General features: G+C 31.2%; 6 protein-coding genes and 1 long non-coding RNA gene across 9 annotated transcripts; 5 read left to right on the plus strand and 2 right to left on the minus strand.

Annotated features, from left to right (window-relative positions):
• Positions 1-5,120: 5,120 nt before the first annotated feature.
• On the plus strand, positions 5,121-10,865 carry LOC146883904 (replication protein A 70 kDa DNA-binding subunit C-like). The gene is made up of 6 exons (XM_085666773.1): positions 5,121-5,213; positions 9,762-9,950; positions 10,034-10,301; positions 10,392-10,482; positions 10,560-10,687; positions 10,762-10,865. The coding sequence occupies exons 1-6, from the start codon at positions 5,121-5,123 to the stop codon at positions 10,863-10,865; spliced, it is 873 nt and encodes a 290-aa protein (XP_085522899.1).
• Positions 10,866-14,782: 3,917 nt separating this feature from the next.
• LOC146883905 (uncharacterized) lies at positions 14,783-18,850 on the plus strand. Its single transcript, XM_085666774.1, has 6 exons — positions 14,783-15,218; positions 15,474-15,906; positions 15,987-16,900; positions 16,984-18,204; positions 18,295-18,513; positions 18,585-18,850. Exons 1-6 carry the CDS (start codon positions 14,783-14,785, stop codon positions 18,848-18,850), a joined length of 3,489 nt encoding a protein of 1,162 aa, XP_085522900.1.
• Positions 18,851-21,144: 2,294 nt separating this feature from the next.
• Positions 21,145-25,069, plus strand: TFIIS (transcript elongation factor IIS). 3 transcript variants are annotated; one of them, XM_028047275.2, is made up of 3 exons: positions 21,145-21,300; positions 21,407-21,584; positions 23,886-25,069. In XM_028047275.2, the coding sequence occupies exons 2-3, from the start codon at positions 21,429-21,431 to the stop codon at positions 24,828-24,830; spliced, it is 1,101 nt and encodes a 366-aa protein (XP_027903076.2). In that variant the 5' UTR covers positions 21,145-21,300; positions 21,407-21,428; the 3' UTR covers positions 24,831-25,069. The 3 variants fall into 3 exon arrangements, with proteins under 3 accessions (XP_027903076.2, XP_027903077.2, XP_027903078.2); XM_028047276.2 differs by having other exon boundaries at positions 21,196-21,304; XM_028047277.2 differs by having other exon boundaries at positions 21,201-21,300; positions 21,401-21,584.
• Positions 25,070-25,485: 416 nt separating this feature from the next.
• LOC114163151 (uncharacterized) lies at positions 25,486-26,237 on the minus strand. The gene has a single exon (XM_028047279.2). It carries the CDS (start codon positions 26,114-26,116, stop codon positions 25,652-25,654), a length of 465 nt encoding a protein of 154 aa, XP_027903080.2. The 5' UTR covers positions 26,117-26,237; the 3' UTR covers positions 25,486-25,651.
• Positions 26,238-30,551: 4,314 nt separating this feature from the next.
• Positions 30,552-33,703, plus strand: LOC146883906 (uncharacterized). Its single transcript, XR_014984326.1, has 4 exons — positions 30,552-30,636; positions 31,135-31,786; positions 31,921-31,978; positions 32,189-33,703. It is a non-coding gene; the product is annotated as an uncharacterized LOC146883906 (long non-coding RNA).
• A 6,083-nt stretch (positions 33,704-39,786) lies between these two features.
• Positions 39,787-41,729, plus strand: LOC114164312 (Nucleic acid-binding, OB-fold-like protein). Its single transcript, XM_085666376.1, has 4 exons — positions 39,787-40,115; positions 40,500-40,575; positions 41,113-41,239; positions 41,415-41,729. The coding sequence occupies exons 1-4, from the start codon at positions 39,996-39,998 to the stop codon at positions 41,596-41,598; spliced, it is 507 nt and encodes a 168-aa protein (XP_085522502.1). The 5' UTR covers positions 39,787-39,995; the 3' UTR covers positions 41,599-41,729.
• A 906-nt stretch (positions 41,730-42,635) lies between these two features.
• LOC114164419 (uncharacterized) lies at positions 42,636-47,027 on the minus strand. The gene is made up of 3 exons (XM_028049089.2): positions 46,654-47,027; positions 45,803-45,991; positions 42,636-45,615 (listed from the first exon to the last, which is right to left on the minus strand). Exons 2-3 carry the CDS (start codon positions 45,921-45,923, stop codon positions 42,947-42,949), a joined length of 2,790 nt encoding a protein of 929 aa, XP_027904890.2. The 5' UTR covers positions 45,924-45,991; positions 46,654-47,027; the 3' UTR covers positions 42,636-42,946.
• Positions 47,028-57,501: the final 10,474 nt, after the last annotated feature.

Below are 57,501 nucleotides of genomic sequence, written 5' to 3' on the forward strand. Positions count from 1 at the left end.
TACATTTGGATATTAAATTTTAGTATTCTGTGCTGGTGGTTTTACCAGATTTTTTTGTTTTATATCAACTTCCTTCTTACTCCACCATTTCGAATTTTGTGGCAATAACATTCTCTGCCAAAAAAGATGGTACATTTGGAATTTCTAACCTTTCAATTAAAAAGAACTGGGCACACGAGATTCCTGAATAATCTTCAATGCAGGGTCATTCTATTAAGTTTTAATTTAGATTTCTTGGGTTCCATTGTTTGACATTATTTTAAAGACCTTTTGGTGACTTTTACTCTAATGTAAGCATCTAATGCAAGGATATTTTTTTAGGATAAATTTTTCTTTTATTCTTGTGTGACTCAGGTGTTTTTCATGACTTACAGTGTTGAATTTTATGCCATGTTAAGATACTGCAATGAGAAGGTTTTGAATTTATATGATGAGTGTGGTTTCTCTAATGGAGATACCCTTAGAGGAGTAAAGGTGCCCAAGCCGAAAAGGTGGGAATCATTATTTTTGTTAACGATAGTTAGATTTCTATTTAAAAAAATATAAAAAACTGGTAACTATCTTTTTGTTTTTTTTTACCATTTCTGATATATAATTTAATGATTTACATTTATTGTTTTTAGTTTTTCAAATGATTAGTTTTCTTTAGCTAGATATATAACATTTTTTATCGGTTCTGGCATGGTCTTAACGGTATGTTCCGTTGTGAAAATGAATTTGAAGGAGGTGAGAGGATGAATTTGAGAATAAAAGTTTTTATCTTTATTTTAAAAAATTTAAAAGTGAAAGTAGGTGGATTTGAAGGTGAAGTATTTGAATGTTTGTGAGTATTTTGACTGATGAGATCAATTAAGAAAAACTAATAAATTGTACATAAAGATGATCAAATTGGCATCAAAATTAGTATGAAATGATTTTTTGTAAGAGTTATTTTTTTAATTGTTATTCAATAATTTTGAAAAATTAATAATAATAATAATAATAAATAAAGAATATATCCCATTTTTGGTATAAAAATATATTAATTATTAGTGTGGATAAAAAGTTTGTTGACATTTTATAGTAATTTTTAACATTAATAATAAATCTAAAAGTTATTCTTTTTTATTTTAACAAAATAATTGTTATTCTTAAACATGATTAAAGATTATTGTTGTGATTAATTTAAATATAGGTTTAATTACTCGTAAGGTACCCACTTTCAGTCAAAGTGGTACCCTGCGAAAAAAAGTTGTCAATTTGGTCTCCAAATAAGTGTTTAAGAGCATCGAGTAGGTCCATTCTCATTGACGCCGTAATTAAAGTAGTCTGTTGACACAATTATTTGACACATGGTATACCAATTATTTGTTATATGGGATTTGAAATAAGAAATAGAAAATTTTTAAATGAATTAAAAATTGTTTTAATTTTGAAAGGGCCTTACTCGAGCAAAGGAGAGAAGTGTAGTGAGAAGTGAGAAGCTGGTAGAGGCATATGCGATTTGGGGTTTTCTGCAATCCGAAGTGAAATCGTTCTGAGAAAGTGTGATTGAGATTGTAGAACATTGTATTTTCGATCAAAGGTAAGGTACATATGTTTAAGCTTAGCCACCCTTCTTCTTCATTATGTTCATCTCACGATTTTAGGGTTTATTGATTGGTATGCGTTTTTTTTTGGAATTGGTGTGATGTTATGGTTTAGGGTGTTGTTTTTATATGTGTTTGTTGTTTCAATGTGCCTTTTTAGTAATGCGGTTGGGTCTGTAGTTGTTTAATGAATTTGGTGGTCCACCATTTGTGTGAAAGTGACGGTGTTATAGTTGTGGTCCCCCATTTTAAAGTGTTTGTCGGTGTGTAGGTGGTATTGATTGTAAATTTGGTATTATTGTTTGGGCATTTTTATAGTTAACAGATGGATAAGCCATTTGAAGTTGTCTTCCGCCATGGGGGAAGTTTATAAATGATGGGTCACTGAAATATGTGGGTGAGACCAATACCCTTGCATGTGACCCAGACGGTGGAGCTACTTTGAAATATTATCAATTCTGAAGGAAATGGGATATGTGAACGTGAAGGAGACGTGGTATTCAGTGGGTGGAGGTTCCGTTTTGGAAGGAAGGTTAAAGTTGCTAAGTGATGACAAAGGTGCATGCCATATGGTGAATATTGCCATACTATGGGAGATGACTTCTGCCTGTGATGTTTTGCCTCCAACAAAGAGGGTCCTGCCAAGTAGACCGAAAAAGAAATGAAGAATGGAGTCATGGGAATTGAAGAAGGACAACACTCAACTGAGACAAGGTGGTACACGTAAAAAATGTGGGTTATGTAGAGAAGTTGGCCACAAAAGAACTAATTGCCCACATGCTCCTCCTGCACCACAAGAAAGTGCTCCATCTGGAACACAACAAAACACACCACCAGGTTAATACCCTCAAGGAAGTGACCCTACTCAACCAAGTCAGCCTACTCAACTAATTCAGGCTACTCAAGCAAGTCAACCTACTCAAGTCACAAAGCCAAGTCAAATTACTTCCAGTCAACCAACCCTGCCACTTGAAACACAGAATCACACTCTGCCCACACAAATAAGTCAGACTACTGTAGTCCATCAAACACAGTGAACTACAACAGTACACACAAAAATTTTCATACAGGAGGGGCCCAATATTGAATCTGTGATTGCCCAATATTATGTCATTTTGAACTTTATTTGTTGTTGTATTTTGGGGTATCTTAGAGAACCTTTTGTTATTTGTTGTTGTATTTTGGTTAGCATTATGTATTTTGAACATCAATTTGGTACCCACTTCAATTCGCAACTTTTTTGTTTAGGAGAACAATATTGGGATGCATTTTGGATGAATATCATATTGCCTTATTATGCACAGATTGACATTGTTCTCCAATGTAAATTCAGTTTATGTGCTGCCAACTAAAAATATTTCGGTATTGGGTGCATTTTGGATGAATATTAGATTGCCTTATTATGCACAGATTGTCTGTAATGATCCAGGCAATATATTATTGCAACATGAATCATGATGTCTTGATTTAATGATCCATCCACGTGAAACTTCTTCACCAAATTTACTTACAATGTTCATTCATTACGTAATTATACTTGAAATAAAGTGACACGAAAATTTACTGAAACTCTCAATTAATTCCATAATCAAAATCCATTACAATAACATAAACCAAATACATACTTTCAAACCCACTATACTGCATCCAGTTTACAACAAATCAAAAAAATTTGTACAACTTACAAACAAATATTACATTCACCAAACCCAGAAAACATATAACCCCTGTTAAAAAGTTAACCCTCTCTTCAGACACCATAACTGATTTTTCAAGAGCATAGAATTTTCTCTTTTGTCTTCCTATGGTTGCATCTCTTTCATCCCCATTGTCTTCATTGAACCACTTGAAATAATTGCATCCTTTAGATTCTTCATTGCCACCACTTAGCTGGTTACAGAAAATGAAATCCACAAAATTGCTTACCACAAACAAAGATTATGGAAACCAAAAATTAAAACAATAATTCATACCTTGTAGTTAGGACAACCAAGAAATTGCTTTCCACAATTCTTAACTATTTTAGCAACTCTCAACACTGCAATCTTCCTACAATAGTTGATTGATGTTTCACCCACATCCTTATACGAAACAGTAGGGGAGGAGACACTATTCTTTTGTGATGACCACAAAGAACACGCATAACCCTCACTGCGAGACATTGGAAAATTGATTGGAAACCACCTCTTAAGCTACGAACCACACACCATGAAACCACCTCTTCAGGTCTGAACTAGCAACCAAATGGAGAGGAAGAAGAAGATGCTAACGATATGAGTTAGGGCAAATTCACACTTCACCATTCATTAAATAATTTGTACATGTAACACTGTACAATTTTTTTTACACATCTTCTTCTTTCAATGACACGTATCCGTTCTACATTACCACATCACCACAATCTTAATGCCGTTTCTGAGAATCTAACGGGATGGACTTGATTGATGCACTTAAACTTATTTGGGGACCAAATTGACATCTTTTTTTCGTGGGGTACCAATTTGACACCCTTGACCCAAAGTGGGTACCTTACGAGTAATTAAACCTTAAATATAACTATGAAAACAATAAGAACAATATTTATCGTATAAAACTATTTTATACAAATGCATATGAAGTTATATAAAGCTACGTTTATCTTTAATTTCAATATAATTACATAAATGATTTAAATTTATTTTTAAATTAATTAAAATTTCGTAAATAATTCAATCCAAATTTAGATTAATTGTCTAAACTTTTCATACCCATACAAGTCAATCATTAAATAAAACATACAACTTCATAAAAAAAATTCAAAATCAATTTAAACTATCCATTCCTAACCGCTTTAATTTAAATTATTATTACTAGATGACATAAGTATACACTTACGAATTAGTATTATATCACCATGTCCAGGTAAGGTTATAATATAACAAAATGGAGGTATATCCAACAAATAACAAATCATGCATTTTTCACTCACCAACAAAGATGATGTAGGAAGAGTTCATACACAATTGCACATTTTGACCTCCTCCACTAGAATAGCAGCAAGATCCACCATTAGAACAACAACACAACAAATGAAACCAATACAAATGAAGAATAATAACATATCCATGAGCTCTACAACGAGAACAAACCCCCAATCTAGCACCTCTACACATCACCATAAATCAAACCAACACAAGTGAAACACGTTACGAGCTCCATTACGAATCAACTCCACCACCTCCATGAGTACAACATGACGTGAGTTCCACGAACGACCCTAATCATACACGAACACAGTGCCAACCACCTCCTATGTTCGTCGTTGAGCAGCTCCTCAAATCAACAACCACCTCCTATAGGACATAAACACGTTAGAAAGCAACTTGTGAAGCATTGAATCGGTTCCATCAACAAGAGAAGTGATTCCCATTCATTCATGGCATTCTTGGAATCAGTTTCACCCCCCAAAGGCAATTCCCCTTTCCTTTGTGAAGTAATAGAATTGGTTCCGCCCACCTAGAACTGATTCCCACATTGTTTAAAGCTCAACCATGCATTCGTTCCTTGACTACCATGGAATTTCAGAACATCATGACAACACTTTCCACACTTATGGCTATTGGATCTTCACCATCAACCATGCATCCTAAAAAGCATGATACAATGGTGCATGCACGTGATATGAACTTGTGATTTTAACAAGGGTAATTTGGTCATTTCAATATTATTGCCATCAAATCCCCTCATTGATGCAAAGATTAGAAAAATAGTGCATCTCATAAACTTGTTCCTTCACTTGCTCTCAAATCCCTAAAAACGAACAAGAAAAGTAACCACAAATTCACGTTTCACATTCATCTTGAATAGAAAATCCACCCAAGAGAACACAATCTTAGGAAAAATGAATAAATATTTAGTACATAAATATGAGAGGATAAAAAAAATAAGGAAAAAAATGAAAATGAAATTGTCCATCATTATTAACAAAACTATAAAATATATTCAAATTTTGGAAAAGAAAAGACAAAAGCAATGTTTACAAATATACTTAATATTTTAGAAATTTGACTGAAACATGAATATATTTTATCATGTTTTAATGAAGGCTTGTTTTGTAACGTCCCATTTAATTAATGCGCGTAATTAAAGAAACGTCACACAATTATAGTATAACCATGCAGTCCTAGAGTTTAAACATAACGCCTTACAAACCAAGACACACCGCAATGCCACCAAAATAAAGGAAACATGTTAAACAGTTTACTGGAATCCTAGAGAGATATAAAGGTGGACAAGTACATGGGTCGTAGCCCTAAAGATAGCCCAAGAAGGACAGAAGGTCCAGCCCAAGAAGGCTAAGCAGCGGATTCGTATCTCCCTTGTTGACCATGGTTACCTCTCGCATCTGCTCCCATCAATAAAATTAATGATCATCGCGAAGACAGAAGAATAACATACAAAGCAACCAACAAGAGAAGGGTAAGCTAGAGCCAACAATATTTTTATCATGCAATCAAATGTACCTTCATAGTTCAGTATACACATATACAATATACATCTATCACCCAAGCATGTTATGACCCTTCAATCAATACACTAAGACCCGACTCATCCGGATACATATAGCTTGGTCGGATTCAGCGAATGCTTGCACTTGTGGTGGATACCTCTACTCACCCCCGAGCTACTCACCTCCGAGCTAAGTGTTACAATGAATCAATTTTCCTCACACACAAGGTTAGCCCTTAATGAATTTCAGGCCTCCTGCTACTCTTACCACAGAAGTCAGTCCGTTCTAAGTGAGACTAACTGACTCCTTAGAGTGTCAGGATGCAACCTTACCTTGAATCCTTACTAGACCATATAGATGGGGCACCACCATGGACACCTACTAACAGGGGCCATGGAATTACATCCCGACCACTGAAGCGCAACCCTGAAAGTCTCACCTAGAGACTCCAAGGGATTACGCACTAACACGGACCAACATATATAAACAGCCAAGGATTTACACATACATTACACATAAAATTTCATACCAACATCCATAACCAATCCTCATTTCTCACGGTTAAATCAACACCAACTCATTTCTCACAATCTCCCACAAATAATCCCCTCCCAATCATGCATACTCATTCCCATTAAGTCATCATACAATAACCCATATAAGCATACTTTAAACATCCAAGCACAGAGAGAACAACAACCCGGGACGCATCCTCGCCCAGCTCTTCGCTCAGACTGGAGGGTCTCGCTCAAGCGAGAATGACTCTCGCTCAGGCGAGCTCCCCTCCGCCTAGGCGAGAGCTCGACAAGGAGGATAGTAGCCCTTGCGCAATCTCGCTTAGGCGAGATCCCCTTCGCCTAGGCGAGACATCTACTCGCTCAAAACGAGTTTTGGTCGCCTGTGTGACAACTGGCGCAGAAAGCCCTGGGTGAGCCTCTGCTTATCTCACATAGGCGAGGCAAGCTCGCTTGGGCGAGATTATCAGTTTTTGCCACTGTTCACGCCTGCAACACACATAAACATATCCCAAACAGGAAAAACCAGCCAGTCCAAACATCCATGGCAGTATATCAAACTCGAAAATCATTAAACTAAAAGGGCACACATCACAATCACACCAGACAAGGGGGTTCTAGCTTCCCTTACCTGGAATATGCTAGTACAGGAACTCAACCGCAACCACGGACACCACGACTCTAGGGGTATGCTTATGAACTGGAAAACAATGGAGCAGATCACAAGATAAGCTCACTACAGAATCCTAGCTGAAAACAAACATGAAGAAACACCGAAGGAAGTACGAGCACGAGTTGGAATGGACTTACGAGAAGCGGAAAAATTGGTTCGAGCTCACTGGATGCGAAAAGGCGGTTGAACCCTACTAGAGCTCTCTCTCTCTCTCTCTCGGAGCAGAAGGAGTGACGACTGATTCTGTGAAGAGTGAGAGTGAGTGTGTTAGGGCAGATTAGGGTTTAGTTTTATCACTTGGGCCAGCCTTAGGCCCAATTACGAGGGGCAACCATTTACTTTAGGGCAGAAAAGAATAAAATGATTTTAATGAGCCTTACATGTTTCCTTCTAATGAAATAATTACTATTTAATTCAAATTATATTCTTTGTTATGTTAGAATAATAAATATAATGTTGTCATTTTAAAATAATTACACATAAGGTGAAATAGAGACAAAGAAAGTAAATTGTACATATGTGACATTTACAAATATGTGAAAGTTAATTGTACAAAGCACGCTATTACACACTTGTAGGACTAAATTATCTGTCAAAGTTATTAGTTATGGGAATTATAATATATACGCTTGTAGGACTAAATTTAGATGATGTTTTTCTTTTTTTATAGGAACTAAAAAACACAACCATGATATTGTAATGAACAAAAGCATTTTTAATCTTTTCTTGAATTATTTTCTACGTTTGGAGTTCCTAGGAATTTTTACTTTCATATATGATGAAACATGTTCTTAATAAATATTTATTACTTGATCATGTTCGTTAAGATTTTGTTTGTTTTTAAGTGATAAAAGTTAAAAAAGAGCAAAGAGAAAATACATAATATATATATATATATATAAGTAATTATATAAAAAAAAATAATGTAGTAAATGCTAGTTATCTCATTAATTATAGGTTAAATTGCTCTTTTGATCCCTCTATTTGTCATGAAATTTTAGTTTGGTCCTCAAGTTTTTCGTTGTCTTAATTTGGTCCTCATTTTCTAAAAAATGATTCAATTTGGTCCTCACCGTTAGTTTGATCAGACGGTGTTAAAGTCAACGCCACGTGTCAATTTTTGATTTGTTTTAAATTTTTTAAATTTTTTAAATTTTTAATTTTTTTTACACGTGTCACTTCATAGTTGTGCCACGTGTCAAAGTGTGACACGTGGCACAACTGTGAAGTGACACGTGTAAAAAAATAAAACATTTAAAAAAATTCAAAAAAAAAATCAAAAAAATATTAAAAAAAATAAAATAAAAAAACAAAAAATTGACACGTGGCGTTGACGTTAACACCGTCTGGTCAAAGTTAACGGTGAGGACCAAATTGAGTCATTTTTAAGGAATTGAGAACTAAATTGAAACAACGAAAAAACTTGAGGATCAAACTGAAACTTCATCACAAATAGAGAGACCAAAAGAATAATTCAACCTTAATTTTAATATAATATTTAGATTTTTTATTATAATAAAAAAATTAAAATAATAATAATAAAAAAAACATGTTTAACTTTGTACTAATTTCTATCTACTTTAAAACTAAGAAAACAAACTACTAGGGATATTACCCTAATACCCCTATCTGATGCGCTGACACGTGTCCAATTAAATGGTTTTTTCGTCATTTTGGTGCCCTTTATCAATGGTTTGAGCAGCTGAAGACGGAATTACAATTTTGTCCCTGTTTTCTGCTCCGTACTTTAATTGGGTTTGGTTATTTCGTAATTTTGCATAGTTTTAAATGCATATGGGACTGATTTGACGAGCTTTCATTTTCACTGTAGACCTTCTCCTTGGTTTGAATGCGGAAGCTTGCTGTGGAAGGAAGTTTTACAGATAAATGTGGAAGAAGTTGTGTATTTATATTTTGTTTGTTGTTTTCCATTTCTTTCTTCGTTTACTGTCTTTGCCTTACTCCAGGTATTTCTATATTTTTTCTGTGTTGCAGTGTTTTTGTTCATCATGGAATGGTACTTGGACAGAAGTTTACGTGATAAATATGAAGATGCTTTGTTGTTTCTCTGTATTTCTGTTTTTTTTTGTTTGTTCAATGTTTATGGGTAATGATAGAATGATATTTGTAAGCAACTTTACGTGATAAATATCGAAGAAGTTTTTTGTGTTTTGTGTTCAAATTGTGTTTTTTTGTTTAACTTTACTGCAGTTTATATTTTTGTGTTTGGATTGTGGTTTTTCTGTGTTTATGTTCATCATGGAATGATATTTGGAAAGAAGTTTATATTTTCTGTGCTCTGTGTTAAGATTGTGTTTTTTTGTTTAACTTTACTCCAGTTTATATTTTTGTTCTTGCATATCCATTTTTTTTTCCGGTCATTGTTTTCGTTTTGGTTTTAATTAGTTTGATAATTTTATTCTGTCTTTAATGGTTGCTATAGTTCTTTGTTGTTTTTTATTTAGTTATATTTTTCTGATGTTAGTTTTTTTACTCCAATTTATATTTTTACGTAGGCTACATCAGGAAGTTTGACTGATTTTATGGTGTTTTTAGGAAGTGCAATGGTGAAGAAGTTGGATATGATTAAAGATATTGATGGTAAGAGGGAAACTCTGAAGTTGGGAGTTAGAGTTGTTGATCATTGGTATGTTCAGTCCCGTGATTCTACTCTTCAATTGGAGATGATTCTGATGGATGAAAATGTAAGTATTTATTCATTAAACATTTGAGTTAGTTTTTGGATGTCTTATGTATTTTAATTTGTTCTGTTGATTATTTATTGTAGGCAGACAAAATACATTGCATTGTTCGCAGGGAAGAGTTTGATTTATGGGATAGCAAGTTGATTGAGGGAGAAACATATATCATGCACAATTTCAAGATACTGAAAAATGAAGGGCAATATAGGGTATGTGAGCATCCTTACAAGTTACTGTTTATTGGTGCTACATCCGTGAAGTTGCAAGCTATTGCTAAACTTCCAATGAAAGCTTACAGCTTTAAAAGTATAAAAGATATTGTTAGTGGCAATTTTATTCCTGACTTGCTTATAGGTATGACAAATATAATAACTGTTTTATTTTTTTTTTAAATATTTCGTATGATTTTCATACTAACCATATTTTATATATTATGTCATTGAGATTTGATTGGTGTCGTTGAGAATGTCAGAATTAAGCCTCAGTTTAAAAGTGTAGAGTCAAAAAACATGGTGTTTACTTTGGTGGATCTCAGGTAAATTAATATAATTGTACTGTAAAATTATGTTAATATTTTGATTTATTTGAACTGAAAAATTTGTATTTTTGCAGTGGTGCTGCTATTTGTTGTACATTGTGGGATGAATATTGCAAGAAGTTTATACAGAGGTATAATGACCTACCTAATTCAGAAAAGCTTGTGGTTGTCATTACTCAAGCTAAAATCAAACCAGCTGCAGGTATAAATCTTTATGAAACCTCTTCTTCGTTGATTGTGATTTTGATTTTTTCTAACATTGGTTTTCATATGTAGGTGAATGGCCAATTTCTGTTTCTAATACATGGATTGGTACAAAGTTGATAATGGAAAGTGATTTTCCTCAAATAGTTGATTTTAAGAAACGAATGAAGGAGTAAGTTATCCGAATATTAAGCCATGTTAATTATTTGTCTGGTAGTGGAGTTATTTTACATATAGTAAAAAAACTATAGTTGATTTTGTATGTTTTATTTGACTTGTAGAATTGATCCAGATGAAGTGATATTGAGTCAGTGTGCAAGTCAATTGACTCAGTCTTCCCAATATACTGATGCTGAACGTTTTGTATATAAATGTTTAGTAAAAAGTTTGTCTGAAATCCCATTAATGAAGAAGGTATGAAAGCAAGTGTTGTGAATTACTTTATTTCATTTGTTCTTTTTATTGTATTTTAACTTAAATTTTTTTTCTTTTGATATAGGAAGTTGTATGTGTGACTGTTGCAACGACTGTTAAGTTTAACTTAGATAATGAAGGCTGGTATTATTTGGTTTGCAACAATTGCAGCAAAAGGACTTATGAAGCAGTTTCTTTCAAGTGCACTTATTGTGATAAAGATAATGCATTACCTGTTTTCAAGTTGGTATATTGTTTTATTGTATTTTTCATTTTGTGATGTATGTTAGTTGTTAATTTCAATTTTTCTGTACTTTCCAGGTATAGGCTCCAGGTTCAGGTCTGTGATGATTCAAACAATTATGCTAACTTTGTTGTATGGGACCAAGAATGTAGCAACATTATTGGATTGTCTGCTGCTGATTTGCAGAAACAAATGATTGAGGTCTACAATTTTATAGTTTCATCGTTTATATTTTCTGCTATCAGTGTTGTTTATATTTTGCATTGTTGTTAATTACAATAGGCTGGTGAAGATGATCCCCTTTGCTTTCCTGATGCATTGGATGTAATGCTAGGTTGTACCTTTGCTTTTAAAGTTCGAACGCAACCAAGAACTAAGTGTGCATCTGTCATTAAAGTTTCAAATGTTTCAGAAATAGTGGCACATGTTAAAAGTCTTATTCCTCCACTTCAAGTAAATATTACTTTGAAATGATTTATGTATTTCTTTCCATATGAAATACATATAAATGTAAAATAATTTTATTTTATTTGTATATGTAGATTGGTGATGGTACTGATAAATGCAGTATGGATTTGGTTTCTAAGAGTTCCAGTGTTATGGTAAGTATATTAAGATGCAGTTTTGATTTTTTGTTAATCTGAATCACAATTTTTAAGTATATATTACAGAAATTGATATGTGGTTTTATTTGTTTTGTAGATTTCAGAATTACGTGGGAAAGCTATTTGTAATTTGGCTGCAGACACTGATACTGATATAGTATATTCTTATTCAATTATCTTTAATCATAATTAAAACTATAGAGTATTTTGACATTACAATTTTGTATTCTTAATTTTGTAGATGAGTTTGAGCGCAACTGGTGATAATGACTCGGATTATGTTGTAATTGGAACTCCAGGAAAGAGGTTATTGCCATGTAATGAAAATTGCAATGAATCTTCTCAGGACATCGATTCTGCTCAACTATCCAGCACTAAGATGAAGAAGCTTATTAAAAAGGAGAAAACTTAAATTAAGTTGTTCTGATTTGTATATGTTTGATGTATATAATTTTGGGTGCTTTGGAACAGTTATGGTTAAGCACTTTTTTAGCCATATATATTCTGTAAGTTGGGTTCAAGTACATTGTCTTTCATATTTTGTGTGTTTTGTTTGATGTTAGACTCATTCTCGAATATATGAATGAACCATCTTTTATTATTATATAGTGAGCGATTGATAAAATTATAGCTACCAATATTCAAACAAAGGATATACATGATTGATAATAAAGGAAATTAGATTAAGTAGATCTGCATACATACAGAAACATATAGTCTTCCAAAAAGCAAATAAAAAAAAGCCCATAAACTATTATCAAACTTAAGTCATAAATATTCGTAGTTACACTAAGTGATTAAAACATGAATTGTGCTTGAACGGTTTTTGTCAACTCCGAACATCACTTTGTTTCCAGCTTCAAGTGCATTATCAATGCAGAACTGGTTCCATCCTTGAGTAATGTAGCATCCCATACGCGATCTGTTACTCCATTTGATATTACATTCCCATAAATCGCCATTTTCATTGCTGAGGTTATAGATTTTTTGATTCTTTACCAAGGCTACATCATCAAATTGTGCATCCAAGTACTATAAAAGAAATTCACAATATGTTAAGTAATTCTCTAAATTCATGTAACATATACATTTCAGAAGGAATGAAACTTACCAGTGATGATGAGCGGATATCGTTTTCACTCAATGTTTTTTCTGTTGAAAAGTAAAAAGGATTTTCATCGTTGCTTTCCATTGTAGTACTGCATTCATCAGTTGATTTGGTGATGTAAGTGATTTCATCACCAGCCAAATCAAATATCCTTACTATGAATTTGTTATCTCCCATGTAAGTTAGCCTCAGTACATGATCATTTTTTATATCATAGTATTTAATAAACTGTGGAATTCCCTTTGTAATAAAACGCATATGCAAGAATCCTCTTGAAATGATAATTTGGTGGATGTTTCCTACTGGGTCAATCATCTCAAAGTTATCAGACGCAAATGTTGGACCCCAAAACCGTGAGAATGCATCAGCAAGTGTTATAGATTCCTGTACCATAAATAAATTATCTTTACGTTTATACTCAAATAATTATAAATCAGTTACATATGAATTATATGTATCGATAATGTTACCTGTTGTATGGATAATTTGACATTGAAACAGTTGAAGAATCTAGGCAATGGGATTTCTAGGTGTACATCTGTCGGATTTTTTGGGGCAGGGTATTGGATTTTAGTCATGTCAATGTTAAAAATCCTTAAGTCAAATACTCTGTTTCCTAAGTATTTTACTGCAAGAAAATAGTTTTCTTTGAACTTGTAAAAACTTGCTATTTCATAACCTCCACAAAAGAAGTTTTCAGGCACTGAAGTTTGACCTATGCGGATAACTATCTTATTTCCTCTTGGGTCCACTAAGTAGTTTAGATTGTGTCTAACTTCCTTTGACCAGTAAACAACGAAAGCAGGGTCAAATTGAATGTATTCCTGCAATATGTATGAAGTAAAGGAATGAAAAATTATGGATGTACTACAAGTGTCCGATTTTATTTGTACAGATAATAAAATTGGAAAAAAACAGTCGAAAGAATGGGTTCCAGTTTGTAATATTATGTCCACATAATGCATATTATAATGGCTCCTATGCATAAATCGAACATATACTGACCTTTTGCATTTGCTTTCTCATATCAATGGTTGGAAACAGATGGTACTTACTTTAAACCAAGAAAATTAAAAACTTACCTTAGTTGGATTAAAGATTGAAACCCAAAATGGATGGCAGTACATCATAGCCTTCCGGGAAGATGAAGCCATTGGAATAGATTTGAGAAATGCAGTGCAGAATGATTGGACAATGGAAAATGAAGAACTCGAAGGACATGACATAAAGATTAAACTTTAAAAAAAAATTACCGTTTCAAATGACGGTTGGTAATGAAATGTCAGTGTAATTAATACTCTGACCTTTTAATTATTTAGTTTAAGTTTTAAATACGAGAAAAATACGAAGCACTCATTGCATATACTAATTTCATTAAAGTGACACGACAATATATGAAATAGATTTATGTGCAAAAAAATCCTATCTTTTTTTTATTTGGCGCCATTTTAATTGACTAATTGCAATAACTACAGCATAAACATCTAAGTTATGTGTTCTGCAATGAAGGGATGATAATTTGCAGTAGCAACAAAAATAATGAAACTACTTCAATGCCTACGAAAATAAAAAAGTTAAACTACACAGCCTTGAGGTTTGTTTTTTTGTTCTTCCAAACTATAGTTATACATTGTAGAATATGTATTTATTATTTATTTGATTTGAATCCAATTTTGTAAAATAAATTCTGAAGTGCTTGTGCTGTATGTTAAAAACGCAAAAATGGAGGCTGATAAAAAAATATTGAAGATTGCTTGTGCCCAAGCAAGATTGAAGCGAAAAATGATTTTGAAAGAAAATAGGATGAATAAGAAATGTGTTAAAGAGTGTGGTATATTTTCTAAAAGCCAACAGGGTAGAACATTGTGTACTCCACTTTCTGATGTTACAACTCAATTTTTATCTGGAGGAAGACTTAACACTTCTGGAAGAGTACAATGTCATAAAAATAGAGATGCAGTTCCAGATAGTAATGCTTCTCATCGACAAAATCTATTGCCTAGGTTTGAGATTGTTTTTTCAGAGCAGGAAAAAGATAATCAGTGCTCATTGAATAAGAGTAGTAGTCAACAGTCTTCCTTAACTGCATCTCATTTTCATATGGCTGAACAAATAAGTCAACTCAATACTAATGCAGACAATCCAGACAATGGCCAAGGTATTAATTAATTTATCTACTACCAAATGGATATATTGTTTAATTCTGACTGCTTTCAATTATCACAGTTGAACAGATGGTTAAAATGCGAAAAAATCAACATATAAAGCAAAAAACATATACAACTTCGGACTCTGACTATTCCATACAATTTGACGAAAGATAAGATACTATTAATTACATCTTGACTTTACTATATTTAGTTTTTTTATAAATGTTTACTAAAATCGAGATACACATTCAGTTGCTATGCAGATATAGGTGACCCAATTTATACGTGCCCTTATTGCAAAGCATGCATGTGGTATGAAGAAAGGATAGACAAGCATAAACATTCTGCAATTCCAAAGTTTAATTTGTGCTGTGGAAATGGAAAAGTGCAGTTACCTCTATTGAAGGATGCTCCTACTATTTTGAAGCAATTATTGTCTGATTCCAACAGCAGAGAAGGAAAAAATTTCCAACAACATATTCGTACATATAATATGATGTTTGCTTTTACATCACCAGGTGCCAAAGTTGATAACAGCTATAACAATGGTCATGGTCCACCCAATCTGAGGATCCAAGGCCAAGCTTGCCATAGAATAGGTAGTTTGCTCCCGCCTGCAGGACAAATTCCTAAGTTTGCCCAACTATATATTTATGATACTGAAAATGAAACACACAACAAAATCCAATCCTTAAGGTACGTGAAGCTAAAGTTTGTTTAAAACAGCAATTTGATATTTTGGATGCTGTATTAATTAAGATTCTATTAATTTTCAGCAATGACAACAAAATTGATGTGGATATTGTAGACAAATTAACAAAAATGTTAGATGAATTCAATGTTCATGCCAAATCATTCCGAGTTGCTAGAGACTGTTACAGAGAACAACCTTTCCATGATCTTAAATTAAGGCTAATTGCTGATAGGAATAAGGATGGAAGGTTATATAATATTCCTACCGTTTCAGAAGTAGCAGCACTAATTGTTGGTGACGTTGACAGTGCTTCCCCAAGAGATATCATAATGGAAAATAGAAGTGGAAAACTGCAGAGAATTAACGAACTTCACACGAGTTACCTAGGCTTCCAATATCCTTTACTATTTCCATATGGGGAAGATGGTTATAGGCATGATGTTAATCATCGAGTCACAAGTACTTCAAAAAACATGAAGAGAAATCGCTTGACAATAAGGGAATGGTTCTGCTTCCGGATTCAGAGTAGAGAATTAGAAGCACAAACACTACTAAGATCTAGGCGATTGTTCCAACAATTTGTTGTTGATGGATACACTATGCTAGAGTCTGAAAGGTTATCATTCATAAGAAATAACCAGTCCAAGCTTAGAGTGGACAAGTACGATAACCTCTTCCAATCAAAATCAAGTACCCAAGAAGAAGGATCTACAAAAGGCAAAATAGTTGTACTACCTTCCACTTTTGTTAGTGGTACGCGATTTATGGAACAACTTTATTTTGATGGAATGGCCATTTGTAGTCATGTTGGTTTTCCAGATTTGTTTGTTACTTTTACATGCAATCCGAAGTGGCCTGAAATACACAGAATTTTATCACATCAAAATTTATCTGCATCTGATAGACCAGACTTGGTTGCAAGGGTTTTCCGAATCAAATTTGATCATCTTCTAGCAGATCTTACGAAGAATCATTTGTTGGGCAGGGTCATTGGATGTATATTCCCTTTTTCCTATTATTTGATAACGTAAATTTTTTTTTGTTCGTTCATATACTAATGGAATGAATTTACAATGCAGACATGTATACTATTGAATTCCAAAAGCGTGGTCTACCTTATGCTCATCTGCTTCTCTTTTTGCACCAAAATGACAAATATCCAAGCGCTGATGATATTGATAAAGTAATATCAGCTGAAATTCCGTGCCCAATTGCAAATCCTAAACTATATGAATGTGTGAAGGATCATATGATTCATGGTCCCTGTGGAGTAGTAAATAAATCCCTTCCTTGCATGAAGAATGGTAAATGCTCACGGTTTTATCCTAAAAAATTTCAGAGTAGTACAACTATTTCAGAAGATGGATTTCCACAATATCGAAGAAGAGACAATGGAGTCTGCGTGGTCAAGAATCATGTTTCTTTAGACAATCGATCTGTGGTTCCATATAATCCTAAATTGTTACTTAAATATGAAGGTCATATCAATGTTGAATGGTGCAACAAAAGTACTTCAATTAAGTACTTATTCAAATACATCAACAAGGGTTATGACAGAATTACAGCGGCTATAGTTAATAATACCAATGCAACTCATCTTCATCACCAGTCAGGAGATGAAATTAAACAATATCTTGATTGTAGATACATATCACCATCTGAGGCATGTTGGAGAATATTTTCATTTCCTATTCATGGCAGGAATCCAGCTGTTGAACGTTTATTTTTCCATCTTCCCGGAGAACAATCAGTGTACTTTAAAGACGACGAGTTTATTGATGAAGTCATAGGAAAAGCAACTGTAGCAGAATTAATGTTTACAAGTTGGATAGAATGTAATAAAAAGTATGAATTGGCAAGAACTTTGACATACCCAGAGATTGTGTCAAAATTTGTCTATGTCAAGAAAGACAGATGTTGGAAACCCAGGAAAATAGGAAACACAATTGGAAGACTTATTTGGGTTCCACCATCAACAGGTGAATTATACTATCTAAGGAGGATGCTCACTGTTGTCAAAGGTCCTTTATGTTATGAAGATATCAGAACGGTGGATAATATATTATATTCAACCTTTAGAGAAGCATGTGAAACCTTGGGATTTTTGGCAGATGATAAGGAATATGTAGAAGCAATCAAAGAAGCCAAAGATTGGGGCAGTGGAAATTATCTAAGGAAACTTTTCGTGACAATGCTATTGTCCAATAGTGTCAACAAACCACTAGATCTATGGGAAAAAACTTGGAAATGGCTATCTGATGACATATTATATAGGGAAAGAATAAAAGCTGGCAATCCAGGTATGTTTGACTTAAATTTATAAACTTATAACAGAAATAAGTTACTGAAATAACAAAAATGAATACTTAAGTAACTGAATTTTAATGCAGAACTACAATTATCAGTCCATATATTCCGAAACTTGACCTTATTCCATATTGAAGAGATACTACAAACTAATAGAAGAAGCCTAAAACAATTCCCAACAATGCCATATCCAGATGGTTTTATTATAGCTCAATGTGGGAACAGATTGGTGTACTCAGAACTTGACTACAATTCTGTCACCGAAGCAAATCTATTTCAGCAAAATTATGATCGGATGACAGGTATAACCTAACTAAAAATTCATGAGTACATTTTTTGTTTTGAATAATTAATATCTGAATTACAATTGTAGGGGAACAAAAGGACATATTTCAAAAAGTTACTGAAGCTGTTATTAAAAATGTGGGAGGAATGTTCTTTCTTTATGGCTATGGGGGTACAGGAAAGACTTTCATGTGGAGAACTATTTCTTCAGCATTGAGATCTAAGAGAAAAATTGTATTAACTGTTGCATCAAGTGGTATAGCATCTTTATTGTTGCCAGGAGGAAGGACAACACATTCAAAGTTCAGAATTCCAATTCCAACCATGGAAAACTCAATTTGTAACATAGAGTAGGGTTCTGAAGCTGCTGAGCTACTAAAATTAGCTGACCTCATTATTTGGGATGAAGCACCAATGGCACACAAATTTTGTTTCGAAACTCTAGACAGGACCTTAAATGACATAATGAAAGACAAAATGAAACCAAATTTAGTATTTGGAGGAAAGGTAGTATTCGAAAAATTCCCTTTCTTATCAGATCTTCCCCAAACTCTAAGTTCATAACATTACCCATTGGGTCAGTAAAATAATTGGTCCCAAGAGTAAGTTTGTTTCCCCATTCCAGCATAAAACCATCTTCAAAATCCCCAAACCCCTGCAACGTAAGATATGCCAACAAACGACAATATAAGACATGCATGTAAGACAAATTAACAAATAATACATCAATAATATTCCAAACATCAATACAAACAAAATACAAGTACCGATTACAAAATAAAAGCTGGCGAAAAAGCTATATAATATAATATCGCAAAATCAACTGCAAAAGTAAAATACTACTTACATCACCTGGATACAGCAAGCAAATGGAGTTTTGGAACAGATTTTTGAAGCTGTATTTACCCGAAAAAGACATCTTCTCCCACATCCACACAGCGAACCAGAGAAGCCAAGAACTGTCACTGAACTCAGAATGAAACCAAACGTAAAGTCTAATGTTCTTCCCTAAAAAAATTAATAAAATATACGTTTCCGGAAACATCTGATATATTAATCACCTCCTTAAAATACCATTATATTATTTAAAACGAAAACAAAAAACTTTTATTTATTTTTAATACTTATTAATGCAAAATTATTATATGAAGATGAAATTTATTATCCATAATTATATTAGGTTCTTAATATATTTTAAAAAAATAGGCAAAATGCAAAATATATGATAAGTTGAAATATACGCATTACTAATATTTACTTTCACTATACTTTAGTAATTACCATTATTTATTTTTATTACTTAAAAATTACTACTTATTCGATTTATAACAGAATTATTATTTTCTATCTCTAAATATTACTGATCTAAAATAACACTTTTAAAAAAATTACAATTTTACATATTATTTATCATTTAATGTTGTCTGTTATCTTGGAATCCAAATATATATAGGAATCAAAATATCTAAATCCCAATATAACCAAATTTAAATTACATATTTTAAAACATAAATACGAAACTTAAATTCACTTTTACGTATATAGTTCATATATATTACTTTTGTGAACTATAATATTCTGTAACAATATTTATGGGAAAAAAAATACCAATCTACTTAAGAATTAATATTTTATTCTATTAAAAATACAACATTAAAAGAAAAAAAATCAGAAAACACCACTCGTACGTACGTACGGGTATAAACACTAGTTCATGTAAAAATAATCTAAACAGTTTCACTTTTAATATTATATATTTTTTTGTCAACTATAACTTTCAATAATGACTGACACATTACTTTTAATACTTCTATATTATTTATAAAAATGAAAAAATAATCAAATAAAAGCTTCACATAATGAGTTTGATCAAATAGTCCTTCAAATTCAAGATGCTTATTTTTTCCAATTTGGGTAATTCTTTGCACGTGTGAGTGTTAGTGTTAGGTGATCTGATCATGTTTATAGGTTCTGCTTTAAACTAACTCTCTACAGACGTCAAGTATCTTTCAGGTTCTTCCCACCAAAAAAGATTTACAAAATAACAGAGAAAAATCAAACCAAAATACTTGAAAATTAAAAAAAAAAAGAAGAAGATTGCTTCAATTCAGACTCCTTCTTGAACGCTCTTCAAATTCCTTTCTCTCCAAAAAATAAAGTTTCAAAGTAAAATTTTTTCAAATTCAATAATGTTTAAAATATTCTTAATGATGTATATTTAATATTCATAATTTTCAGTTAAAGGATATTTTTTCTAAAAAAAGTGTTAAATAATTATTTTTCTTTGAAATTAATTATATGTAAAAACATGAATTATGTACATATATCTCAACTCAACACAACAAGTGATTATTAAACTCTTAACACTATTTGTCCACATATTAAAAGAGTTTAATTTTCATACTAGGGTATATACTTCTTTTTATAGTATCAACCAATTAAAATTTAATCTGAATAACTATATACACTATTTATTAACTAAAACGACTTTACACATTAAAAAAAACGGATGACACTAAAAAAGATGAAAGATTCGTTATAATATTTAAAGGAAACAGAAATAATTAAAATTATATATTTGCTTGTTTTTTCAATGAAATTAACATTATCTGAATTACCGGATCCAGAATGTTCCATTGCCTAAGACACAAGACGCAATACCAACCGTAGGATCTGTTTGATCCGTGATGATCCCTCCGTTTATATTTCACACTCTCTCGTTACCTCACATTTCTTTCTTCCTTTCACTGGCAACACGGCCGCCGCAGGAGACAACAACCACAACAGCGTCAGGCACCTTTCTGGTGAGTGAGTTCTCACTCTCTTCTCTAATGTTTCCTTCCTCAAATTTTCTTCTTTTTTATTCAATTGTTTCATTTTATTTGGGTTTTGATCTGATTGGAGAATCAGGAGGTGAGAGGCGTTGGGTTTAATGGAGAAGGAACTGGTGGAATTGTATGACGCCGCCAAGAAGGCGGCGGATGCGGCCCTCTCCGGCGACGCTGAGCACGAGGAGAGCCGATGCATCGATGCCCTGGAACAGCTTAAGAAATTTCCCGTTAATTATAAGATTCTTGTTAACACTCAGGTAATTTTTCTCGTCTCTTCCTATTAGTTTTTGTTTCTTTTTATGTTTTTTTCTTGGGGTTTATTATTCAATTAGAAAGTGCAGGATTGATTTGGCAATCTGAGGTGCTGTTTTTGTGTGTGAAATATGTGCTTGCAATGTTGGGTCATGAGATGTGGTTGACGTCTTATAACTATTAGGGTTTCATTGAAAACCCAATGGAAGACCCAATACATATCTACACCGTGTAATGTTTGCTTTTTGGTGTGTTGTGTGCTTTGAAATAGATTTGAATTGCTTTATCATTTGGGTTTTTTTTGTACTCTTGGTTCTGCAAATAGATTGTGGTTGAAAGAAGGAAGAAACACTACATTTCTTTGTTGCGTGTTTGGGGGTTGGATGGGTTGAAATTTCTGATCAATCATTATTGAGAAGGTTAATTGGGATGATTAGAGTAACTTTTTGTGAATTAGAGGAATTTGGTCTTGCAGTTATAAGGTGCGGCCGTGTTATAGGCATGTTTAGGTGTTAAGGTCAAGTTTTCATAATGATGAGGCTATAAAAGTTTTGGTTGTGTTCCCTCAACAAACCTCTTCAAAGAATTTTAGTATCGCCCTGAGTTTGGGAATGAAGCTGGATTTAGCAATGTTGTAATGTTATTGTTCATATAAAATCTATAAACTTTGATAGTTCCTGAGGTTGTCCTTGTAGTTGGGTTCTATTATTTGGTGGTGCTGGATATGGAATCTCTGTTAGGATTCGAATCATTTCCATTTCCTCCAAACATTACAGTGTTATTTTATGAGAAAAAACGACAAACAACTTTGGATGGAATCTGTAGTCCCTGACCTGGTAAAGGTGAACCTGATATAAAGTCAGAGGTTTTCACTTAACAGGACGCTGTCATGCTCTATAAGCATAACTAATCATAGATAACCCAAATTCATTATTGACTTCTTTTTGTGCATAGTGCACTAGACGATGAGGAAGTTTGAAAACACTACTAGTCTTTTATCCACTGATATATTTAGGGGTTCCATTTTTTTCTCTTGCCAGGCAGAATGAATTGTTTGATAGTTTCACACTTTTTATTTTTACCTATGAGAGAATTATTGGGGGATTTGTAGTGGACTATGGAAAGCAATTTTTATTTGTGTGTGGAATCATTAAAATTGGAAATGTTGTGATTTGACATTGAAATCAAACCCCTCGCATCCCTCACGATTGGAACTAGTTAAAAGTATAATTTTATTTTCTTTTATTATTTTACATTTTATTCTTCAATATAATATTTCTCATTAAGGACAAGACACAACATTATCAGTATGGTTGATGCCCTGTGATTCTCATTAAGGACAAGAGACAAATTTTAGCATTTCCGAGCACAAGTTTTTTATTATCAAATTTTTATATCTATCAATCTGTAAATCAATTGTATTCATTCATTTGTCTTCTTCACTCCCTTATGCATCTATTTCGAAGGATTTTTTCAACTCCTCCTTCTCATACTTTTACTTTTTCTCTTTGACAAATTTCAATTTATGTAAATTAATATAATTTTCTACTAGAATGGGTTTGCAGATTGGAGTGTTTTGTTTGCATGTAACAAATGGGTCTTGCCCGATATACACTAGTTTAGTGAATTGGCACTACACAACTCCCTTTCTACATGTGCGGCTTCTGTGCTCTGTGGGCTTTTTGGTCTAATGTTCCAGAATATGCATGGGCCTTGTTTTGAACTTGTTTCTTGTTATAATTTCGTTCTCGTGGGTATTTGTGCATCCTTGCTTAGTAAATACGTACTTAATAATCAAAATCATAAGCCTGCTATCAGTGTTGGAAAGCTCTTTCGTAATTTTTAATTTTTAAATTCAAGTTCTTATTCTATCCAATGTTGACAGTGGAGGATCCATCGGTTCAGAGGTTAAAAGGGGGAAACAAGTTAGAGCTCCAAAATGAAAAAAAAAAAAACTGAGACAGATAGTGCACAAACCTAAGTATTTTGATTAACAAGAAGATAATTTTCTAGAATATTTGTTGGCATATAAAAGCGTTGGAATGTTTATGGATATTACTATGTTGCTGGCTTCTGTGTCTGTGAACGTTGCACTCTGATCATGTAATGGGATGGGGATGACAGCACCTCAAGGTTCAGTTTGGTATCGTTGCCTTAAATTGGGGAGAAAAACATTAGGAATAGGTTTAGCATTTATTTTCATTTATAGTGAATTCCTACCCCAAAAGGTATGGGAACACTAAACTGATCTCAAATCTTATTGATTTCAAACTTAGATTTGCTTTTTTCTTAATGTCATTTTTCAGGTAGGCAAACATCTTAAAGTTCTCACAAAGCACCCAAGGCAGACAATTCGGGCTTTTGCTGTTGACCTAATTGAGATATGGAAAGGCATAATTATCAAGGAAACAAGCAAAAATAAAAACGGGGGTGTTGATAGTAAGGTTGAATCAGCTAATGGGGAGAGATCTAAACCTGGGAAAATGCAGAAGAGTGCTTCAGTGAAAGTTGAAAAAGGTGAAACTGTCAAGGCTGAGAGAAATGATAGAAATGGTACATCAAAGTCAGAAAGTATGAGAAAGGCACAAAATGATGTCAAGATTGAGAAAACTGATCGTGCTGCAAGTGTCAAGGTGGAAAAGTCAGCCAAGGAGGTAAAGCCATTTTCTGGAACAAAGAAATTTTCATCCAGTTCTGCAACTCCCCCAAAGCTAGCAACTATGATCAAATGTAATGATGCAACGCGGGACAAAATAAGGGAACTTCTCCATGAGGCTTTGTCCAAGGTCTCTGGAGAGGCTGATGAAGATCTTGTAGAGATTGTCAATGCTACTGATCCTATTCGAGTTGCTGTGACAGTGGAGTCTGTATTATTTGAAAAATGGGGTCCTTCAAATGGAGCGCAGAAGGTCAAGTACAGGTCCTTAATGTTTAACCTTAAGGATTCAAATAACCCTGATTTCCGGAGAAAAGTTCTGCTTGGTGTTGTTGAGCCTGAGCAACTGATCAACATGAGCTCGTCAGAAATGGCTAGTGAGCAAAGGAAGCAGGAAAATCAGAAAATCACTGAGAAAGCTTTGTTTGAATGTGAACGTGGAATGCAACCAAAAGCTACAACCGATCAATTTAAGTGTGGCCGATGTGGTCAAAGAAAGTGCACCTATTACCAAATGCAGACTCGCAGTGCTGATGAACCTATGACAACCTATGTCACTTGTGTTGTCTGCAATAACCGTTGGAAGTTCTGTTAGTGCAGTTGTGTGTCACACTAGAGCTTTCCCATTTGTAGGGTATGAAGGTACGAGTGTCGTTATGGTTTCGAATAGCAGTCGTGCCAGAATTTTCTATCAGACTGTTACATGTAGAAAATTTGTAGGCAGAGAAATGTACTTTTATTCTTTTTCGGTTTTAACTCAAGTTTTCGCATTACTGTAGTTTGCTGTAACTTTAGAAGTTTATCTTTTATAAAATTTCTCCATTGTTTTTCTCAGGTTCTGCTCATCAGTAACTATAGAACTTAATGCCATTCAACCTTGATGATTTGGAAACGAAATGGTCAGCTGTAGCTATGTCTTATTTGATAGAGATTCGATTGAAATTTTCTAAAATTGTAATGTTATAATAAGTATATTAATTATTGAGAATGAAATACCCGACATAGTTAATATAAATTTAAGTAAATGTTTTTCATAATCAGCAAGAAAAATAATTAAGAAATATAGGTTATACAATTAAATTTTAGATTAAGATATCAAAATTTCTGATTGCGGCTTCAATAACGTAACAGTGGTCGTAATAACCAGTGTGGGGAGTAGCAGGGAAACTCAAAGAAACAGTTTTAAACCAAAACCTAATAGCTCTTCGGCCACTATAAGTTTTAAGACATGCTGTCACAGATGGATGAAATGAATGGAAATGCAGCATAATCATATTGAGAACCCTAAACAATAAAAATACAGTGATATTATCCATGTGTACACGGTAATGTAACACAAAAACCGCCAACTAATCAAGATACAATTGGTGATTATTCTCTTGATAGCTTTATTTATTTGAACTGCAGAAAGTAAAATCACAGTGACAGGGTTTTGTCGTTGAGTTCCTTGAGAGCTTGAAAGATTCTAGAGCTTGCATAAAATATGTGAGCCCTACGGTTATAATCCATAGGGTCCTTTCCCACATCTTCACCCATAATAGCTTCCTTCTCCAAACACTCCAACATGTCCACCACCCCTTTCCCTTCTCCACATTTGTGCTTATACCTTCCCATTATTACACTCTCTCCACCTTCCTCCTCTCTCTTTATCTCAGCTTCCAACTCTTTCTCCAACTCTCTCACCAAACTCCAACTTCCACATCCCACCACAAACCTCTCACTACCCTTTTGCAAACTAGTGCTCACACTCAACCCTGATTTCCTCTCCTTCAAAGTGAAAGGATTTTGACATGAAACCATGTGGTTGTTGTTGATGTTGCTCAAACCAAGAGAGGGGTGGTAGAGGTTGTGTCCAATGCCATGGCAACAAGAAACCTTCATTTTTTTGGCTATGGCTTTGGAGGAGAAAGAGGAGCTTCGTTTTTTATTTGTATTCAAGGTTGTGTCTGGAGAAATCGTGAAGGATTAGTTAACTAAAAATCAATAGTCCATGTTTCTGACAAAAACTGAATACACACCAACGTAGACGTTATGGGTTGATAATGTTTCAAAATAATTATATAACATTAAAAGATAAACATGAAAGCTACAAAGTGTTGTATATTTATTTCTTGAATTGCATAAAAAAATAAATTATTTTGAAAAGAAAACTAAACCGAACTATTATTTTGATTATTTTTTTTAAATTAAATTACCAAGAACCACTAACACTAAAATAAACCATATAGTTTAACATATATTAAAAAATATACTTAAAATAATACGTTTATCATTAATAGTTTAAAGAATTTAAATAGTTCGATTGATTTAAAATAGTCTAAAATACTTAGAAACTATAATTTATTTTATTTGAATAATTATACAGTTGATGAAAGTATTTTTAAAATATAAGATGGTTCTACAATAATCAAGTCAATGTTTAAAATTTTCGTCTGAATTCCAATTTCCAAGTGTGTGTGTTGTGTCTTCATCTGCCAAAATCGTCTAAACGTGTTTTGTAACCACGACTTTAATGAAAGATGATAGTGTTTGCTCCTTGCAAGCCAAAACCATTGAAATTACGCCAACAATTTCCAAAATCTCTCTATCATACAGAGAAGGCTTTTTTCTTTTACTTTCTTTTGTTAACAAATTTATCTATAACTTTCTTTTTCTTGGAATGAATGAAGATTTTATTTTCTACGGTAACACTTATTATGACTAATTTAACAACGACATATTATTATGAATAGTTTATATATAAGCCTGTTAAAATTTATAGATTAGGATCGTTGATAATTTAGACTATAGTTAATAAATTCCTACACTTTTTTAGCACACATCCAACTAGAATATCCAAAAAAATTTAATGAAAAATATTGTTACAAGAAAAGAACATGGATTATCCAAGATGACGTGAAGAGATTGGATCGAATAAAACCAAAGAAAAATTTACCTACAAAATCTCAAAATGAGTAAATATATGAGAATACAAGTGAGTGTATTATTTATGAGAATGCGTATTTATAAGAACGTGTAGAAGATAATTAATTAATAGTATAATTAATTGTGATTATGATTTAATAACTCGATTGATTGGAAGATTATATTATATTTTATTTATTGTTTATATATATATATATATATATATATATATATATATATTATGTAATATTTGGTGACATATAATATATATTATAATTATATTTATTATAAAGATAATATGTATATATTACATTATATTATAAGAGTAATTATATTACTTTAATGCATGTGAATAAAGGAACTGGTGGAGATAATGCACTGCTGAGTATTTGGTTCATATCTCTTTCTATTTCAGAAACAATGCTGAAACAATAATCTACAATCATGAATTTCTTAGTCATACTTGATATCCACTTAATTTATTTGATTAGTGTAATATCCAGATCATAGGGAGTGGGATTAGCATATACCAAATATTATGGATATGCTAAAGAATAGTATTGTTAACCATTTACTGGTTTAAATAGTTGAGCTACTTTTTCTAGAGCAAGTAGTATGTTAAAATATAATAATTACGGACACATTTTTTTTCTTTATATAATAAACAAATTATAATTTTAATAAATAATTATAGTTTTATTAATTTTGTTTTTAGTAATAATCAATGTAACTAAATATTATTTCTTTTTATCTTTAATAATTATTACACGTGTTTATTAAAAAAAATATAAATATTTGAAGAAATCTTGATTCTAAATTTATAAAGTCAAAATAAAGTATAAAAATTCAAATTACATATTAATATTAATTTTTTGAATAAACACATGATAACTATTAATTGTAATTTTTTTATTGTTATAAAATGGAAATGTATCAATATTTTTTTTTAAATTGATTATTTATTTTTTTACTCTTTGTAAAACAAAATTTTCCTAGTTTAAGGAATAGTTTTTTTTTTCTCTGAAACTCTTTTCGGTCTCCAAGAAGTTTTTTTTTAATTCATAATAAAAAAACTTCAATTTCCCGTTTTAAGAAGAGGATAATTTTTGTAAAATTCTATAAAATGGTGTTTAAAAGTGATAATGGTTTAAAGATAGTAATATTTATTTTTTTAATATTAAAAAGTTTTAGTATAAATAGAATTATTATAAACGAGTTTTATTATTTTTAAAATACACTATTTTTCTAAAAATCACTTTTTAAAGTTTTGTAAGGGTTCTCCTCCTTTGGTTCGCTTGATTGAAGATCTGAGGAGTGATCCTCACGGCGAACTCTTCAATTTGAACTGATCAGTTTTTTCGTTCGCGTAAGTTAAGTTTTAACTGTTTTCTTGGTCTTCTTTTGTTTTTGTTGCATGTGAGGTTTTTTCAGCTTGCATGTGAGGTTTTCATCCTTAATATGAGTATTTACTTATTAGTGATCATAACAGTATGTCATGATCATTCTTGTGATGTTTCTGTGTGTGGATAGAACATCTTGTGAAATTAGAAGCATTTTGGTGTTCTTAGAGTTGTTTGGGTATGTGGAGCCGCTTTGTTAGGTAAGGGAAACTAGTTTTCTGTTAAATTAATCATCTTGATAGTTAATTGTGATGTGATTTGTTAAATTAATGAGTTGTATGTTGAACTGTTTGATGTAGTTTGTGTTGACAAAAAGAAGAAGATGAACATCTTCCTTCAATAAGGAGTTTTGATGATAATGATGACTTATGAACAAATATGACAAATTTAATGATGATGCATGAAAAAATGTTGAAAACTTACAAGAATGCTTCGATTTAAGAGATTAATTGAAGAATTAAGAGTTTAGTTGTTTAAAGTCTTGTAATATGTGTATGTTATTTAAGATAGTTAAATTAGTAGGTCAAGAGTCAAAAGGTAGAACCCAAACAGTAGAGCACTGAGAGAAAGTCTTAGTTTTACAAAACACACTGTGATGATCGATTATCACTTATGATAATCGATTATCATACGTATTCTTTTAAATTTTGCAGAAACTGCTCTGGAATAATCGATTATTTCAAAGGATAATCAATTATCAGCACGAAACAATATTTTTCAGAAATTGCTATGGAATAATCAATTATCACTTATGATAATCAATGATCTGTGCCAGTTGTGACTTAACTTTTCATATTCTTAACCTAATTTCTAACTAGGCTTCTATAAATGGAGGTGAAAGTTCATTTTACAAAATACAGAAATTAGAGAAGTCTGAGTACTTGAGAACTCTATGTGGGAAGGCTTTGAAAAACCTAGTGTGGATAGAGCGATAACTTTCATCAAGTGGGATCTTGAGTGATTGAGTGTTGCTGCTGTTGCTAGGAGAAGCCGATCATCCTTTGTGTGATTCAAAGGAAGTGTTCATTCATTGTGTGATTCAAGGAAGGTGTTTTCATCCTTTGTGGATTTCAAGGGAGGTGTCTTCATCTCTTGTGTGATTCAAGATAGGTGTTTTCTAAACCTAATCTTTCTTATCATTGATTGTAAGTTTGATTTATTTTAGTGATTGAGTTAATCTCTTTTAAAAGATTAACAACTGGACGTAAGGTCTTTTGATCCGATCCAATATAAATACTTTGTGCAATTTTCTCTTCCCTACTCTATTTTATTCTGATTATTAAAATAAAAGAAAAATTTTATTTGAACTTTGATATTAAAAATGGGAAAATTTTAAAAGCACAATTTTTATTAAGAATCCAATTCACCCTCACTTTTGATTTTTGTCCAAACTCTAAACACTCTGTTGCGTGATATCAACAGTTTGTTGAATTGATGAGTTGTATGTTGAACTGTTTAATGTGGTTTGTTGAATTGATGAATTGTATGTTGTACTACTTGATTTTGATATGTGTTTGGTTTTGATTTGGAAAAAGGTTTGAATATGTGTCTTGAATGATTGAGTATCAATTTTGAACTCTTTAAAAACCATTTGGAATCAAAAACGCTAAAAGCAAAGATGCCCAATTAATCAAATACATAATATCAATTTCCTCAAATTGTTGTTTTTGATACACTATGGAACATCGCTGTGAATTCAAATGATATTTATATATTTACTTTCGTATTTATCAAGTCAAATATATGTATATAATCCTAAATCTATTCACTTTTATATATATATATATATATATATATATATATATATATATATATATATATATTTTATATTTTGGTACAATGGCAATCTCTAGAGAAGCCCCTTTATTTTATTTTTTGTTGGGTGCAGTAACAATTTTAATAATCTACTATATATCTAAGAAATTCTTAGTATAGGTAATTTACTGAGATAGACATCGTAATTAATTGACACCTGTCTCAAATTGAGGGTAATTTCGTCTTTTGGGTTTTATTTTTTTTCAGCTGAAAGCATTAAATGGTGATTGACGTTTGCTGACAGGCGGAGCCTTCTTCTTCAAGCCATTGCAGTTGATCGAGGTATTTGATTTTTTTTTTCTTCCATTATCTTTCTTCCTCTCCGCATTCCTTCTTCTTCTTCAAGTCCATTGCTTCTTCTTTCTTCTACTTCATACCAACGCCGTAAGTGTTTTAAATATTCTTTTGGTTGTTTATTTTTGTTGGCTGATTGGTGTTATTGAATGTTAACAGAAGTTTTGGGTGGAAGATATTTTTTTTAATGCTTTTTTTTTGGCTGATTGTTGTTGTTGCATGTTGACAGAAGTTTTGGTTGGTGTAGGTAAGTTTTTCTTCTATTTATTTTTTGTTGGTCTTTTTTTTTGTGATTGTTGTTGTTGTTGAAGGTTTACAGAAGTTTTTGCTGTTCTTCATCCTTTTTTCTTTTTTTTTCTTCTTCTTTGTGGATCCTTCTTCTTTCTTTTTCTTCATACTCTGTTATTTTTTCTTTACTTTGTGTTATGTTATTTTTTTTTTACTTTGTGGTGACTGTTCTTTATGAAAGTTTTGATTTTTTTGCAGATTGAAGTGCTTTGACGTCAAAGAAAATAAGACTCATGGATAAGGATCTAAGGCCCTTTGCAAATCAATTATCGAGGAAGCTTCTAGCCACGACTGAAATTTTATATTTTGTGGTGCTTTTGTGGAATGAACTTGCGAACAGTCCCTCCTTTCTCTCCTGCTCATATTTTTGAAACCCCAAATTTATATATTTTTCCTTTGGCTTTTTTTTGTTAAGGTTTTGTTCTCCTTAATCAACTGATTGTTTTGTTTCCATTTCCTATGATTATTTTGTTTCCATTTCCTATTACCGTATTTTCGTGGATCTATCAAATGGGTTTGTGGTTTGTTTTTATTTTTGTATATTTGTTTATTATATTGATGGTTGGTTTGTTTGTTGCTTTTGTTATTAAGGTTTTGTTTTCTTTCATGAGATGATTGTTGTTAAGGTTTGTTTTAGCTTTTGCAGTTAAGGTTTGCTTTGGCTTTTTTTGTTAAGGTTTTGTTTTCTATCTTGATGTTTCTATTTATTTTGTATCTTGAATATGTTTTTATAATCCAAAAAAGCCTTTCCATGTGAATGTGTATCTAATGTTTTTCCTTTCTTTGTCCTTATGAAACCTTAGGGAGCATAATCCTTGATCTGCGTGTTTGGAGTTGCTGAAGGTTTACTGTAAGTTTGCCTTCTCCATATTTTTCCTTCATGGTTTTAAATTGAAATCACTCTAAATTCATATATATTCTTAATATGTATGAATGCAATGATAGATATACTCTAAAAAGATCCCAAAAATTCTTTATTCACAGGCAAGCAGGCAAGAAGAGGAGATCCCTCCATGAAAAAATTGTTTTTTCCCGCACGAAGGTACAAAATATAAATGTGTCACTTATGTTTAAGGAAATTAACTAAATTTAATGGCAGCAGGAACTACAACTATTGAATAGAAATGCAAACTAGAGAGACAATTCTCTAAACTAAGAATGATTAGTAAATATGTTTGTAAATTATAGTTGTATTTTACCATCTTACTTATATGATATCAATCTTAAACTTTGAATGTTACATTTTTATTAGGCAATTGATGAAGAACAAAATGAAGTTATCTCTCTGTGCGTCTAATGATTTGGCTTCAAGAAAAGGTTATCTTGAAGAAAATTTAAAACTTGCTAATAATTTGAAAGTAAGTATAATTTAATGATCATATCAATATTTTATTATTCTCTTTTCATTTTTTTTATTGTTTTGTTGCTACTTTTATAGCTATTTTTTATTTGGTAGACATGGTTATTAACATCAATTAATGACTTTCTTTTTTTATTTGAATTCATTTTAGAATGTACCCAAACTTAATTTTTGTCCCATATAGGGACTTGCTGTTATAACTTCATATGATGATTGCAGGTATAAATGACTATTAATATTAATGACTGAGATGATACACATTCATCATTGTGGTTGTAATTGTTTTGTTGCTGCTCTTGATAATATTGTAACCTTACTTTCCAAATAAAACCAAGTGTTACAGTTGGAAGTTGTTGCATACCACTTTGTTCAAATTTTCGTACTCTCAAACTTTATTCTCTTGGTTTAGAAATCCTTTGTGCTATAATGGTCATGATATCTTTAATCTATATCTGGAATTGTGATTATGATGGATTATGAAATTTATTTGTAGGACGGGGTTGGTGGAGAACAATCAATACAATATCTGATAAAATTGGAAATGATTTCTTTGTCAGGATTTCTTAATTAGTTTCTAACATTTTCATAAGGTGTTATTTTATTTGACTTGAACGATATTGCAGCAGTCATGTAAATGGATTATCAACATGTATTATGAATATTGGTGCTCACATGACGTCATTTATATTCATTGAGATAAATGAAACTTATTTTATATTGTATTCTTTTAGTTATTCATTGAGATGAATGAAATTTATTTCATTGATTAATAGTTAGAGGCTTTTTATTTTGTATTCTATTAGATATTTCCTATAAACTTTTACTTCCCTCCTCTTCCACAATTAATGAATTTAGTAACTATAAAAAATTTGTAGTTTGGATAACAACTAGGTTGAATTGAAACTGTGTATGTATATTATACATTTTTTATGTGAAATTGTTCCTTTATTCGACTATCTGGTATGTTAGAATAGGAAATTCCCTTAAGTGCCCCCTGTTATCAAATGCCAAACACAACTCCTTTTTTCATCTCTTTTCATGTTAGTATCTATTTGAGTATATACTACTATACTATATGTATTCATCACTCAAATGCTTTGTGTTAACTATTAACTTTTTTCTTTCATCTTTTTATGTACTGACAGGTGCACATGTATTGACGGGGTTATATTTAAATACAGAAGATTTTATGGTCTTATGTTCTATCTATTCTGAGGTGATGATGATGGATGAGCAAATTTACATTTACTGGTAGAACATCCAGTCATGCATTGAGCGTGATGTACTATAAGAGATATTTGACACTGCTAGGTGGCCACAAAAGCAAAGGCTTTTTATCTTCATCTTCTATGGCTGTTTCATGTTTCATAATTTTTCTACCATATATTATGTACATATATGCTTTATGGATGCTATGGAAATGAAATGACCCTTGCTCTCAAAGGTTTTGTTAGACTATAAATTTACACTGATAGAGCAGTTTGTGTTAATGATTCTAGCCAATTTTACTTCCTTGGATTTACCCATCCAAGAGACATTAGATTGTGGTGATTTTTTTACATAGAAGAATTGAATACGTTTCCAATCATTAACACATACTTCACTCATGTTGGTTTGCATCTTTGTCTAGAAAAACTTGAAATAAAAATTTAAAAAAAGCAGATCAAGTTGTTTTTCATGTTTTCATATTAAAAGTAAGTAATGCTTTATATTTTTATTTCCAATGTCTATAACCAAAATATAAACACAATATGGAAAAACAAAAAAATTGTATTCAAGTATATCAAAATACAAAAGGCATTAATATGACATTTGAATATGTAATTTGATTAGGTTTTATGGGCTATCATTGCACGTCTTGAACTTTTGAATGTCTTTTGTTTTTTTGAACTTTGATGCAGGTCTTTCATATTTTCTTCTTATACTATGATACTGGTATTAAACATTGCTTAGTAATATAGAGGGCAATATTTTTATATGACCGTTGCACTTTTTTTTTTTAGTAGAACTCTATTACAATGTACTGTTTTTTATGAGACTTTAGTACTACGGTAACTATTGAAAACGGTGAAAATAGAAACATTAAAGAGCAAAATGTAGAAATTTCTAAATATCACGCTTCAGTTTGCTAAAGAAATGTACCCCTTAGTAATTTGCATTTTCTCATAAATTGTGCGTACCAATGTACCAGTTGTCTAACATGTTTACTAAGTTCAGATCAATTTTTCCAATTGAATAACCATTTTAAATCGACTATTAAGAATTGCTTGGCACCATACAAGGTAATAGATTTTTTTCAATATAACCATTTAAAAAATATATACTTAAAATTGGAAAAGGCATTTATTATGAATTTTAATCATGATATAATTATATATTAAAAATATTTATTTACAAAAATATGAATTACATAAATATTAATATTTATTTCCTATATTATTAATATTCAATACTACCTAATACACGTCAAAAAATTGTAACTTAGTCTACTACAAATACAATAAGGTAATAGTAGATTCTTTTTAAATATTATTTTAAGTCGTTTGTATCTATTTATGTTCATATTATCACATTTTAAGCTCAATTTCAATTTTGATGTTGTATTTATGTTATACGATATCCATAATACATAATATTAATATTGGTGATATTAATAATAATAGTAACATTACCCTTAGTATTGATATTAGCATTGGTGTTATTTATAATTATTATTATTATTATTATTATTATTATTATTCAAAATAAAGTATCTTTAACTGTCATATTTTTATAGAATTAAAACATTTATTTTGGGATCAATAATTATATCATTTGTTTCTAAATTTATTTTATTAATTGATTAATTCATGTCATTAACTATTTTTAATTTTCTAATTGTGAAACGTTTGTTTTTTATTCTATAGGTTTTGAAATCTTTTAAATTTAAATATTTACAATTAATAATTATATGATTAATTTTTAAAGATTTTTTATTAATTAGTTAATTTCATTAATTATTTTAAATTCCTTTAATTATGACCGGAGTTTTCTATTAGTAGTTGGTAATACTATTATAATAACTATTACTTTTATTATTATTATTTGAATCAATAAAATATTTGATTTGAAATTATTCATTCATTTATGACTTAAACAATTTGAAGTAATATTTATTAAAAATATTTATTACATTTTATTACTTTCAATCACAAAGTCAATTTCAATTTACTTACATTTTAGTTTAACATCGACCTATGAATAGACACTTTATTTTAATATAATCTATAATAATGTTGTATTATTACACATCACTATTCAATCACTATGTTAAATCCATAATTTAAGATAAAAAAAAATTATATATGCAATAATAATTAGTTATTATAATGTCAATGTATACGTTAATAATAATATCTCTATTTATTTCTATTTAAAAAAAATATTTTAACCTCAAATTCAAATTATTATAATTTTTTAATATGGATTACATTTCATAATATGTTGCATTTTATTCACATATACATGTCACTTTTGTTTAAATATTTGAAGTTTAATTCATTTTTTTCTTTGATTTCATATGGTCAATAATTTTTGATATTTTTTGTCTATGTTTTAAGCTGTTTATGAATTTGGATTCTCTGTTGAATTTTTTTGGTAATATTTTTTACTGTGTCTCCATAATACACTAATTGTTACTAATTTTGACGTTTTAAAATATATTAAAAAGATATTTTATATATATATATATATATATATATATATATATATATATATATATATATATATATATATATATATATATATATATATATACACACACACGTTACTTTTATTTAAAATATTTTACGTTTCTATTTAAAAACTTTAACATCAGCATGTTAGATTTATTTTGAAAGAGATCCTTTAACAAAATATGCCTTCCTTCTTATTAACAATTACCAATACATAGAAATTTCATTTTAATATAATATATAACTTAAAAATTTTATTGTAAATTTTAATTATATAACAATATTGTTTTTCATGCATCACTAACCAATTGTTGTGTCAATTTTATAATTTAGAACAAAACAAAAAATCATATCCAAATGTTATTTTTTAATCTTATTTGTATTATTATTATTGGTATTATTAATTTTATTTTTAATAATGTATTATTTTAACATAATAAAATCAATATCACAAAAAATATTTAATTTTATTTAATTTATTATATAAAAATACTCATAATTTATTATTTATTTTTTTTTATTATTATTATTGAAAACACATGCGCTACTTATGTTAGCATTTTATAACTTTTATAGAAATTTGAGTTAAAAGATCAATAAAAAATATATAAATAAATTTTAAAATAGTTATTAAATATAAAATTAGAAAAAAAAATTATATACACAAAAGAAATTGTTAAAATAACTGTTAAAGAAGTAAGAGAATTTTAGAATAACCGTTAAAAGTTAACTATTTATAAAATAATTAATATTTAAAATAATAATTGAGGATAAAACTGAAAAAATAAAATGTGCATACAAAAGAGATATCGTCTTTATATATTATTATAGATTATTATTACTATTATTGTTGTTATTTTATTATTATAATAATAATAATAATAATTATTATTATTATAATAGTTAATATTGTTATTAGTGTTGTTGTTAATATTGGTATTAATATTAATAGTATTAGTATTATTTTTTGACACTGAACTAAGCATGAGTACCTGAAATTGAAAAATTAGACCGGTGAATACATAAAACTTGAACAATTAATTAAGTAGAATAACAATTTCAGGCCATTTATAAAATAAACGATCTATCTTCTTAGCACCTGTTGCGAAATACCTAAATAACTTATAATATAATATATATTTATAATCTAAAAGATACACTATCATAAGTTGATATTATAATCATCATTTTAAATTGATACATTTAATTACTAAATTTAAATTTACGTTTATATTATTAAATTATATTTATGTTAATGTAATTTTACGATTTATATCTCAAAAAATAATATGGTTATTCTTAAAAATAATATAGATAAATATATAAAATAATGTTTCTTTAAATATTATTCTTATGAAGAGACTTAAAAAGAAATTATCTTTATTAAATATTATTGTTATGAAAATCAATGTCAGCTACGAATAACATTAGGTGTGTGGTTCTCTTTACTTTTTTTCTCCTATGCTAATGTTTAATTGGACGTATGTTAATGTTGTTGTTGGAGGGTGATGGTAAGTCATATATTTTGTGGTATTTGATTTACTTTATTTCAATTATTTTATATTCAAATTGTTTGTAGTCATATTTAGTTACTTAATCTAGACAACTTACGGTTGAAAATTTTGATTTAGCTTGATAGCTATTAATCTCATACACTAAATAATTAAACCGTATAAATATGATTATTCCAAAAAAATTGCCAATTTAAATATAATAACAATATTATTTATTTTTGAAATATAAAAAACAAAAAAAAAAACAGCAACCACCCGCGCATATTATTAATATTATTTGTATTATATTACTATTAGTATAATTGGTATTACTTTTGCTAATATTATCATTATAATTGTTAACTATTTATATTATTGTTAATATACATTTTATCAAAAGATAAAAAGATAAGTTGCGTTACTAAAGAAGAGAAGATAATATTGAAGAAAGATATCAATGAAAAAATGATGTATTGTTATTAACTTAAATAGTAACATGTACTCCATTTTATTTTCTGTGGTGGAGCCTGAGCATTTTATGTCCCTTTTTATTTTTTTGGTTGTGTGGAGAGAGTAATGGTAAACATAGTTGAGTGAGTGGTGTATAATCGATTGAGTTACAATTACGAGACTTTATTGGAACATTAAATTACACATATTGACATTGACGTCATGAAGAAGGTTGGGGTGTTTGTTTAGCGATGTTGTATGCATACTTACTTGGCACCATATAGGATCAAGAAGATTGTGGTATTTATTTTATTCGGTAGTGTTGCTTTTCCAATTTATACATATTTTCAACCATTAATATAATTTCAATCAATTTATACATCTTTTAAAATTGTAAATTAATACTAAATATTGTTACAACTATAATAAACAAAGTCATAAAATAAAAGATAATACATATATTTTATATAATATATTTGAGACAAAAAATATAATTAACGTTAATTTTTAACTTAAAAGTAAAATAATATGATGTGAACATAAAGGCTTACCATAGTCTGTTTTTGACCAAAAAAAAAAAAGAGTAACAACATTATATTGTTTTTCATAAAAAAAACATAAGTAACAACATTATATTGTATATGGTTACGAAGCTATAGTAAAACATTGTAAATGTGTTAGTAAAACATTGTAAAACATTATATCGAAAGAGTTAACCATCTTTGCCCTGCTTTAAAACATTATAATTGTGTTATTCTTCAGACAATTAAAATATCAATGTTTTCATAACAATGTTTTTTTTTTTTTACAAAATAAAAGAAAGTTAATAAATTTTTTTATGTATTTTCTCTCAACAATAGTTTCTCTTGAGGAGATTATGTGATGATTTTGTATTATAAGCATTTTACTGTATGAATAGGCTATTTATATGATACTTGACAAAAAATTGTAGTTTAAACAAGTACTATATGATAACAAGTTAAATAATTATAACAAAAATGCGATTTACTCTGTTATTTCAGATTCGGTTGATCGAATAAATATTGGTCCTTTCCAGTTTTACTTTCATGATTTCTTGCCCTTCGTATTGCGAAAATAATAAAAGTGTATTTGGTTATTTTTAATTTAAAAATTTAAAAATTTAATATTTTCAAAATAATAATTATTTTATTTCAAAACCGGATTCCAATATTTAAAATATTAAAATATTTATTTTTGCAATCAATTATATGATCTGTTTTTAAATATTTTCATCAATTGACCAATTAGTTTTATTAATTATTTTAATTTTATAATTTATTTCATAGGTTTTGAAATCTTTTAAATCTATATAGTTGTAATTAATAATTACATATTTAGTATGTAAAGATTTCTTATCAATTAGTTGATTTCATTAATTATTTTAAATTTCTTTAACATTAAATTGGAGATTTTGAGTTTATACATTTCCATTTGTTTTCTTTAAATATTTTAAATTTCTTTAATATTAAATTGGAGATTTTGAGTTTATACATTCCTGTTTGTTGACTTCTTTAAATATTTTAAATTTTTTTAATTATTTCCTACAACAAAGATATCCATCTTATTTTAATATAAAATATATTTGTGTTTATATTTATATGTGTTTCTATTCAAAAATTTTAATATCAATTTTATATTATATAATATTTTGTAGACTATTTATATTTTACTATAATATATATATATTTAAATAATTAAATTAATAATAAATATTCAAATAATTAATTTATATATAATAATAAAAATTTTGTTTTAAAAATTACAAAATATATATAAAAAAAAACGACCCGTGCGTATGCACGGGTGTCATGCTAGTTGGGTTTTAAACTAAATGGGTTAAACATTTTAGGTTAAAAAATAATTCCAGCCCATTAAAAAAACCCTAGAACTGTAAACCCCATCCCTCACGGAGACACTCGTAGAGAGGCCAGCGTGAAGGCCGCTACCGCCAGGTACGTTGATACTGCTAGAGTCGCCGCTGATAGAGGAGCCGCCGAGAGAGGCGCCGCCGTTTTGACTACCATGGCCATGAGAGGAGGAAGGAAGAATTTGAAGAGGGCTACAGAGGAAAAACATGTTACGCTTCAAGACGGGCAAAGCATCATGCAGGTGGTGTCTTTACGAGGCTCTAATATCATTGAGGTACTGCTTTACCAGTTCTAAATCTTCCAAATTTTCTTTTTTTATTTATGCTGAGGAAAATGAGAAAATAACTGGTAAAACTGACAAATTTTGATGGAGAAATAAATCAAGGAGTATCGTTTGAATATTTGCATCTGTGAGAATGAGAGGTAAAGTACATATTACAAAGGAAAATAAGTTGCAGTTCTTTCTACCCTGGTAGTAAACAAAACAATTGGTACTTCTGTGAAAACAAATAGTTTCTAATAGTGTTGCAGGGATTGCGTTGATACTCTTATGATTTCTCTTAAAATCAGTCTGATCAATGTCAGCACCCCTTTATAATGTGTGTACTATTTATGTGTGTATAGGTTCTCATTTATATTTCGATTTTGACGTGTGAAGGTCAAGGATGCATTTGGCAACAAATCACTAGCTCTGTTCCCTGCTAAATTTCGGAAAAGCGTGTGGATTAAACTAGGTCTGTCCTATTTAAAAAGCAATTCAGCAGTATGCCATGTTAATTTGTGTTATTAGTTTTTAAAAACGAAATCAATTGATTTACTGATAATAATAATCAAATGGTTGTGCTATGATTGCTGATTTTCTATCTGGACATTAGTGATAATAGTTTATTAACCGACCTCATGGAATGGATAGTTATAATTTGTCTCCTTTTCAAGTGTACCTAATAAGCTGTTTTTTTCTTAAACTTTTATTGCTTCATTGTTCGGGAATTCAGAGAATTTTTAGCTAACAATGAATTTGTCTATATGGAGAGTAGAACTATTTATTTAGAAGCCATGTCAACTTCACCAATCTGTTTAACATGTTTTGTTAAACAATGCATCGTTATCAAACTCGAACATATTTGCAGTGTGTACTGCTAGTAACATTGTTTGAGTAAATTGCATGTTTTTGGTGTTGGCTAATGCGCCATGTGTTCTTTAAGATTTTATGTTACTCCAACCCATCTGCCAAAGAGTTTAACATTTAACCCTTCTTTCTCATGTTGCAGGGAGCTTTGTTGTTGTTGATGTAACCGGAAAGGAAAAGGCTCTTGAATCGGGTAGCAAGGTTGCATGCCTTGTTTCTCAAGTTCTTTTCTACGAACAAGTTCGAGAACTACAGAAAACTCCTGAATGGTGTGCTATTGTTTCCTGCTTTGATTTTTGTATATTCAATTTCTTTGGTGGTTCCCTTGTTGAATAACCATATATTTACTTTTTACATCAAATTTTGGATTTTGTATGGTAGAATCTATCGGTTCTCATGCCCAAAGTATTATACTCACTCTTTCAATCATTTGCCAACATACAGGCCTGAAAGTTTTAAATCTGCAATGGTTGATGAATCAAAAGAAACTTCTGCCTCCCAACAAGAGAATGAGCTGGAGGACAGTGATGATGGACTACCTCCATTGGAAGCCAATACAAACAGACTCAGACCTTTCGAGTTGCAAGCCGATGAAGATTCAGAGTCTTGTTCAGATACAGATGATTGAATCATATAGTTAGACACCCATCGCATATGAATTATTACACTCAAGCTAAAACGGCAATGTATGTGAAAGAATGTTCTTGTCCTATTTTTATGTGCTGATTCTATTGAAGATTTGCTTTTCAGATTTCTCAACCATAAGAAGAGAATTGAATCTGCACCAGCTAGTCAAACTATAATAAAACTGACAAGAAACAATTTGTGTGAAATTTAGTTTTCTCCATATGAAAATAATGGCAAGCATCAATGATTTTGAAATCCGACTAACGAAGACATTAATTTAAGATTTAAGTATTGAGCTGGGACCAAGACTTATTGTTGAACAGGAATTAAATTGGTATTAATAAATCATTTTAGTAATTAAAAAATAAAATAAAAAGTTTAAAAATATATCTAACTTGTGATTTTATGAATTTAGATTCTAAAGTAAAGCATACATTTATAATTTCTAACATTTAAAATGTATATAAAAGTTTAAATAAAATATATTCTTTAGGCAAATTGAAATTTTAATAACATGCATCAATATTTATTTATAATAATAAAATTTATATGTAGTATAAAAAAGAATACGAATAATAGTTTAGGTTGGTTTTCACTTTTTTTTTTCAGGAAATGGATTAGAAGTTAACCTTATATCCCAATTATACTTCAAGAAGAGAAAATAAACTGACTATATATACAAGTTTGGAAACTAACAGAAGAAAATAAAATACTGCAGAAGGAGAAGGGATAGGATGACAATTTTGTGCCAATTTGAAAATTATTTAAGCAATTTAACCATTTCAAAAGTGAGATGGACATACTTTAAAAGATAAATTACATTTATAGCTGTTGATTAAATTAAAAAAGAAAAAAATCTATACCTTTTCCTTTTAAAATCTGATTTTTTATATACAAGATGTAAAAATATATATAATGAGAGTTTACACAAAACCAATAATCTTTAATCCAAGATCTCAAAATAGCAAAGTTGTAAGACTATATTTATACATTATTCATTTAATCGTTGGTATAAAAGGTGATTTCAAATGTAGCGGTAGTCTAAACATCCTGCTAGAAGAGCTTAAAATACAGATACTAAACTTTTTATACACCAAAATCATTACATTACGATTATTATAAACAGAGTACATGTTACAGACATTGTATACAAAAATTGAATAATGGAGATAAATTGCTTCTGATACAAAAAAAAAAAAAAGTCAGGAAGAAAAAGAAAATCACTTCAAGTCTTCATGCGAATGCCTTATTACATCTCAAATTCTGACAACTCCCCCATTCCTGATCCTACCAGCTTCAACAAACATTTTAATTCTCTTTAATGATTTTCTCAACCGTGAGCACCTTATTCAACATAAGTCAGAACCTCTTATTACTTGGCTTGGTGAAGAATATCCCATCAGTAGATGAAGTGATGAACTTTTTTGTGGTGGCCTTGCCCGCATTTCTGATGCCAATTTCCTAGGAAAGATAGCTGATTCATCTGTCTCCACCAAACTCTTCCTTGCACTAGAATATCTTGGAGCAACGTTCTCCTTCTCAGTTGAAGGCTCAAATATACCATGCAAGTGATGAGAATGTGCCAAAGAAACAGGCTCTCCTTCGGAGGAGTAGCTTTTAGAGATAGAAAGACCATAATCATCATAATATGAAATGGCCTCTGCAGGCGAATAACGGTAATAGTTTGCATGAGATGCTGAAGGAAGACTGCTGCTACTAATCAACTGGCTTGGGTCGTTTAGGTCGCTTGATGGAGGGCCATTAGCATTATTTGATGAAAATAAATCTATGTGGCTTCCATGAAGTGAAAACTTTAGCACCTCTGAACATTCACCACATTTCAGCTCATGACATGCCCTTTTGAAAAGGAGAAAATCTGCAGGTATCTGCAACAGGTTTAAGCATTTATGACAAGTGACAAAAGGAGCTCCACCTGCCACTGGCCTGTGATGTCTCTTAGCTACCAAGTTCCTTTTCTCCCTTACATATCTACTTAACTCAGGAACCCTACGCCTCTGATCATCAGATTTTGTTTCACGTCCGTACATTGGTGCTAGTTTAGAAGCTGTGAACCATTGTGGACTTGAAGGATAGGAGTGATGAGAAAAAGAGCAACAATCTCGGCCTCCACAGGACCTCTGTAGCCTTTCATGCTGGAAAAGACCATGTGGTGAGATATCTGCTGAAAAGTGCCTCTCTTGGGAACGACAATGGCAGCAAGAATGATCAACATTGAGTGCACTGCTTGTTGCCTCAGCTGAATAAGGTATCCGTGAGGATTTATTATGCCTTTGGTGCCAGTTGACTCCATGACTACATCTTCCATTACACAAAGGGTAATCCAAGCCATGAGAAAACCTTCTCCCCTCATCAAAGTCATGGGTATGGTATGCAGAAATACGATTTCCCTTGTAAAAAACACCCTTGGACAGTCTTCCATTATCTTCTCCACTCGTGTAGCGAGTCCTGTTCAGTTTATCCTGCAACTTATGAATCATGCTCAACAGTTTCATTTTCTCTTGGTCAGTTTCCTCAAAGGATTCATGTGAAAGAAAGCTCGAGCTGCGGTGGATCTCATCATGCATATGGTTTGATGAGTTTCCGCTTTCATAGTAAGAACGATAACCACTTCGGTGAAAGGGAATTTTGGGAGGAAACTCGTCTCTCTTTGTGCTCTTCCAGCGTCGATGACCATTTCTTGTAGTCTCCTCAACCACTTTGTTTTGGTTCCCCCAGCCATCTCTCTTGGCATGGTGCTTCGCATTGGACAAATGTGATTGACGTTGAGTTCCGAAGTCTCCATAGAGCAAGTTTTTAGCAAGACCTTTACCCTTTCTGTTCCTTCCCTCAGAAACATCATTAGCAATGGTGTGAGTGTTGTCAAACGAACCTGAATGTTGGATATGTGACCTCTCATCCATTGCTTCATAAGAAGAGAGGCTGCCATCATAAGCATGAGAGCTTCTAGCAGTTGGGGACTTGGACAATTTTCCAACATGAATATCACTAAGCTCTGAACTGTGATCAATTAATTCTGTGGTATCTGTTGTGTTCACAGACCTTACACGGTCAAAGCCACGCTGAACATCTTTTTGAGCTTGCGTCTTCTGTTTCTGAGTGGATACTATATTAGCAGGTGGACCTTCAAGTTTATCAGGCGTAACGTATAGACTGTTTTCCTCCTCTGTACTTGACCTTATAGTAGTAGAAGCACTTTCTGTGGTGCCCACTTCAGGTTTTGCACCGTCTATAACTGATGGATTGTTATTGGAATCTTCTTCATCCCGTGCATGTTCTGCTTCCTCAAAAAATTTTCCATCATTTAACTCTTCTGCTCTATTGCTTTCAGTGATTTTCAGTTCAAGGTTTTCACCAACTGGAGCTGATTTGTAATTAGTGGTATCTTCTTCCAATGCAGAACTAAACTCCTCTTCTGCTACCTCTGATGACAAGTTTCCACCATTCAACTCTTCATCTCCTTCTGAATCAACACTTTCAGAAATTTCCACTTCAGGGATGGCACCTACTACAACTGATTTGACTTTGTTGGCATTTTCTCCATCTGACCCAGAAACGAGCTCTTTTACCAAGTCAACTTGAGTATTTTTCTTTTCAGCTGTTACCCCTTTCAGAGTTGAAGCTGATCTATCATTATAGCCATCTTCATCCAGTGCACAAACAAACTCCTCTTTCAATTCTTCTACCAACATTCCTTCATTCACCTCCTCAATCTCAGAGTGATTGGTCTTATTTGAAGTTGAACAACCTTTGCTGGTCATTCTATGCCTTCTGTGTGACAAATTATAGATATCCGACTCAGTTTCTTGTTCTTCATCTGATAAAATAAACGGAACAAGTTGACCCCTTCCACTATTTCCACCCACATGACAATCTGCAGAAGAAGTTGCTTTTTGCTTCAAACTACATTCCCGAGAAGGAACCAGAAGCTTTCTAGGAGCTGCAATGGTTTCTTGTGTACTGGATTGTAAGCTCACATTCGCACTTGATCGTTTCTTAGCTGTATGGAGAGAAATAAAAGGATTTAAGCAATTCAAATCTATAAGATGTAGAGTGGATAGAATAGAATTAGCACCCCATTTAAAAAATTGAATTTAAAGCAGCATGATTCGGGTCATAGAGTTAAACATAAATAAGACCAAGTACATCAATCAATCAAGATTGGAATACAAAGAATAAAATTTCACCTTGAAGAGTAGTGCCACATTCACCACACTTGTACAAATCACATCCTGCAGGCTCTTGAAGAAGTAACCGACATTTAGGGCATCTAACCACCCGAACTGCAGGAACTAACCCACCAGACATTTGGCTCAGATATGTAATTGATTACAGTTCAAACGTTCGGCCGTCAAAGATCAAATTTCCAACACTGTCTGCACACAAATAACAAATAAATAAAGTTTAGGATGGATCATTGCAATACAATTTCTCAGTTAGTTATGGAAAAGGAGAAATTGCAAGATGCAGGAAACGATATAACTTTATGATAAAAACTTGTCCTCCACATTCCAAATTTGGGACAAACGTGGTCTTCACGGCTAATTGAATTTGACACTTATACACACTATAACACAGACCAACACAGATTTTCCAAAAGAAGAAAATGCCCTTTAAAAGGAACATTTTCTAGAATCAGAAAATCATGGCAAAACAGGTGGAACGTGCTTCACGGGTTAAATCCATAATTCTCATTTTTCTCCTATTTTAAAACCTTTGCGAATAAGCAACAAACAAGTATGCTGCTAGAGATGGACAAACGACAAACATACACATAAAACGAAGTTCAATCTTCACAGACAAACAGCAACACACATCCAATCAAATGTTTTAATCTCTAAACAACCTCAAAACATATTCTGAGTTTAATAAATAAATAAGAGCAACCAACATTGCAGGCAATGAAAAAGTATAAAAATACCACATAATTGAAATTTTTACATTCAGAGAAACAAAGTCCTCTGAAATGAAAAAAACATTTGTAACGTGTGCACGTGAGAAACAATGTGATGAAAAAATCGATGAGAGATGAAGGTACCTAGTTAGTTGTGGCAGCCATGGTTTGCAGGTTAGACGGGAAAGGTGGCTGCAGGTGAAAAAATAGAAAATTGAAGCAAGGAAATGGACATGAGAAAGTTGAAAAAGAAGAAAGGGCCAAAGGGTTATAGAGGGTAACGAAGATTGTTGCAGAGAGAAAAATGAAAGGAAAGAGCAGAGGAAGTTGTAGGGAAAGTTGTGAAGAATTGCAGCGATTTCTTTGGCGCAAAGTTAAAACGAAAAGAAGGATTTGAAAGAGAAGGGGCAGTGAGTCATTGTTATGTTGTTGTCTTTGGTGTGTGGAAATGCAGCAAAGAGTCTTTGATTTCGGGTCTAGAAGGCTTTGTAGTCAACTCTGACCAAATCCCACAAACTCTTTACTTTTTTTTTTTTCGTATTTGTTGGGTTTGAATTTTGGTGTTTTCTTGTGTTTGATTATGGCCGTGTTTTGTGTGGTAATGAATCCGACAACCTCGTTAACACGTCGGATTACGCGCCACCATGTATGGGTCCCACCTTGTGGAACACTACCAACATTCTTTAATGTTTCATTTTTCACATTCATTGTATTGTCTTTTTATTTAGTGTATCATCTTTTTCGCCATGGGTGGATTATAACTTTAGGTTAGATTGGATAATAATTTTTATAGTTAAATATATTTTGAGTTTATGCATTTACCTGAATATTATATTTTAGTTCATTGTAAAAAGTGTTTTTTTATTAATAAAAATGTATGTTTTGGAATATAACATACATCATGGCCGTTTTCTGGTCATGTGACTTGACTTGGGAGGACGATGGTTCCTACCAACACAGTCTTGTGAATTAATAATAAATCATTTTATTTGTTGTTAATAAAAGTAATGATGAATCTTAAATTGTAATAATTAGTATTATAAAGTAGTAAATTAGGAGAGAGGGTAGATAAGAAAATTGAGTTTTGGAATTAGTCAAGGATGCATATATGATGTCATCCTCTTAGGTGTTCTTCATCGTAATCAAAGCTTCACTTATTATACAATTACCCCATTTTTTCTTTCTTCTTTTTGTAGAAAAAAAGGTTGAATTATTCAAGTGGAACATTTCAATTCACTGCAATCCCCTTTTCTTCCTTTTAGTATGAGCTCCAGCTCAATCTAATTATCATACAACAATCAAGGAATTGGTCAATATTTAAATGAGCATTAATGTATTCATAAGACCTTTTTTAAGAATTTAATTTTGTTGAATTTATCATTCAACCTTTACATCATATATTTTTTCAAAATATTTACACTATATTATTCGCCCTCTTCTAATTTCAGAATATATATATATATATATATATATATATATATATATATATATATATATATATATATATATATATATATATATATATATATATATATATATATATATATATATATATATATAAACTGATTGGCTATGTTTGTTTTATTAATCCAAAATGAATATTTATTCTCATATTTGATTTATTTGTAATTTTGTTTAAATTAGTTATATTGTATGACAAATGCTTAGTAAGATTGATGAAAATTGTATGAATTTGGGATTATACATATAGGATGTGCGTTAACTATTGTTTGAGTTGCGTAGTAGGTATTGACACTTATTCATTGATGATCTAAATTACTAAGATATCATGTAGTGAGAAGGTGAAATGGAAGTTCTTACACACAATGATATGTGTTGATGTACATACTTAGGTTGTAATGAACTTACCCTCATCCATTTATTATATTCACTTCTAAATTTAAGTACTAGTTTGGATCAAATATTAGTTTCTTATGGAACATACTTTAATACGAGTTTTTTAGAAGGTGTTGGTTGATATTTCACTTTTTAAATATCCTTTTATGTATAGATCCATGTGTGATCCGTGTAGTTGTTGTATCTTTGTGTTTGATTAAACTGAATTGTTAATAAAGTTGTTCCTTTGATATATCATTTTCTTATATTAGAAATTTATTTTCAATAATCTGTCCTTATATATGTTGTTTTTGTAATGACTTGTTATGATTATATTGTATACATGAGTACATATATGAATTTGGGATGATAATAGATCAGATCGGACACAAATAGTGCCTACTCGTTACTCGGTCTGCAACAAAAAATCTGACTCATTACCCGTCCCGTAACAGAAACTCGGACTCGTTACCTGTCTCATTACCCGTCGAATACCCATTTAATAAATACTCACGAGTCTTTCACAAATATTAAACAAAAATTATTTATAGATTTTTTAAAAAAAAGAAAACTAAATAAAATTGCCAAAAAAAGATATAAGGAAAATTAAATTAAATTAAATATAAATTAAATTTTAATTTTTTACTAATAATGGATTCACACAAGTATGATAATATGATACCCGCTCTCGACCTATCTATAAGCGAGTATTAAATTACCCTTTACTCATTATCCATGGGTACCCGTTTAAAGTATCCACTTACTATGTATAACAAATTTTATTTGCAAATACCCACGAGTCTAGATACATTTGTCATCGCTAATAGGAACAAATGAAAAAGTAGCACATGAAAGACGATAAATACTTGTTTTAAACTTTATGATATAGGTTAAAATAATACGTTGAATTATGTTATAGATTTTATAGATGTTACCATCACTTGTTCATATAATTAGAAATTTACTAATTTTTTATGTCACACTTTTAAAATAAATTTATCATTCTAAAAATTTTAAAAAAAAACACACACACACACACACGTATTCTAAACCTAATTTCCAGAATAACATGCATTGAGTTGAATATGCTTAAACTTTTGCATCTCTCATGGAATACCGCAAAAATTGAAATAAAATTAAAGACCTAGCCCCTCCTGACCTATTTGTAATTAAAGGCCTTGGCCTCTCCCAGCCTGATCCCCATGACAAGGTTAATTCCTTCTATCATAAAACTATTTTATATTGATCTCATAGACCGTGAATCTCCTTCAACTTTGACCACTTAAACTTCATTCTCTATATAAGTTCATGAGTTTAATAGAGTTAGGATGACTTCACAATCTAGACTCTCACTCAATACATACCTTAACATTTGAAAATGTGATAATTCTCCTTAGAATTAACCACATTTATACAATTAACAAAATGATACTAATATCATCACATATTTTCCCAATAAACTTTTGAAATTTAAGTCCAAGCCTTATTCCACCTCACATCACCATTTTTCATTGGAATCCCATGTTTCCATTTCTCATTCATAAAATATATTCATCTATAACTAAGATACAACAATTCAAACCAATATTTTTATATCATAAAAGTCCAATCATTATTCGACCTAACATTCACAGTTACCACAAAATCACCATCATTTTATTGCTTCCACTCTCATACATTAAAGAAAATTGCATATGAAACACCTTTTCATAAAAACCAAAGCTTTAGATTTCCAAAATAGCACTTAGCGCAATGAACTAAGGCTCAATGTCAGGCATCTAATACCTAATGCTCTAGCCATTAGTGCTCAATGGAATAAATTTTCCAAGTGGTGTCTAGGAGTTCTAAGGTGTCGCCCAACTTCTAACGCCTCTAGTGCTAACTAGAATTGATTTACCAAGTGGTGCCTAGCGGTTCTAAGATACAACCCAACACCATTGCAGATTTCAAAACGCTACCAATATGAATCAAATTAGCCAAATGAATCTTTCTGTGCCAATGAAATCTTTTCTTACATCAAATGGGTATAGTTTGACTCTAGTTATTATAAGACCCGTAGGATTTAATTAATTAAATAATTAATTAATTAATAAATTGCGGGTGGAGAAATAATTATGACATTAAATTATGGTTGGTATGATGTGGAAAAGTGCTAGCTCATGTGGTTGAGAGTACTTTGATTGTGTGGAAGGATTTGGGTTTGAGTCCTATGTATGTTAAATTTTGTTATTATTTTATTATTTAAATCTGTGAAGTCATGCTATGGAATGATATGATAATTGAATTATGAGTGTTAGCATAAAATATGAATTGGCATGATGGTTTGATATTGGTTTGGTAATTGCATGGGTATGGATTCAAATCTTGGGAAACTTAATTTAAACTTTATTTTTCTTTTGCTAATGTTAACTTTGGAAGGAATTGGAAGGGGTAAAAGAAACCTACTGGAATCAGCAGCCAAGGGTGGCTGTAATCACCATTCATGAGAAATGAATGGCCATTAAAAGATAATAAGGTGCATTTTCGTTTTTAATCCTTGGGTTAGCCTAAAGCACTAGTTTAAAAGGCAAGAGTGAGGGTTTAGGCAAGGTTTTGCAAGGCTAAACATAGACCTAGAAAACAGAGACGAAAAGTGAGTGTGAGGGGACTGACGTGAGTGAATTTGGAGGCTGGGTTGAGGAAATTCAAGAGTGGCCATTGGTGACCAAAGGAAAGAGCTTGAGGATTTCAAGTGTAGTAAAGGAGATCAAGTTAGGGGAGCTAGACTCCGCGGTTTTATTTTAAAAGAATAATAACATGGGATGTATGGTAATTGAATGCCTATCTGCTGTTGTATGCTTGAATTCCTGCGTTTCTGGAAAATTTCCAGAAATCGCCTGGCGGGTGATGAATCACCGCCAGGCAGCTCATCTATTTTACGCGAGTTTTGGCGATATGGAAGGGGGAACCGTCTGGCGGCACACTTACAGCTGCTAGGCGACACGTGGGTTTTTACCAATTTCTAGGTTTTGAATGAAGGGTCTGGCAGTGTTGATCCAGCCGCCAGGTGACGCGAGCGTTAGGTCTCGATTTTAATGATTTCGGGGTTATGGGTGGTTTCCAATCGGGGGAGACTTTGTGTCAATTATTGGTGCATGATCAGATGTTGAAATTACTGTGGAATGCTGGAAAATTTGGGTTTAATCGAATGTAACAGTGCAACTAGGTATTAAGGTTGAAAGGTTGGAAAAATTGGATACTGTAAGACCCATTTGTGTGGCAAACCTGAGGGAAAACTTAGGGAGTAGGTACTGTTGGTATCGCGAATTTTATGGGTGTGGAACTTTGTGAGAACTGGGGAGAGAATTGGATTCTTGCGAGTGCAGTGCGAAATTCTGGAAATTCCAGAACTGATGCACCGCCTAGCGGTATAGGACTTGCCGCCAAGCACCAGTGTAAGGAAAGTAGCTTTGTTTGGCTACGAGAGAATTGAGGGCCTGAGGTAGTTCACTAGGAGGGTTGGCACCTTATGAGGGAGCTTGGGGTCACTGGATTATGAGCCTGTAAAAGGGAAATCCTATAACTTGTAGATGGTTAGATTAAGATAAGTATAGGGAACTATGCGAAAGGATTTAGGAAATGAGATTCTGGTATGATGCCTAAAATAGTGTAACAACAATTATGAGATGCAGATATGCAGATAGTGTATCACGACAATTATGATTAAAAGCAAAGGATACTTTAAGTCCAAGGAGTAAGGCAATATCCCTATAGGATGTGATGTGAGGACTGTTATGGAGATAGAGTAGTTAAGCAACTTTGTAGAGAGTTGGATTATGGTTTAGGTTACTAATGGTAAATGAGAAAGCGCGTAATTTGATTAACACAATGGGGTGGTTAGCTGTTCTTTATGATTTTGGGGTAGGAAACTCAGAAAAAGTATAAATGATTGAATGATCCTTAAGGAGGACTAAGATGGTAAACTGGTATGGACATATGAGTTGAAGGATTTTATATTGATGATAGTAACCATCATTGGAGAAATATGGGTGAGTGAGGAATGAGGTCGTGAATATGGATACTTGGGTTGATGAGTGGAGTCTTTGTGAAATAACCAATACAATCAGAGTGTTGTTATTGTCACAGCGCTTGGCGGGACAGTGGGGACCGCCAAGCAGTAGAGGCCAACAATGGGCTACTGGTGCGTGGGCGCCTGGCAGTGAGGTTCCTTCCGCCAGGCGAAACCTGCAACAAGGACGAACTATAGGCGCTGTGCGCCTGGCGGTACGCGACACCCGCCAGGCGGTCTGGGAGCTGGCAGCGCCTGGCGGCACGTGTCCCCTGCCAGGCGATTTATACTACTGTAGCTTGGAATTGTGGTTTGTACTTGTGATCTACAAGGCGACTAGTGGTGCTTTAAAGGTGGGATTGCTGGTGTTCCTTGAGTTGTGGCTCATAACGTATCATTTGAGTTGTGGCTCGGGATAGGGGTTAAGCATGTGGTATTCCTTGAGTTGTGGCTCAGAATAGCATCTCTTGAGTTGTGGCTCGGGATGGCGGATGAACACGAGGAACCCTTGAGTTGTGGCTCGGGTTGGCGAGTGTTGACGGTGTGAGTGTGCTGGTTGTGGCCAGTACGGATGGGTCCAGATAGATTGCCCTCCTCAGTTGTTGGCTGACGAGTTTGGTAGTCTTGGGACGATACAGACTATGTTCGTATATGGGAACTCTACCTGGCGTTACGGTGTATGATCCGTAGCATTGTTTTCCGCACGTGCTCTATCGGTTGTGGTCGATAGGTATGGCAGCAAGTCACCTTGAAGTAATTCATTAGACGATGTAGAACACGAATAATCTGATTGGGGGTCAAATGGTAGGAATTAAAGAATGAAACAATGTGAGATGTTTAAGTTATGTATAGTCACATGTGCTGATATGCTTATATATCTGTAACTTTATATATATGTTTTATCTATTAAGCTCACCCTATTTGCGTGTGTTTGGTGATGATCGTGTATGCGGTACACGAGAGCAAATGTTGTGGATGCAGGTGGCTTAGGTGAAGCTTAGCTACGGAGAGGGGATATCTGGGGTGTTTGATATGCTTGTATTTTCTATTTTTGGGAACGAAATGTAAACTCATTTGAGATCTTTATTTTGGATTATGGCATTTTGCAAATGTTAAATTTTGGTTTCTATTTTATATCTATATGAAAGTTTAAATTTTCCCGCGTTTGGGAAAATGAGGTATTATTAAATGCTCTGTTATTTAATTATTTTCTATATTTTATTATAAACTCGTAATATCCTGACGGGATGTTACAATTATACTCATGAAACTTCAATTATCTAGTTTGATACATGAAAAAGTAGATTCATGCATTAATTCAATATTTCACCAACCAACAAAGACAAAACTACTTCAATCTAACCAATACACATATAATTGAGGATACATAACATAGTTCCAGTAAATTTTCAACTAATCTTAGAGATAATTTATTCATCCCAGCACATCATTACTCTACAATTCAATTTATTCAATCAAAGCACAAACATACGTACATCAAAACTAGCTTCTCTTACCATGATAGACACTCCTAAACTCAAAGAGTGTTCCACACAAGTTCAACTCTCACAAGCTCCACTAACTCTACCTCACACAAGTTGTTCTACCTGCTCAAGAAGCTTCAATTATCCAGTTTGATACATCTAGAAGTATATTCATGCATCATACAATAAACTCATGTATTAATCTAATACTTCACCAACCAACCGACACATAATCACTTCAATCTCACCAATACACATACAATTGAGGATACATAACATAATTCTACTCAATTTTAAACTATGATTAGAGACAATTCAATCATCCTAATACATCTCTAATCTACAATTCATTTTATTCAATCAACTCATGAACATACATACAATAACACAAACTTCTCTTACCTGGATAGACGTTCCTAAACTTAAACTTAAAGGGTGTTCCACACAAGTTGAACTCTCACAAGCTCCACTAACTCTACCTCAAATAGGTTGCTCTACCTACAACAAGATACATCTTAAACCCTTAATGCTACACACAAGCCTATAACATTCCACATGCAATAGATTTTTTAAGACCCAAAAAGAATGACAAAAGATAAACTTACTTTCTTCAAGAAAGCGATAGGATAAGATTATAGTCATTGGCGGACCTTTTATATGACAAAAGGGGTCCATGACGCTGCCACCACCCTCCACCCCCAACAATTTTTTTATTTTTTAAAAATTTAATATATTTTATATAATTTGATATTTTAAAATTTATTTATATATATCTAAAGGAAATCATTTTTTTTGTTGTACACATTTATTTTTCAATTTTATCTTTTAAATATTTTTTAAAATAAAAATATATTTTATTAATATTATCTTTTAAGTGATCATTTGTTCAATTTAACCATTTTTTGGATTTGACTGTTTTCTTAAACTTAATCATTATTAATGAAATTAATTATAGTAAAATTATAAAAATATTTGTATTTAATTTTATAATTATAATAATAACAATAATTTAATTTTAGTATTTTTTATACAATGTTTTTACTAGTTTATATAAAAATTTTAGAATTACTCTTTTGGTTCAATTTTTGTTCAAAAATATCAATTTTGTCCTCCAGTTTATTTTTTAATCTGAATTTGGCTACGAATTTTGAAAAAAAGATGCAATTTGGTTTTTTTTCATTAATTTTTTTCAATTGGGTCAAGGTTTTTTTATCAAAATTAAAGACGGTTTTTTGTTGGTATAATCGACATAATCCTAATGTCAATTTTGATGATAAATCTTTGCACTTCTTTAAGAAATTTAACGAAATGACCAAAATACATCAATTTTTTAAAAATCAGAATCAGATTGAGACTAAAAAAATAGATGACCAACTTGATAATTTTTAACACAAAAATAAACTAAAAAAATAATTCAACCAATATTTTGTCATCCAAAAATATTGGTTGAAGATCTGTTGTAATCTACAATGCCAAAAGTCCTATAACATATCCGATCTTCAGATAAAATCTTAAGAAAAGTAGGAGAGAGAAAAGAATAATTTTAAGATGATAGTATATATAAATTTATGTTTGTTGTCGTATATATAAATTTAAAATTAAAATGAAAAAAATAGTGAATATATAATATGGATAAACTAACATTATAAGTTGCATTTTTACTCTATCCATATATATATTAAGCTGCTTTCAATTTTAATCTTCTAAAAAAATCAAATTAATCAATATCCCGTGTTTCAATGAAATATTACTTATTTGATTTTTAGATAAATTACATTAATATTTATATTTATAACTGATAAAAGTGATGTGAACATTTAACGAAGATAATGTTTTTTTTTGGGAACCAGGGTAATGTTATTGACATTTAATTTTTTTATTAGTGGTCAGAAGTGAAAGGACCTGATAATGGCTAGAGAAGATTGATGAACTGGAGTTAACGATGAATACACCATGACAAAGTCCAATCCCATTTAAGTCATGGAGACTTCTGAGTTTATTCTCTTTCCATAAATGTGTATGTTTTTTTATGACCACTTCGGCATACCACAAAAGTTTTAATACCAAAAAGAAACACGTCATAAACGTAGTTACTAAATCAAACTTATTCACAAGTTTTATGAGGTAGCTTTAAAAATAGGTTTTATTAGTGAATCATTTTCATTTTTCATTCACAATTTAAACGTGTTTAAATTCAACTCACCTATATATCCATTCAATGATTATTTTATGAAATCAAAAGTATATTTTAAAAAATAAAATATATTATGCTACATGTATTATAGTTTATATACAAAATTATTATATAAAAAATAAAATTAATTTTACTAATATAACTTCCACGTTAAAAATATATATTTTATTTTAATATTTTTAAAATATATATTTTATCTTTAATCTTTTAATAAAACATAAAGATCCAACTTTTAAAAAAAAATATGTGTATTCAGACTAAATCAAAGGATCATGATATCTTACGTAGGGATGGCAACGGGGCGGGGCGGGGACGGGTTTCGCTATCTCATACCCATCCCCGCATAAAAAATTCATCCCCATCCCCATACCCAAACCCAACGGGTATCAAACTTTTTTCCCATCCCCATCCCCACCGGGTAACGGGTATAATCTCGTACCCATACCCGTACCCGTGTTCTAACTACTTCAATATTAATTTTTATAAAAGAAAAAAAATTACGGTAAAGAAAACATAATATTATGAAATATTCAATATTAGGAGGATTTTCTTCGATGCCAAATACCTTAAAATAAATTATAATTGTTTACATTTTATATTAGAATACCAAATAAAATTTCATGTGAACCAAAACATTTGTTAAATTTGCAAACTACAACATTGATGAACTTAGTTGATAAAATTAAAAAATATTTCAAAAAAATATAAAAGGAAAACAAATATTTAAATTAAAATATATTTTAAATGTTTGTTTACTTCAATTTTTTAAATTCTAATGAATATCTTTTTTATACACTAATAAAAGTTATAATATATCACTTGATCAAAATGACACAAAGAATAAATAATAAACATAATAATAAAAGGAAAACAAATATTCAAATTAAAATATATTTTAAATGTTTGTTTACTTCAATTTTTTAAATTATAATGAATCTCTTTTTTATACACTAATAAAAGTTATAATACATCACTTGATCAAAATGACACAAAGAACAAATAATAAACATAATAATAAAATTTTGACATAGATTTTGTATCTTTTGAACTTCAATATATGTTGGATAGTGACAAAAAAATATTCATAGCAATTACATTAAATTTTTATATTGTAGTAAATAAAAGTTATTTATACAATTAAAGTGGAAAAAATTACAGTATGATTAATAGTGAGTTATAAAATAACAAATAATTAGATAGAATATATCGAAATATTATTCTACATGATGAAAATAAACAATAAATAAAAATATTAAAAGACTAACAAATGTGTGTTTTAGAAATAATTTGAGAGACTATCGAAAGAAATCGCACAAAGGAAATCAAATGTATAATTAAGGTATGATAAAATGAAAAATACCTTACAGAACTAATTATTAAATTATGTTTGAAGTGGTTAAAATTAAATAGAAATATCATTAGTGACCAAA

This window comes from Vigna unguiculata, chromosome 9 (genome assembly GCF_037176805.1).
Source record: "Vigna unguiculata cultivar grain cowpea cultivar isolate G323 ecotype 2 chromosome 9, ASM3717680v1, whole genome shotgun sequence".
Lineage (NCBI taxonomy): Eukaryota > Viridiplantae > Streptophyta > Magnoliopsida > Fabales > Fabaceae > Vigna > Vigna unguiculata.

What these genes read in the sequence shown, in the direction of transcription:
- LOC146883904 (XM_085666773.1), top strand. Translation starts at nt 5,121, where the DNA reads ATGGAATTTCAGAACATCATGACAACACTTTCCACACTTATGGCTATT. An exon ending in CTAAAAAGCATGATACAATG is followed by an intron (nt 5,214 to 9,761) that starts GTGCATGCACGT and finishes ATTTTTACGTAG; the next exon opens with GCTACATCAGGAAGTTTGAC. An exon ending in TTTACTTTGGTGGATCTCAG is followed by an intron (nt 10,483 to 10,559) that starts GTAAATTAATAT and finishes GTATTTTTGCAG; the next exon opens with TGGTGCTGCTATTTGTTGTA.
- LOC146883905 (XM_085666774.1), top strand. Translation starts at nt 14,783, where the DNA reads ATGGAGGCTGATAAAAAAATATTGAAGATTGCTTGTGCCCAAGCAAGA. An exon ending in AACAAAATCCAATCCTTAAG is followed by an intron (nt 15,907 to 15,986) that starts GTACGTGAAGCT and finishes ATTAATTTTCAG; the next exon opens with CAATGACAACAAAATTGATG. An exon ending in AATAAAAGCTGGCAATCCAG is followed by an intron (nt 18,205 to 18,294) that starts GTATGTTTGACT and finishes ATTTTAATGCAG; the next exon opens with AACTACAATTATCAGTCCAT.
- TFIIS (XM_028047275.2), top strand. Translation starts at nt 21,429, where the DNA reads ATGGAGAAGGAACTGGTGGAATTGTATGACGCCGCCAAGAAGGCGGCG. An exon ending in AGATTCTTGTTAACACTCAG is followed by an intron (nt 21,585 to 23,885) that starts GTAATTTTTCTC and finishes GTCATTTTTCAG; the next exon opens with GTAGGCAAACATCTTAAAGT.
- LOC114163151 (XM_028047279.2), bottom strand. Translation starts at nt 26,116, where the DNA reads ATGAAGGTTTCTTGTTGCCATGGCATTGGACACAACCTCTACCACCCC.
- LOC114164312 (XM_085666376.1), top strand. Translation starts at nt 39,996, where the DNA reads ATGGCCATGAGAGGAGGAAGGAAGAATTTGAAGAGGGCTACAGAGGAA. An exon ending in GAGGCTCTAATATCATTGAG is followed by an intron (nt 40,116 to 40,499) that starts GTACTGCTTTAC and finishes TGACGTGTGAAG; the next exon opens with GTCAAGGATGCATTTGGCAA. An exon ending in AAGCGTGTGGATTAAACTAG is followed by an intron (nt 40,576 to 41,112) that starts GTCTGTCCTATT and finishes CTCATGTTGCAG; the next exon opens with GGAGCTTTGTTGTTGTTGAT.
- LOC114164419 (XM_028049089.2), bottom strand. Translation starts at nt 45,923, where the DNA reads ATGTCTGGTGGGTTAGTTCCTGCAGTTCGGGTGGTTAGATGCCCTAAA. An exon ending in ATGTGGCACTACTCTTCAAG is followed by an intron (nt 45,616 to 45,802) that starts GTGAAATTTTAT and finishes CTCTCCATACAG; the next exon opens with CTAAGAAACGATCAAGTGCG.